This window comes from Lactuca serriola, chromosome 9 (genome assembly GCF_051521515.1).
Source record: "Lactuca serriola cultivar US96UC23 chromosome 9, Lser_US96UC23_V15, whole genome shotgun sequence".
NCBI lineage: Eukaryota > Viridiplantae > Streptophyta > Magnoliopsida > Asterales > Asteraceae > Lactuca > Lactuca serriola.
The window spans coordinates 47,969,488-48,041,576 of NC_136416.1; the positions used below are offsets into that span (position 1 = coordinate 47,969,488).

At 34.3% G+C, this 72,089-nt stretch overlaps 2 protein-coding genes across 2 annotated transcripts; one reads left to right on the plus strand and one right to left on the minus strand.

Annotated features, from left to right (window-relative positions):
- Positions 1 to 20,331: 20,331 nt before the first annotated feature.
- Positions 20,332 to 30,093, plus strand: LOC145075252 (uncharacterized). The gene is made up of 3 exons (XM_079021552.1): positions 20,332 to 20,775; positions 20,945 to 21,082; positions 29,629 to 30,093. Exons 1-3 carry the CDS (start codon positions 20,405 to 20,407, stop codon positions 29,795 to 29,797), a joined length of 678 nt encoding a protein of 225 aa, XP_078877678.1. The 5' UTR covers positions 20,332 to 20,404; the 3' UTR covers positions 29,798 to 30,093.
- Positions 30,094 to 38,307: 8,214 nt separating this feature from the next.
- LOC145075000 (WD repeat protein) lies at positions 38,308 to 39,565 on the minus strand. The gene is made up of 2 exons (XM_079021304.1): positions 39,080 to 39,565; positions 38,308 to 38,629 (listed from the first exon to the last, which is right to left on the minus strand). The coding sequence occupies exons 1-2, from the start codon at positions 39,455 to 39,457 to the stop codon at positions 38,408 to 38,410; spliced, it is 600 nt and encodes a 199-aa protein (XP_078877430.1). The 5' UTR covers positions 39,458 to 39,565; the 3' UTR covers positions 38,308 to 38,407.
- Positions 39,566 to 72,089: the final 32,524 nt, after the last annotated feature.

Sequence of the window (72,089 nt, forward strand, 5' to 3'; positions counted from 1 at the left end):
TATTATGAGAGAATAAATATTATTAATATATTATAAGAATAATATAAGGAATAATAATATTGTTATTTGATTAATATAAGTCATAAATTAATTAGTATTAATTTGGTGACTTAAAGAGATTAATTAAATAAGAGGGTATAAACTGTCAATTGTTTGATAGTTACACTTTAGACTGTAAATCCTTATTGGATAGAGGATGGACGAATTCTAGAAGCTAGGGATAGCTTAAAATCGTCCAAGGTTATCTAAGGAATGGATTTGGATTGCTTTAAGGAAAGATTATCCAACTAGGGTTTAAGCTGAAACCCTTAAGGAGTCTACAAGTATAAATATACCCTCTGGCCAAGCGAATTCGGCATCTCATCTCTTCAAAAGAAAAGAAACCCTGGCCAAATCTTCCCTCTCCTCTCTCTCTCAAATCATCCTCCTTGCTAGTTGGTGTTTGTAAGCCATTAGAGGAGTGAAAATTGTGACTCTAGAGCTCCAAGACAACAAGATCAAACAAGAGATTGAAAGGTAAACTTCTAGATCTGATTTTGTATTGTTCTTATACCTAATTAGTAATTAGAAGTCTTCGATTCAAAGCATGTTTAATTAGAAAGCCTAGATCCAAGCATTAGGGTTTTGCATGCGCACATAGGAAAGTTCTTATGGCTAAAACCCATCAGTGGTATCAGAGGCTAGCTTGGTTTCTATTAAATTGTTGCTTGTTTGTATGATTCTTAACTGCAAAATTCAATTTTTATGTTTCTGAGTCATGGACTCGGCGAGTCCCATAGTGGACTCGACGAGTTGGCTTGACTCGGCGAGTCCAAGCGTCAGGAATGGCCAGATTCGGGATTTCTTGATGATTATCTTATGGAAACTTACCTTAATCATATTAGATCAACCCTAATCCGATTTTTTGATATATATGACTATAATCTTGATCTAATTAAAGATACTTATCAACTAATAAAATATTTAATTTCCTTATATGATAATTAATTAATTATTTTGATTAAATTGGTAATTATCTTATAAGAAATCTTGAATAAATCAAATATAGATAATTATGGAATTAATTGTTGATTAAAAATTGTTTGTTATTTGATCCTCCATGTTTTAAATGTTTTAAAACTTGTCCTCAAGTTTTGAAATTTATGTTTTGTGATTAAAAGTTTTAATTTAGACAATTTAAGTTTCAAACCCTAGATTTTAAAAGTTTAAAATATAACCCTATACTAGTATAATATTATAAGATTAATATATATATATATATATATATATATATATATATATATATATATATATATATATATATATATATATATATGTATGTATAACTAAAATTCTAGTCTTGCCGTTAGTAGGCCTCAATCACGAAGCCGATCTATAAGGTGGGCATAAGGTTGCAGCCTATAAAATGGCGCTTAATGGGTGTACACTCACACCCACCGCTTGCTTGATCGGTGGAGGGTCGTTAGCCGAACGGGTAGGATAGGGCAACCTCATCCTCTCATTAAAAGTATAATAATAAATATAAAGTAACTACATATTTTTAAAATTTCCCAATCTTAGTTACTTTAGGAAAAGTGAATTGATGCAATCCCATGAAATTACACTTTGCACCCTTGCTAAGAAGTTAGTGGAGTTTGTATGGTTTACCGGCACACTAATTGGTTCTAAGCAAAGGTGGCAAAGGGTGATTCATTGTTTATCATAGTTCGATGGAGCTTGTGTGGTTTACCGGCACATCGAATAGGTGATCGTTACAATGAAGGCACCATGTGAATTTGCATGGTAATTCACACCCGCTTTGTGATCCTCGGTATCCCAGTCACAAACAAGAGGGTCATATCGAGATTTGAACATGCCATTGAATAGTTTCAATGAATCTCATCCGAACCTAGGAATTCTCAATACATTTAGGACTTAAAGTTATGTTTTTGTGGTGGAGAATTAGTGAATCGTCATTCACTTACCTTCATATTATTTGCATGTTGGATTACGGCATCCCTTTTCTAATATGTAAATATTGTTGTTGGATCCTAGCCCTAATTTTTCTTATTGGGTGATAATTAGGGATTCATATTCTAATCTATCTTTGTCCTTTCTATTTGTAGATGCCGAACGCAAACAACGTTGCTGCTAGTTCTTTCACATTGATGAGCCTTTGTCAAAAGGTCACTTTCGATGGGACAAACTTTAGCGAATGGATAAGATACATTCGCACCATTGCTCGCTATGAGGATAAGGAGTATGTCCTCGATGAGAAGCTCGAGAAGATTAACCCTGAAATCGCTACTCCGGCTGAAATGACCGCTTTTGAAACTCATGAGCGCGATGCAACGAAGGTACATTGCATCATGATAGCCACTATGAACTCTGAATTCCAAAAGTCCTATGAGGACATGTACCCGTACGAGATGCATCAAGACTTATTGGAGAGATACCACCAAAACGCGAGACAAGAGCGTTATGAGATTTTCACTAACATGATTTCCGCTAAGGTGGGTCATGGAAAGTCTCTTACCGTGCACCTGCAAAATATGCAAAGGTATGTCGACCGCCTTCGCAAGTTGAATGTTGACTTTGGGGAAGACTTGGCGATCGACATGGTGCTTCACTCTTTGCCTCCGAGCTACAATCAATTTAGGATGACCTACCACATGAACAAAGAGGAGTTCACCCTAAGCAAACTCCAAGGTCTCTTTAGGGTCGCTGAGAGCAACTTCAAGGACAAGTCTGCTGCACCAACTCTCAATCCACCCGCTGCTCCTGTCTTGGCTATTGGACAAGGAAAGGGAAAGAAGAGGAAGGCTTCATCTAAGAACTATCGCAAGGTTAAAGCCCGAGATGGTGCCTCTTCTAGTGGGACCAAAGTTGATCCTGCTAAGCCCTGCCCTAACCCAAAGGAGGCAGAGTGCCACCACTGCCACAAGATAGGACATTGGAAGAGAAGCTGCCCAGAGTACCTGCAAGCCATCAAGGAAGGAAAGATCAAGCCGTCTTTCGCAGGTATATATATAATTAAATCTAATGAATCATCTCACACTATTTCTTGGGTTCTTGATACCGATTGTGGTTACCACATTTGTTCTAATGTGCAGGGACTAAGAAGAAATAGGGATGTGGAGGCTGGAAGAATAAATCTAATCATTGGGAACAGAAGATCGTCGCATGTGACCAAGATTGGAGTGTATTCTTTAGTGCTTAGGAATGGTTTAAGTTTAGATTTGAACAATTGTTACTATTCGCCAGAAATGGCTAGAAACATCATTTCATTTCATGCTTTGTTTAGACAAGGTTTTAGATTTTCTTTTAATAATGAGAATGGTTCTATTTTAGCTTATCTGAATGGTATCTTTTATTTTGAAGCTATACCATGCAATGGAATTTATGAAAATGTTATGATTGTTGATAACTTAGGAAATGATGTTTTGAATATAGATTCTTCCAATAGTATGGATAAGGCATCCTTGTGGCATTGTCGCCTTGGACATGTCAACAAGAAACGCATAGCCCAACTCCAAAAGGATGGAGTGTTGGAGTCATTCGACCTTAGGGAAGATGACACATGCGAGTCTTGTTTGCTTGGAAAGATGACTAAGTCACCCTTCGCGGGTTCTTGCGAAAGGGGTGAGGGTCTGTTGGACCTAATACATATCGACGTATGTTGACCATTTAGATCAACCACGAAAGATGGGAACTGCTTCTATGTGACTTTCACCGATGACTATAGTAGATATGGGTATATCTACTTAATCAAGCAAAAGTCAGAAACTTTTGAAAAGTTCAAAGAGTTCAAGAATGAAGTGGAGAATCAATTGGGCAGGAAAATCAAGATGCTTCGATCCGATCGAGGGGAAGAGTACCTAAGTCTTAAATTCCACGATTATCTCAAGGAGTGTGGAATAGTTTCACAATTGATGCCACCTAGGACACCGCAGTTGAATGGTGTGGCAGAAAGGCGTAATCGAACCTTATTGGATATGGTTCGCTCTATGATGAGTCGTGCTTCACTACCTATCTCTTTTTGGAGGTATGCCTTAGAGACTGCCGCCCATATCCTTAACCGAGTCCTTACTAAGAAGGTTGCCAAAACACCTCACGAGATGTGGACGGGGAAAGCTCCTTCGTTGGCACATATCAAGGTTTGGGGTTGAGAGGCTTTCGTAAGACGAGATACTCATGACAAGCTCGAACCTTGAAGTGAGCGATGTATTTTCATCGGCTACCCGCAAAAATCCTTTGGATATCTCTTCTATAGACCGAAGGACAATGTTGTCTTTGTTGCAAGGAGAGGAGTTTTCCGAGAGCGAGAACTCATAGGCCAAGGAGACAGTGGGAGGCAAATTGAGCTTGAAGAGATTCAAGAGTCGATAGATGAAGGAACCTCTATCGCTGGCACTCAAACCTAGGAGGAAACTCCGGTTGAACCGATTGACAAGTCCTTACCTCTTAGACGTTCCGAAAGAGTTAGAGTTCAACCCCAGTTTTATGGTTTTCATATTACTACCGAAGGGGACACGTATATTAGTGATGGTACACTAATAAACCTTGATGAACCTAATAGCTATAAGGAAGCCATGGCAGGCCCGGAGTCTGCAAAGTGGAAAGAGGCAATGGATAGCGAGATCTAATCCATGTATGATCACCAAGTTTGGAATTTGGTTGATAATGTGCCCGAACGTAAGACCGTTGGGTGCTAATGGATCTTCAAGAAGAAGACCAACGTGGATGGAAAAGTAGACACATATAAAGTGCGATTGGTCGCGAAGGGCTTTACTCAAACACCTGGAGTTGACTATGATGAGACCTTCTCACCAGTTGCAAAGATAAAATCTATTAGAGTGATGCTAGCGATTGCCGCATTTCATGATTATGAGATTTGGCAAATGGATGTCAAGACCACTTTCCTTAATGGGAAGTTGGCTGAGGATGTTTACATGGCTCAGCCAGAGGGGTTTGTGGATCCGAAGCATCCGAATAGAGTGTGTAAGCTTGAGAAGTCTATTTATGGACTTAAGCAAGCATCTCGCAGATGGAATCTTTGTTTCGATGAGAAAGTCAAAGAATTTGGGTTTGTACGAAGAGAAGATGAATCATGTGTATATGTCAAAGCCAGTGGGAGTATAGTAAGCTTTCTCGTTCGATATGTCGATGACATATTACTCATAGGAAACGACATCCCGACTCTGCAGGAGGTTAAGTCCTGGCTCGGGAAGTGCTTCGCTATGAAGGACCTCGGAGAGGCTTCCTATATTTTGGGAATAAGGATAGTGAGAGAAAGAAGTAAGAGACTAATAGGACTTAGTCAGAACACTTACTTAGAGAAGGTACTAAAACGTTTTAGTATGGAAAACTCGAAGAATGGAGAATTACCGATACAAAGTAATGCCAAGTTGAGTAAGACTCAAAGTCCGAGTACCGAAGCTGAAATAGCATAAATGAGCCGAGTACCATACGCTTCCGCAGTTGGCTCTATCATGTACGCTATGACTTGTACTCCCCCTGATGTAGCCTTTGCTTTGAGCATGGTTAGCAGATATCAAGGGAATCATGGCAGAGCCCATTGGATTGCGATGAAGAATATCCTTAAGTACCTTCGGAGAACGAAGGAATGGTTCTTAGTCCTCGGAGGGAGTGATGACTTGAAGGTGCGAGGGTACAGTGACGCCAGCTTTCAGACCGACAGGGACAACTACCGTTCGCAGTTGGGCTGGTTCTTTACCCTGAATGGAGGAGCAGTGACTTGGAAAAGTTCCAAGCAGGAAACCGTGGCTGATTCAACTTGTGAATCAGAGTACATTGCAGCGAGCGAAGCATCAAAGGAGGCAATATGGCTGAAGAACTTCATTGGTGACCTTGGAGTTGTACCTGCCATAAAGGAGCCCATGGAGATTTTCTGTGATAATGAAGGAGCGGTTGCCTTGACCAAGGAACCGAGGGATCATGGTAGATCACGACATATCGACAGAAAATATCATTTTATTAGACATCGTGTAGAAGAAGGACAACTCGTAGTGAAGAGGATATCATCAGAAGATAACCCAGCAGATCCGCTTACGAAGGGACTGAGTAGGCTTAAGCACTTGCAGCATGCTAGGAGTATTGGGCTGAAGGATGATATTAGCATAGATTAGATAGTATTAGAAACATGTAATAGATAAATGTAATTAACATTTGATGATTAAATAAAGGAGTTTTATTTATGAGTAATGTTACTATCTTATGTTAATTGTTTAACTATTGTTTCACTTTGCATGTTTTGACTTCAAGAATAATTGAATTTATTAAGAATAATCGAATTATTCAAATTGTCCACAATCGTTCATATGTTGGAAGTAGATATGAATGAAGATTGTCGTGAATTGGTGTGTAGATTGTCTAAATGGTATTAGACATAGCAAAGGGTTGCTGCAACATTGATGAGTGCTTATGAACTGGTTTTGAGCATTGGAACAAACCCGTGCTTGCTGGAATCACCTTATGGAATATGATATAAAAGGTGATCGCAAGACGATAATATCATATAGTCTTAAAACCTAGATATATGGTTTGTTATTTGTTAATTAGTTATACATTGATGATGCGAAAACGCATCAGTAACTCGGTGTTATAAAACGCATTGTTGTGTATAGTTGGTTAATGAATAAGTAAATGCATATAAGTCGAAGTTTATCTGTAACTTTTATCCCAAGAATGTAAAAGCGATATCTCGGCCGCTCGATGATTTGATTTGACTTATGTGTCGGGCCCGGTCAGAACTCAATTGATGTGTTCGATTAAGTTCTATGTCGAATAAATCGGAGATCGAGAAACCTAAATGCTTGACTAATCATTCCATAGAATTGTCAGCATGATATCTAACAGAGGACTGTACGATCCCTTATCTAAAGGACAAGATTGATTAGATCAGAGTTTGACAGCGTCTTTGAGAGCTATGATTGCAAATCGGATTGTACTTGTGCATATAGTTACTAGACTTATCCAAGTGGGAGACTGTTGGAATAGTGTCTAAGGCTGCAACTATATTAGGCAAGTATTTGACTCAGTTGTGCATGGTCCTTTTGGGTTGCCTTCACCATAGCAACTTGACAGGATGATTTGTTATGAGAGAATAAATATTATTAATATATTATGAGAACAATATAAGGAATAATAATATTGTTATTTGATTAATATAAGTCATAAATTAATTAGTATTAATTTGGTGACTTAAAGAGATTAATTAAATAAGAGGGTATAAACTGTCAATTATTTGATAGTTACACTTTAGACTGTAAATCCTTATTGGATAGAGGATGGACGAATTCTAGAAGCTAGGGATAGCTTAAAATCGTCCAAGGTTATCTAAGGAATGGATTTGGATTGCTTTAAGGAAAGATTATCCAACTAGGGTTTAAGCTGAAACCCTTAAGGAGTCTACAAGTATAAATAGACCCTCTGGCCAAGGGAATTCGGCATCTCATCTCTTCAAAAGAAAAGAAACCCTGGCCTAATCTTCCCTCTCCTCTCTCTCTCAAATCATCCTCCTTGCTAGTTGGTGTTTGTAAGCCATTAGAGGGGTGACAATTGTGACTCTAGAGCTCCAAGACAACAAGATCAAACAAGAGACTGAAAGGTAAACTTCTAGATCTGATTTTGTATTGTTCTTATACCTAATTAGTCATTAGAAGTCTTGGATTCAAAGCATGTTTAATTAGAAAGCCTAGATCCAAGCATTAGGGTTTTGCATGCGCACATAGAAAAGTTCTTATGGCTAAAACCCATCAGCTTTAGGGGTTGGTTTTCCCTAACTTGGGTTCGAACCATCAGCTGCTACTACTCATATCTGACCGAAGTCGAAGCTGGTTTTGGCTATGCGATTTTACTTTGAAGAAACTCATGATTGTCATATACAATGACTTTTGAAATTCCCATTAGAGCATTATTTCTTGCCTACCACAAGTTGTATTCTCACATAGCAAGATCAAAACTGGATATGGTCATTTAGGGAGATACTAATGTATATGCATGAGCAGTTGGTACAAGAGGATTTGTATTAATGTATTAGAAATTTCAAGCATCAACAATGTTTGTTGGATTATATACCAACACATTTGGACATAAACTGGACATAATAGCATAACTGAAATCCTATCTGAAGCCTCTACTAGGGTTAGTTTCTTCTTCATTGACAGGAAGCAAAACAACTGCCTTTTTGGCCATAGGGCCCCATTTAGACAAATATAGAACTTCTTCTTCTTCTTCTTCTTGTGAAACTACAAGTGCTAGGGTCTGAATTATTCATATTGATAAACAAGTGCAATTAGTCCTAATTTGTCCAGGCTAATGACAATGATGACATAGCCCCACATATGGAGTGCAGTTTTGGTGTTTATTCCATTTTTGTTTGCACCTTCAACATTTGATCATGTGATGCACTGACTTTTGGATATTTACAGTGATTGGCATAACACAATCCAATTTCTCGGTTGTTATTGGCATAGTTGGATCTTTTGCTTGTTTTCTCTTCCCCAGTTGTGTTCCTAAACCAAGCTCTTCTTCATGAGCAGTTCTAAAAATCTCATCATCAGTTCGAATGACAGTATTCTGCTTCTTAATCCTAATGATCAACTTGTTAGTGATTCGTCCAACGATATCAGGTAGTTCCTCTATTAAGCTCTAAGATACTTAAGCAACAATCTAATCATGAAGTGACGCCTCATCTGACCCATTCCTAGGGTTCTTTGCTTCGTGGCACATAGTTGACATCTTTTAATATAATTGGAACTTGTCACCATTAATTTTGATAACATTTTGCTGTAAAATGCACCTAAAGAACTAAATCTTTGCCTCCATGAGACAAACAATAAAACAGAGGAAATATTCCATCTATCTTATTCTAATAATATGATTCTTCCTCCTTTGATTATGGGAGGTTGACACACAACCATGTCATAGCGAGTAGTAACTCTAGCTACTAGTTGCTTGGCTTTAACGAAAGCTATAATCCTTCTGTCGATCACCTAGATCACTTCCTTCTTAAATCTTACAATTAAAGTAGGTACTACATCGGACGAGGTTCTAAAAAACTTACTTACACATATTTATTCAGACTCAACTCTTTATGGCCACTTCTTCCCAAACTTAAAGTCACTCTCCTAGATGTCACCATACAACAGGTAATGAAGAAAATAACACAAAACGAATTCGTAGTGTTAGCCACACTATCTACCTAACTACCAGTGCCTTAGCAACTTTGTGACTCTTCCTGATCCAAGTTCGGGTCTTGTGCTTTGGGTAGTATAGGCATCTACCACCTTCCACACCGACTCATACTTGTCCCAATAATTTCCTCATTATTTCCAAGTCACCTCCAAAACTACTCATATCGATCATTAAACACATACACACACACACACACACACACACACATATATATATATATATATATATATATATATATATATATATATATGTGTGTGTGTGTGCGTATGTGTTTAATGATCGATATGAGTAGTTTTGGAGGTGACTTGTGTATGTATATATATATATATATATATACATACATATATATATATATATATATATATATATATATATATATGTGTGTGTGTATGTATGTGTGTGTGTGTCCCTACGAGCACATACAACATATTTTTCCTAAACTCCAGTACGACTGTGCATCTTTACTGATACCTTACCTTACGAATGTATGCAATATCAAGCATATATGGAACTTCCTAGACTCTCCTTCTAGGACCCCTTTTCACTTCACCCTACTGTTAGCGAGGAATAACTTCTACCAGTATTTGCTAATTATGGGAAGAATACAAGTACATGTCGCTAAAATCAAATAGTCTATCGACTGAAAGATCCGACACTACAATGGTTAGACTCAAATGAGAGGTGCATAATAGCGCCAAATAATAAAAATCTAAAGCTATTTAATTATGGCAGCGTGAACCTAATATATTGGTCCAATAAGTAACAAATATCAATATAGGTTCTAAGCAACAAATAACAAGCAAATCCCTAGGCTCAATGTTCTAAAACTCATCGAGTTGGCCGATTTCTCAACTGAGTACTCCCCACTCCGCCCCATATCGAGGCGAGTTATAGAATCCATATATTCCCCGATAGGTGCCTTACTTAAGCAAATAGTGTTGTAAAACTCTGCCAAATCGGTGATTAATATGTATAGTATACTTAATGATTTATTATTTAACATACACACATGTGATTATTACTATATATATATATATATATATATATATATATATATATATATATATATATATATATATATATCTTAAACTTTCTGTAATTATTCATGAAGTGAGACCATTATGTGTTTTTCAGTTTTTGTGTATTCACATGTATCTAATTTTGTTATATAATTCAATCAACTTATGATTTTGAGATATATAATTTCTATAAAAATATTTTTACATAAATTATCGAATCTGAGTACTCCCTAAGTACTCCCGAGTAGTTGTTACTTAGCAGTGAGCCAAATAGGTACTGAATAGCGAGTTCTACAACTTTTCCTAGGCTATAAGGCATCTTAAGCATCAGATGATTATATCCTTAAATACCTAAAAAGATCCATAGCCTACATACTATCATGCATTTCTAACGTTTCACATATCAGGAATAATAACAATGTGGATATTTTAGGAAAGCTCCGGCTGAATGTGCGCATCACATTCTTTTTCTAAAAAAATTGTTAAGATATTGAAATCCTTAGTTTGAGTCTGGAATCACACAAGTGTTCATCCAAATCTCTCAATCCTGGGCTTTGATACTAACTTGAAACGTCCCCAGATTTTCAACCCAAGATTTTCATTTTTATTTATTCAAATATATCAGACTATAATTACATTATGCAGAAACATGTTGCGAATGTGCATGAGTATAGTCCAACTATTCCCTTCTCACAAATCATTTAAAGTACCTGAAAAACATTTATAATCAAATGGGTAAGCACGAAGCTTAGTAAGTTCCCCAACAAAACAAATACCATAATACATATACAGTGCATACATAACAATAATGGGCATATTTCAACCCAACAAGTCTACTTCAATAGACATCCCTATTTAAGCTTAAAGGGTATGTTTAAACCAAACAGGTTTATTTCAACGGACATGCCTATTTCAGCTGAAAGGGTACGTTTCAACCTAATATATCTATTTCAACTGACAAGCCTATTTCAGCTAAAGGGTATGTTTTAACCTAACATATCTATTTCAACCGACATACCTATTTCAGCCAAACAGGTATGTTCAAACCCAATAGGACTATTTCAACCGACATGCCTATTTCATCCGAAATGTTATGTTTCAACCCAATAGGTCTATTGCAACCAACAACATATAAGTAAACAATAGACAAACAACCTAACATAACAAGCAAGTAAACCTAGTTTATCTATCTAGTATCGTTCTACATGGAAGTTACATCCAAACATCGAGAAGATACATACTATAATACATAATATAGTGAGATAACTCACCTAGACAATTACTTAGACGATTGACAACTATCTGGGTGATGCTATCGGCGATCCAACTAGCGGGTAACATGTCTAACAAGTATTAACCTATAATACTATAACTTATTAATCTTTATGGTAATGAAGGCTAGATCTTTCACTAATCTTAATGTATACCGAGAGTTCTATCAAATAATGATCAACCGGACATGATAGTTGGGAGGCGGGACCATTTCGGCATATAGCCTTTCTAAAATCCAACAACCAATCCAATGTGACCATTCTAGACACCTCTCCCACAAGTAGATCAAACAGTATTATAACTGGAACTACTGATAAATATTATTTATACAATCATAACAACGAATATGAATATAAATATAAGTTACACTTATAGCATAGTATGTATAGATTAACTTATAGGAGTTTATAGTGAAAACCTGGATTTATACAGGTAGGACTTTGCTACCAAGCACTTTTATCAATCCGACCCTCTGTCTCCGAGTTTCACTATATTGGTGTTCTTCAGACTCCCAAAATACTCCAAAAGTTGGACTCGAGAGAGATGTATAGGAATTATGGTGTGAGAAGAATAAGCTGCAAATGGCTATTTAAAGGTGAATTTTAGGTAGAGCGCTCCACGCTTTTTAATGGTTCCAAGTGGAGCCACATGTCGAATATTAGCTGGCCCGTGTAGCCATCTTTAAGAAGCACGCGTCACACCTACCTATGCGGGGCGATTTTCGAAAATCCTCAGGAAATCATATCTTTTTCATATGTGCTCCGTTTTGACATTCTTTATATCCACACACAGCTATCAACGAGTACTACAACTTACATTTGGACTCCGTCAGCTAATTATCAATTTGTTTTTAAAGTTATATTTTTTCACAGGCTTAGACTACTAAGTTCCTTTAAAAATCATAACTCTATCATATAACATCTGTTCTCGACTGTCCTTATATCGATGGACTCTTATTCACGAGATCATTAACTCTTGTTTAGATTGTTTTAACTAACAATCGACTAATTTTAAATGTGGTTTCTATATCGCACGCTTCTGCATTGAAACTCATAAAGATCAGAACTTTGTCCTATGGAGTCAGATTTAAGCGTTCATTATATGTACGCTCTCACTTTTATGATTAGTATGACTTTTATTAAAACTATTTATCCTCAATAGTCTTCTATAAAAGATGTATGTTCATGTAACTGGTCGTTTATATCGTAAGATGAAAACGGGGTGTTATAGGTACATTTTAATATTTTGTGTGCTATGGTTGAAAATAATTTCTTAGCTCCATCATTTAAAAGGTATTTTTCGAAGAGAAAATTGTGGGAGTAAAAGTGAATTTGAAAAATGAGAGTATTCAGTAAACGTATTGAATGACAATATTCAAATAGGTAATATTAGACAATCCACTAATGGGTGATAAAAAACATAGTAAATTTCCAAAAGATAATTATCTTAGGTTAAGAACATAGTAAATTTTGTGGAAGGCAAAGATATGAGGTTGTCACTACAACAAAAATGACCTACGACTACACTTTTTAAAAATCGCTTTGCCACATTTCAGAAAAAATGTAACGATTTCATTATAAAGTGTGGCAAATTATCATTGGTAAAATCCTAAATTATTTTCACCATATTTAAATATCATAATGGTTATCGATGCAATCATTAGTAGATTATTGTCAGATATAGAAATCTAATGTGGCAAAAAGGTAATACCTATGGTCACATGAATTGTGTAACAACGTAAATTTTCAAACAAAATTTTCATTTAAGATCGCATAATTCTCATAACACATTTCACAAAAATCTCATTTGTTTAATTTACAAATTGCAACTCCATAATTGTTTGATTTAAAATCCAGGATCCTCAAAACATAACTCTTTCACTGGTGTGTACAATCAAGTCGGTGCCTTCCCACGATCCTGAGAAAAACCTGAAACACATAACACATAACACGGTAACCACAAAGCTTAGTGAGTTCCCCAAAATACCACACATATCTCCTTAGCCACTCGAGGCTATAACACAGTAAGACCCTCCGGTCAATGTGTCTCAGTGGGACCCTCCGGTCCCATAACTCGGGTGGACCCTCCGGTCCTAACTCAATAAGCACAGAATAATACACAACATCAATCACATGGACATGATGCAAGATATCTCAGTACTCAATATAAACACATAATCCATCTCAGTTACACTAAGATACCACTCATGGTAAGTATAGTGAGAAGACTCACCTCGGCAGCTAGCAAACAACCTCGCACTCGAATCTCAAACTAGCCACCGCCTAACACATAGGGTAACTATCTCAATAAATATTCGATTCTCGACTCTAAGTAAACCAAAGGTTATTCTTCCTCTTTCTAACTCTTGAAGTGGGTAAAAGACCATTTTACCCCTCCATGGTCTCCATTACTCATGTTTGACCAAACCCTAAAGTCAACAGAAGTCAACTCGAGTCAACATTCCATGTTTGACCTGAATCGCCGAGTGCACCTATGTGACTCGTCGAGTCAACTCTTTTCCTTATAAGTCTCGTGAAGGTCCAGCTTAGCTCATCGAGTTGACCCCCAACTCGCTGAGTTATCGCTTGATCAAGCTCATCAGGACAAACCCTAACTAAATCGTCGAGTCGGCTCATCGACTCGGTGAGTCCATGTAAACTCAATCCTCATTCGGACGATTCAAAGCAGATCTACAACCCCACACCCCATATCTATCCTCCTAAGGCTCGAATAGCATGTAAAGCTGCAAGCTTTACATTCATGCATGGCATATAAGGCTCATAATGCCAATACCTGCTCCAACAAGGGCTAGATGCGCAAGAGCTTGCCTCCAGCTCAATAAATCTCCGGTCTTTGGACTCACAAGGCAACCTATAGTCCAGATCTGAGGTTCCAACCTCAATCCATGCCCAATTGACTCCATGACATAAGATGGATAGGAGAAAGCCCTCAAAACTCCCTAAAACAAGATCTCATAAGTAAATGGTCGAGTTAGCATCATTTTACCTCCAACTGAAGAAAAACTCTAAAGAATCTCTGGATCCAAAAGCCTCCTTTTGATCCTAGCTTTGATGCTATCCACTTCTTCCTTCAAAAGGTCACAACATGCCCAAAATTATGTCTCTTCTCTCTTTTAGCTCTCTCTAAGCGATTAGCGTTTCTCTCTGGAAGTAAGGAGGCTGGTGAGGCGGCTTAAGGTCCTTTAAATAGGACCCATCCCTGAGAATCTAGGGTTTCTCTGCCCAGCACCTACTCGGCGAGTCGACTCTCTAACTCGTCGAGTCCATTCATTAAACTCACGCGGATACTCGACTCTACTCGACGAGTTGGACTCACAACTCGTCGAGTCGCTCCATAAATCTCAGAACTACCCTCACAACAATATGCCTGGAAATCCGAAAGTTACAAATTGTTTGTATCACCATATGTATCATTTAGCCACACATATAGAAATCTAATGCGGCTAACAATAAGAAATATGGCCACATGAATTGTTTGTATGACCATATGTATCATTTAGCCACATACAATAAACGTGACAAATCATGTTGCTATAAGCATTTTATGTGGCGTTGTTTTAATTGTTCGTGTGTCCAAATGTATCGTTTAGCCTCAGTCAGAAAATGTGGCCAAATATGACAATTTGCCACATATTCATGTTCATTTTATCAGAAATAATGTATAATGGATTCTAATGTGGCTAAAGGTAAAACCTATGGTCACATGAATTGTTTTTATAGACATAAGTACCATTTAGCGACATATAATAAACATGACAAACCATGTGGCGGTAAGCATTTTATGGTGGCATTTTTTTAAAGTTTGTGTGTCCATATGTATCGTTTAGTCTCAGTCAAATAATGTGGCCAAATATGACCATCTGACCCACATGACTTAATTCCATAAACCCTAACCCATAAAACTTAATTAAAACACAAACATTTTTACTATAATAAGAAAATTACCTTCATTGAGGAATTACTTTATACATATTATTAAGTGTTGTTTACTAACCAAACATCTAAAAAAATACCCAAAAGATTGTGTTTACAACAATTACCACCTAATAATATGTTGATACCTATGAAAATGACATAATGCACTGTACTCCTTGTACCAACGACAAACAGGGCAATAATCCAATTCAAAATCAAACTTGGAAAATTCATCAAAGGCTAATTTAGTTGAATGATCATCCTCTTAAGATTGCAATATGATATCATTTTTTGTTGGCTTATAAGCAAGTGATATATTCGTCATAAACTGCTTCACATTTGTTGAACAACCAATAAATTTTTCATCATGCAATGTTATTGCACCAAAATCATTTTCAAGTATCTTCAAACCTACAATTACACATTAGAAATAACAATCACCCAATTTAACAGTTTAAATTTTCCTTACATATACAAAATAACAAAATACACTTAATTCATGATTTTGACATGAGTACTTAACTGATAGTCGTATATAGTTAAAACCTTCTACAAATTATCAAAATATATTAACAATATTGTATATATATTATATATACCTTGATAGCATAGAGGTTGGCCCATTGAGATGTAAATCGTCCCAAGCACATAACTTGCTTTAAGACATCCCCCATCTCCTATGAAATGTAACAACCGCAATGCTCTTTCAAAGTTAGAGTTGGAGAAGTACTCAACCAAAAAATGAGATTAAAATCAGCATATAAGACAATGACAAATGAAAAAACAAAATATGCATGTTCCTATAAATTGATCATAAAAGATGTATGCCATTCCTAATCAGTATCTTGCAGCGGGTTTTTCCTTCCTCTTAACATTGAGTTAAAAAAATTTCTTCTTCAATTTCCAAATCCATTCCACGAGTTGGTGTAACCGATCAATTAGGGATGTTGATTTATACACAATCTGATATTGCCCGACTTGATTCATTGATTTACAACAAATGAAGTAGATATTAAATGTTAATCAAAATATATCAAGTCCTAGTTCATGTAATATACATTTATATGTTTGAGTGTGTGAAAATTACCAAATTCTTGCATAGGGTATTCCTTTAATCGACTGTGATCCTAATTTTGCAATAATTTCGGCTAAAACAGATCTAAGAAGTGCATCAAGGGAATTGGATGGGCTTCTACCACTCATACTATTACCAAAACATAAGTTTCAAAAACATTCAATGATTATCACATTTTATAGGAATCACATCCTTTAAATAGGTCCCTAGGCCTGAAAATTAAGTTTTTTCACTCCAGCGCTTTCAATGTTGTGGGAATGCCATTGCCACGACGTGGCATATCAAGGATGCACATTTTCTCGTCAGTTCTAAGCATGTCGTGGTGCTCCTTGCACCACGTTGTGGTCACCAAAATCTCACATTTTGAAGGTCTAAAATGATCAAGTATCAAAAGAAATATTCCTAGAACGGGTGTTACATACAACATGCGTGATAACATGTTTGATACTTAGAACACCCTTTACGCTTTGTATTGTGTTGACTTTTAATATATATATATATATATATATATATATATATATATATATATATATATATATATATATATATATATATATATATATACATATACAAAAAATAGATATTATCTAAAGTAATCATTTTTTAACAAGAAATTTATTTAATAAAAGTTAGTGATATCTAGAATTACATAAGTTTGAAACATAGTTGTGAATGGCTATTACACCATTCAGATCATTTAAGCAAAAGACCATTTTTATTTCTATTTTTTGCCAAACAAACGTCTGAGACTTCACCTCACTAGCCAACATGTAACATATTTTAATGTTGTCATTGAAAACATTATCTCCAAACAGTTTAGGCGAAATCAAACTAGACAAACGAGACAACCTTGATATTGCAAAAGGTTCTGGGGTTGAAAGCAAATCTGAACATATAGATGACAGCAACACACTACAAGAAATGAGAGTATTATCGACGACAGGCGTAGCCGCTAATAGTGGCGTTTTTCATCGCTAATACTTTTAGCGACGACGTGTCGTCGCTAAAGTCGTCGCTGATGATTTGTATTTCAAATATCGCCGCTAAAGTCAAACGCCGCCGCTAGTACTCTATCGCTGCCACTAAAGGACTATCGCCGCTAATAACCACGCGTCGCCACCAAAGGCGTCGTCGGTAAAAGTATTTTCCATTTTTTTGTATTTAACATTAGAATTAAAAAAACTATATAAAAAGTATAAAAACTTCTATAATATTAATTAATCTAATCCAACATCCTTGCATTCCAAAACATTAATCAAACACTCGTTCAAAATACTCATCCAATTTAACATAATACAAAATATCCAAAATACTAGTCTAAAGTTCTTATACAAACAAAACATTACAAAAATCCTACAAGTAGCTACTCGTCATATCGCTTTACTCGTTTCCTCCAGTTTCATTTCGTTGTGGCAACGAACGAAACCAATCTTCAAGTGTGGCACTACATGCCGAATCTTTTAACATTGTTTGAAACATGTCCAACTACAAAGAAAACAACATAGTCTTATAAGTTAAATTAACAACTTACGACAATATCAAACATCATATCAAACTATAACCAAACTACACAAAATTACTCTACAAGAATTAAGAGTATTAGCATGGTACATGCTACCCATATTGTATATTACACATTATAGCATTGTACTTTTTTTTCATTTTTTTTCCATTATAGCATTGTACTTTCATAAACTAACAATTACCAAACTACAAAATACCAATATATCAAACTATAACCAAGCCAACAATTACCAACATATAAACCATTACCAAAATAAAATTACCAACATTTGAAAGTATTACTAAACTAACAATTACCAATATTTGAAACAATTACCAAAATTAAAGTCTTGTTACCTGTGATTGTGGCAGTGGTTGTATCAATGGTTGGAATTCAAATAAAGTTACTATTACCAATCAATACATACATACATATGCATACAAATATACATTACATATACATATAAATACACTTTCCATTATAGCATTGTATTTTCCAAATAAGCCCTTAAAAGTTAAATGATGTTTCAATCAATACATACATACATATACATAAAAGTACACATATTTCATATACGTACAAATACACTTTCCATTATAGCATCCAACTTTATTTTTATCATTTTTTTCATTATAGCAGTGTAGTTTCCAAAATGCATACAAATACACAAATTACATATATAATTTTTTATACATACAAATACACATATAAAAAAATAATACACATCCAAAAACACATATACATACATTATACACATATATGATACACATACAAATACATAGAATCACATATACATACATCATACAAATCCAAAATATACACATACATACATCATACACATCCAAAATACAAATATATACATACCCACATATAAATACATTTCTATTTACACAAAATCAACATATTATATATAAAAAAATAGAAAAAGAATACATGTGGTGTGGTGGCAGTGAAGGTAGATTCCAACAGGAACAATGGCGGTGGCGGTCAAATGTTGTGGGGATCGACAACAACACTTCTACATTGGTGGGGATCTTAAATGTCCGGAAAAATACTCGAAATTCCTTCAATAAACAGATAAATTCAATGGGGATAGGAGAAAACGAAAAGAAAAAGACAAAAAAAATGAAGTCTCATCTGTGACGTCGTCGGTGATGAGCTTTGTTGTCGGAGTGGTGGACGAGGATGTGGCTTTGAACGGAGAAAGTCGAGATTTTACTGAGGAAGAGGGGGAAAATCGAGTGAAGAAGAAGATGCAACGGAAGGGGAAAGAACGATGGAATAAGGGTATTATTTGCGCTGGGAATTAGCAGTGACGGTTATTAGAGGCGACGACACCCTTTTAGCGGCAACACCTGTGGAGGGAATCTTTGGCTGTGTTTTATTTGTCGAGTATTAGCGGCGACAATGTTGCTGGTAAATGATTCGTTGCTAAAAGTTGTGTACGATGTGGATTTCTAGTCGTTGGATTAGGCATTAAATCAATGGTTATGATTTCACCTCATCGTTTGACACGAATCGACTTCGAGTAGGCTTTAGCAGCGTCGCCGCTAAAGGCGCTGCTGCTAAAGCCTATTATTCTTGTAGTGAGAGAGTTGTTTGTTCCCGCAACCTCATTCCACCAGCTATTTATGACAACACGAACCTCTGAAGTGATAGAATAATCCAAAAGAAGATGGGACATGGTCTCAATAATGGTTTTGCAAAGCGGACATAAATCGGAGGGGGTTGTTACAAATGGTATCAGAGATGGGGCACGTATCGATGTGTTCGACAGGGACGTCGAAGCCTATAATGGGGGGAGGGGGTGTGTAGAAGGCGAGCAAGCTAGCTGCACCTGATCCCACATCGGCTGGGAAGGAAAACTAAGATTTCCTTATAAAAGGTGTGGATACCTTCCCTAACACAATACGTTTTAAAGTCGTGAGGCCAGCAAATCCCATAAGAACTCTGTAGTTAAGCATGTTCGGACGAAAGCAATTCAGGGATGGGTGACCCCCTGGGAAGATCTCGTGTCGAGTGGCTCAAAGCGGATAATATTGTGATACGTACCGGAAAAGTGTGTCCTTGAAATAATAACCCATTACTTCTACGATATTTTAGCTTTTAGATTAATATTCTAGTTTGTTGAAAACTTGAAATACAAAATTATTATATTTGATTTTTACTTTAAAAAATCGTTATATTTATGAAAACTACGAAAAAGTGTGGCCTTGTTTTGTTTATGAACTTTGTTAGTCGGTGTAGATTTTAAAAGATAAGATGAGATACAATATTAGAATCAAGGGGAATGTCACTAAAGTCAATAACTCAAAACTCTTATATAAATGAAGCACGCCTTAAATTATCAAAACTTGTCCTAAAGCTCACTTCGTTTTCTTTATAATTTTTCAGGTCGACCATGGACGCCTTCTTTCAACCAACAGGCCTTTGTCTATCTCAAGATCAAACTGGAAACCCTTATTCTTGGAGTTCATCTTTAAATTATACTTTCTCCAATACAGATGACCAAATTAATCATTTCGACATCGATGTTATGTTGCATAATTGCCATAATCTTTATCCTAATAATAATAACCCTAACCCTAATCTTCCCCAGTTCATCGATCCACCAAGTTATCAAGATTCTAGTTCTTCGAATTTTCCAGCATATATTAGCACCAATGAGCAGACTCCAATCTTGCTTGAAATGACCACAGCTGCCAACGCTTCGGAAAGCTCAGATATTTCTGCGTATGCCACTTGCACGCCACAAGCAAACCTTTTTCACAGGCAAGCGTTAGTTAGGTGTTTTTGTTTTCTTAATGTCTTTGGCTTGTTAATTAACTGTACATGACAAAGTAATATGTCACTTCCAATATGATAGAAAGCTTTGTTTGTGTTTGTATTCAACTTGTTAATTATATAATTTTCATTTATTAATATTGAACTGTATATACAGTGATATGTGCAATGGAGAAAGGTTGCATGATGGAACAAAGATTGCATTTCGTGTAAGAACCGAGCTTGAGGTGCTGGATGATGGGTATAGATGGAGGAAGTATGGCAAGAAGAAAGTTAAAAGCAGTCCTAATCTAAGGTATAATTTTTCACCCAAAACGTTATTATGGACTTCATTTATGTGTATGTGTGAGCTTTTATAATTAAGCTTGGAAATCCCAAAACCAGAAGTAACGAGAGATCAGTTATATATAATATAATACAATACTAAACTAAAAGCTATCAAAGGTTTTTGCGATTTTGAGCGTCCAATATCATCACTCCACTCAACAAACCAACATGTACCTATCCCCACTATAATAAAAAAAAATCACAAACGTTATTTATGGATCTCAAAAAGATTATATATTTGTAATTAGTAATTAAGATAAAAAAATATAATTAAAATGAAGAAATAGTTGTTGGAGAGAGCTTGTAAATTAACATCAAAAAATAATAAAAAGTTATTAGATAAAGGACTCTCATGAGGGCTTATTTGAATTTTTAGAACCTATTTAACCCGAAAGACTCCTCGAATAAGCTTCAATTAATTATAGTCGTTGTTATGTAGGGTTTAATTTCAAATGAAACTATATATGTTATTAAAAACATAGGTGGCCGTTGTTTCATATATATTTATATATAATCATTCATCTATCTCCCTTAGGAGTTAATCGTGAAATACAAGCCTTCCAACCTAGTTTTGGCATTCATAGTATACTTGAATCACATGAGTTTGTCATTTCGCCATGAAAGCTTCCCATAATGATTAAGATGCTGGACTTTAGCTCTTAACATTCAGTATAGGTTTTATTTTATTTTATTTATTATTATTATTATTATTATTATTATTATTTTTTGTGAAAATGGTTCCTCCTGTTAACTGCCCGTATATGAATACCTATTTTGGGTTCTAATTACACCTTTGGGTGTATGGTCTCAAGGTTCGTCCAAGCCGATTTGAAGTCCTAGATAAATTAAAAAAATAAGACTTTTAATTACAGTGTATATATATATATATATATATATATATATATATATATATATATATATATATATATATATATATATATATATATTAAAGTGGATGGTTTTTTTGTTTTTATTTTTTCAGATATAGCCTTATTATAAATTTATCATTAGGTCATTTTTGTGTTATATACTTGTTCATTCTTTGCCTTTTCTCTCTGTTAGATAGATACTTTCTAGGCTAAAACAGTGAGATAAAAAAACAAGGAAACAAAAACATCTAGTTGTGAATTTGTGTGATGTTAGAATTATTTTATGGCAACAATGATAACAAATTTTAACAACAAGAATTTCAAAACTTATGATACTGAAATTTTAAGTTATCTACAAAATAATATGAAAAATAGCACATACATTAACATTTTTATCATAAAACTAACATAAATAAAAGTGAAAAACAATAACAAATCTTACAATTTACACAAATCATAAATCAGATTAACATGAAACATAAATCAAAAATCAGAATTGGTAAGGCTACCTAAAATAAGATTTACACAAATACAAGATAATTTTTTTTTTTTTGAATAATGCATGAAATATGTATACTAAAATCGATATATTAAGAAATATTGAAATCAGAAATTTGAAAAGAGACATTGAAATTGTAAATCAAAGTTGCTTGAAAAAATCAGAATCGATTTATTTATTACCAATAAAAAAACATAATTATTTTATAGAATCTTTCAATCGATGATAGTAAGAGACCATATATCATGATTATTCAAGAAGTATTGCATATCCTTTAGTCTTCAGTGTGTTGATTTCGTTTTAGTTTAGTTTTTTTTTTTTTCTTTTTCCGCTAAGCCGCTATACATGATTTGTCATTTTTCTATACTACATTATAAGATATATAAAAATAAGACTTTAAATATTTGGAGGCCGTGAACTATTGCCAAAATTGCCCAACCCATTAGCAAGACACTAGATAGTTATGAGAATCCAAAATTCCTGTCTATTAATTAGCAATTTCACCATATGGATGGTGAGAAACACCACTAACTTTCTTTCGCACTTGATAAAAGGGAAGACTCTTCTTTCATATTTAGCCAAAACCTAGTTTGTAAATGCATAGGAGACGTATTTACAAATAAAACTAAATATTATATGTTGAATTGCTCTTATGGCCCTTCGTAATATTAGTTAAAAATATGGTTTTGTTTTAATTAATAGGGAAAATATCTCTTGAGATAATTAACTTTTGCGTTTGTACTTATTTGGTCATTTTTTTTTTGTATTCAATATACCATCGAACTTGTTGTTGGTGTTTACCATAGCCTTTTTGACCGACTTTGACCTGTGATAGCCGGTCAAAGGGTTATGGTGAACACAAACAACAAGTTCGATGGTATATTGAGTACAAAAAAAAGGAAAGTGACCAAATGAAAATAAACGCAACAGTTGGTTACCCTCCTGATTCATTTTCTCTTTACTCATTTACAATAAATCACACATCATCTCCTACTGATATTAATGACTTTATGAGATTCATTCTTGTTTCTCTTCAAAACATAACATACGAAAGGACATTATTCATACATGTACAACTTTGTAATGCACTTGAATATTTATTAGGGGAATCTTGACTAAGCAGGCGCATTTCATGACTACATTCACATTTCCAGTCAAATTATTTATCGTATCATGGATTCTAGACAAGTCTACAAACGAGTGGAATCACAAGTGTTATGATTTTTGAGTTTACTTAGCTTTAAGATCGAACTCATGGGATAAGATACAACATCAATATGTACAATATTATGGTGATGTGTCTACAAAAGCAGCATGATATTGTACATATTGATGTTGTATCTTATCCCATGAGTTCGATCTTAAAACTAAGTAAACTCAAAAATCACAGCACTTGTGATTCCACTCGTTTGTAACTTGTCTAGAATCCATGATACAATAAATCATTTGATTGCAAATGTAAATGTAGTCATGAAATGCGTCTGTTTAGTCAAGATTCTCCTAATAAATATTCAAGTGCATTACAAAGTTGTACATACATGAATAATGTCCTTTCGTGAGTTATGTTTTGAAGAGAAGCAAGAATGAATCTCATAAATCATTAATATCAGTAAGAGATGATGTGAGATTTATTGTAAATGAGTAAAGAAAAAATGAATCGGGAGGGTAACCAACTGTTGCGTTTGTTATCATTTGGTCCCTTTTTTTTGTACTCAATATACCATCGAACTTGTTGTTTGTGTTCACCATAACCTTTTGACCGGCTATCACAGGTCAAAAGCCGATCAAAAGGGCTAAGGTAAACACCAACAACAAGTTCGATGGCATATTGAATACAAAAAAAAGGACCAAATGAGTACAAACACAAAAGTTAATTACTCTTAAGAGTCATTTTCCCTAATTAATATTTTAGTACATTTTGCTATATTGGATAGGGATATATATGGGGGCGTTGATGCGTGCATTTTGACTTGGAGTTGACATCAGTAAATGAATACAGGAAAAAAACAAACATAATAAATGATAGTGATTATTGTACATGCAATAAAAGAAATTCGCAAAATAAACATAGAAAGAGAAACTTTTAATGTTCATAAACGTGATATCGCTCATCTTTAACGGATTAAATTCGTAGGCTCTGCTTTAACCAGCACTTCACAACGGCAAATTACACCATGGGGATTAATGTTTAGCTAAAAAAAATATACACGAATACAAATATTTTACTAAAATATAAATAAATATACATTTAAAAAATAATAAATCAATCTCATTAACTATAACATAATGTTTTTTAAACTAAATTAAAACATGAATAGTACTATATATTGTGATTATCCTAAATCATAAAATAATAAAATATTTATTAGCAGGATCTATATTGAATAGTTGTATATAATAGTTATAATGATAATTATATTCAAATTAAAATAAGTATTTATCTCAAACTATATAAGTTCAATGATAATATTGCATTTATCCGATTATAATAACACATGAAATATATGTGAATATAAATTTATACTAAATTAATTTAAAAACTACTTTTATTATTTCCCAGTTTTGATCATCATGATGTTCAAATAACAACCATATAATATTCGGGGTTACATAAATTTTGATGTTGTATAATCTTTAGGTAAAAATATATTTGGAACAAGTCCGGTCCTAAATGGATATGGATTGTCCGACAGCATAGGACCCCTATTTTAGGACCCAAGATTTAGTAAAATTTATCTATTAAATAAGTTAACATATATCCTTTTACGTAAATGTTTACAAAAATATTTTGTTGTGCGCGTGTTCTCCGTTATTCTTTTCTTCTCGCTGATCATTGCTTGATTCCACATACAAGCAATCAATTTTTTTCTTTTTGTTAATTATTTTCCTATGTTTGGGTGTTCATCTAAAAATATTTGGCTACCTAATAAGGATTTTTAAAACAATTTTTTAGTTTTGAAAATAACTTTTTAAGAAGTAACAATTTGTGACTCTTTAAAATAATTCATAACTTATTATGATAAAAAAATAAACAAAGATAATTTTAAACCAAATATTTTTTAACTTATTGATTTTTACCACTAAAAATCTAATTTAAACATTTTTTTTAAAGCTCATTCTCCCAACTTCATAAGTCAGCAAGTAGTTTTCTACAATAATACGTTTTAACTTCAAAATAAAATCCAAAACACCCTTAAGTAGTTCTCATATTCTACAATTCTAGAATCACATGTGTTCTTTTTAGTTAATTACTCTCCTGTCATATTTCTTTTTTGAGTTAGTTTGTGTTGCTTTTTCTAGAAGTAGATTTACTTTTATTTTTAATTCAACCATGTTCATTAAGGATTGGCCAAAATAACCATTTTATCCTGATACTTAATTTTACATCTGATTAGACACTTGATTTCAAACAAAACATATACCAAAAATGCAATAGCAGCGCAACGAAGGTCCAACATACATAATATATATATATATCTATCTATGATATATAGCTACAAAGAGCTTCACCAACACACATAATATATGTAATTATCTATATTATATGTATAACAAAAAGCGAAATAAAATTTTAAACATCGTATGTATTTCAACAAAAGTCAAATAGCTTCAAGCACTCAAAACATAACATATTCTATTTGTTGGATTGGTTTCATTGAGCAATCACTCAAAGGAGTACAAAAATAAAAACATACATACAAATAAAAACCAGATTCAACATCATTACCATATCAAACTAATATAACCAAACTCTTTACTAAACATGGGAGCAAAAGGCATATCCCGATAAAACTTGTGTAAGAGCAAAATTTTCTAAAACAAGAGAATTACTAACCTTGTGCAAGAAACATCAAATATAGCCACTTCAAATTACCAACAACACATCCTTTCCGTTTACATATAATGATATATCCTATGGGTATTATCGTAACAGAGGGAGCATCCAAACTTGATTGCAGCACAACTTTAACAACACCAATCAACCTTGTTGAATGAATCACCAATTATATCCAATCTAATCCAATAGTTACATTTAATTATATATCTTCCAAATATGCTTAGAATTCATCAAGTAATGATCAGAAATGAGACAAATAATATCTAACTTCCATTGCACACGCTGGCATGCTAGATTGATAATACACTAAGATATACAAGATACCCATCCCCACGTTGATAACCACCTCTCCAATTAGACCCATCCATATGTACCTACATAAATTATTTTTAGCATAAGCATAAAACAAACACATTCACACCACCAAGTAACCACATCCCTCCCCCAACCCAAAATAACACACCTACCACACACACACACACAAAAAAAAAAACTATGATCGATTTAGAAGAAGGGGTAAGGTCCGATTTCTTATTGCTACTGGAGATATAAACGCAAATAAGAAGGGGAAACATACTTGCAATTAAATTCGAACCAAAGTGGAGATGCAGTCCATCGATCGATCTAAAGAGAATAAGAGGGTGCAATTCTTAGTGGGGTGTGATCGATTTTAAGAAACAAAAGGGATGTTGGATCGATCGATTTTGTGAGTCTATTATAAACGAGACGCAAAGGGGGTGTTGGATCGATTCTTCTTGTTGGGATACGATACACACACATGTACAAGGATACATAAGCAAGGGCACAAGTGGAATACGAGGTCTTCCTTTCTCGGTCAACCGATTCTTTCTTATCGGGTTAGACTTCAATTTCCGAGTCAAAAGGTTTACCAAACAACTTCAGATGACCGAGTAAAGTCACAAGTTGTTCTCTAAAATTGTACGAACAATATCAAAGCTGATATTCAACTTCATAACTTCTGGTCAAGATTGCACTTTTGCTTAGACTTTGATTCTTCTATAAATCTCCAATCTTCATTGAGACTAACTTTGAACTTCACTCAAAGGCCGAAGTTGAGACCTTTTTTTTATAAGACGGTGCCTAAACAATGGTTTTCGAAATGATTAGCCCTTTGAAATTCTTCTTCATTTGGATTAGACTCTTCATTTCAATATTTACCACACAATCCTATCCTACTATCTTATATAAGAGACCACCATTTTTATTTTTTCAAAATAAATATATAGCTTAAATCACATTAGTTTGATTCTTTAATACATTAAACTTAGTTGTTATTTTAATTTTAGTGATAACTATTGTCAATCTAGTATATTTAACTTATTGATTTAAAATATAATCTTGATATAAATATTATTATTTTAGTGCTATCAATTTTGAAGATCAATCTATTTCATTTAGTTGGTTAATCTAGATATGCACTTAAACATACAACCTAAAACACAAGTCATAATTACATGTAACTCATGAGTATAACCATTAAGTAAACGGCTCTAATGTATTTATCTTTTATCATGTTCATATTAATTATAATATTTTATATAACTTCGTTTAAAAATTACTCTCAATCTACGGTTATTGACAGTTACTAACAATGACATAGTTCTTCTTAACAACATATATTTGTCATTATCTTAATTACATTAGTATATTATGCACAACGGGAGACACTCACTTAACTTTAATAATGTTTCACATAATGTAAGGTTAGTTTTTAATTATATATCTAATATTATCCATTATGTCATTGTTCTATATTTATTACTATTATTATCATTGAAAAAAAAATCATAGAAGATCGGACATTTCACTTTATCAAACCCCGATAATCATATTAGGATGTAATCATATTAACTATCATATGATCATACACAACACATTATACAAAAAAAGAAAAAAACAAATTATAGGTAGAGGTATAAATATTATATAGACAACATATTATACAAAACTATATATTTATCGATAGAAGTATAAAAGCATCTACAATATATTAAACTTATTAGAGTTTAATGGATTGACACATCATCATTTTATAAAACTTTAGATTAATTTTCCTACAATGCATTGAACTCAATAGAGTTCAATGGAATATATATTTAATTGTTAAAATGTCTCCTTTTTTCAATTGAAAAGTTCAATAGTCATTGAACTCAATATTCATTGAATGCCAACATGGCATTCTACAATGGTAGAGTTTATCTATTCAATGGTAATTAGACATGTCACCTTATTCAACTCTTTCATTAAACTATGCATTACGGATGCTCTAACTACTAGATAGGAGAGTGTATGAATAGAATCATCCTTTACCAAAACCTAAAATTGAAAATAAGATAAAATGCAATTTGAGGATGAATGTTAATGTTTTCATAATTCACTGTCATTTTGTAACAACTCGAACCTGTAACCATTGATTATTTTACGCTCCAAAACAATGTGCAGGTGATTATAGATAATTATTAGAAACTAAAGTAAACATTTTGATAATTAATTGATTTTAAACAACGTTAATCAAAATATAGCCAACTTGCAATAAATCTCAATAAAAAAAGACATAATATCAATTCTGAAAGAATAACACGATATGATAAACAAACGAGAGGACGTGGTATTAAAAACATTATGTCGTGCATGGCAGGCAATAAAATTTGTTCGAATGCAAGAGTGTCATTTTCAGTCCATGGATGAGGTTTTAGACCATAGGTTTTTGTTTGGTTAAATCATTATCTATCTATTTTAAAATTATTAAGAAATATGAAAAAAGCATAGTAATGCGACCATCTTGGTTTTACATTTAAAGTAAAGTACCAATATGTGATTTATCTTGTATTATTCTTGGTAGTGAACTGCTGTATCATTATTGCTTAACAATGTAAGCATTATGATCAATATATATCCGTAGAAAAACCTACAAAATTACTTGGAAGACATAGTACAGAGCGGCTACTAACTTATTTATGACAAGTTGTATATATTTTAGAATTTTCTACAGGAATGGTAATAGTTCTACAGAAATAACAAATGGTTGACGATTTATAAGAAAGGAACAATGACTTGATTTTTAAACTTAAAAAACCCTTTTGATCAAACGAGTCCATTTTGATTTGTAAAAACTTATTCTATGTGGGTACTTTAGGATTCTTCTTTAAGAATATTGGAGTGCCAATTTTGGGTTACGCACAAAGTAATTTCCTATCATTGAGCTTTGAATCCTATTCTTTTAATTTCCTACAAGTTAATATATAACAAAATATCTAGAGTTATTGATCACATGACCTGATAAACAGGAACTACTACAAATGCTACACGGCAGGCTGCAAGGTCAAAAAAAGAGTAGAGCGGGATCGAAATGATTCAAGATATGTGATAGCAACCTACATTGGGAGGCATAACCACCGCGCTCAATCCACGGTCCCTTGCAATCCTACTGGCGTATGGACATTGCAGTTCACGTGAGGAAAGCCACATCCATTCATGATAAATATTGAAAGCATATGCATGGCATGCGTGTAAATTTATACATGTTGCGGAGTGATGAAACTTGGTCGATGATTTGTCCTCCTAATTAAACAATAAGTTATCCATGATTACAAGCGTCAGTAATTTATCATATAAATTCAGAAAATAAATGTTCAACATGGATGTAAAAGAACCAGGTATCATTAATAGAATTTTTTTTATTGAAATAGTAAATTTAATGTACTCTTAAACTACTTTTAAATCTCCTTATGTTCATAAGCTGATTTGAACCATTGATCTAAAAAAAGAAGAACATACCGTTAAGTTTAAGCACAGTACACATTAAATTATTAAAATAATATGCAACAAGTTTAATCAATTTTTGTGTGGCCTACCAATAAGACACTAGTGTCTGTCTCCATAAAAGAGTTGTAGTGCTCTAGTCATGGGGTGTCTTTGGGAGTTGGTAGGGATATGATATTTGATGTACTTATATATCTTAGTATATCACTCAAAGAGTGAGCCATACCCTCTATCCTCGCAAAGCGAGTAGCCGTAGTGAGCGATCATGAACCTATGTATAGCACAGGTTTAAATTTATTCTTGAAATGCATAGCTCCATCACTTGGAAAGGTCCAGCCATAAAATAAAGTCGTTAAGAAAACAAAACATATCGACTTTTTAATGTGGAATTTCAAGGGCAAGTTATAATCGGTGTATGATGGTCATCCTCAGCAAAATAATTAGTAATTCTTCAAGCAATCTTTAATGACAAGGATAAAAATAATATAAAAAATAGTTATATGTCTTTATATTTTCATGATCATCCACTATTAGTGTGTATCTACTAGCATTGAAGTGGGTCTTATGTAATCTATATATTCGTCCATCCTAACTCTCTCATTAACAACTAAATCTTGATTTCAATAAACATTGACTTTTGTTGAGGTACAATTGTTGTAAGGGTAAAGCATTGTTGACTTATTAGTCTATATATATATATATATATATATATATATATATATATATATATATATATATATATATATATATATATATATATATATATATATATATATATATATATATATATATATATATATATATATAGTTTCAGGTTCATTTGAGACCATTCTAATTTTGTGAGACCGTGAGACCAAATCTAAAAATAATTTTAAAATGCAAAATAAATGGAAAAATCCAAAAATTCTTTTTTTTTTAAATATTATTTTCAGAACTTGAATTAACTAAAAAAAATAAAAAAAATCCGTTTTTTTTTTTTTGAAAAATACGTGAAATATTCTAATAGAATATTACAGTGACATATTCTAAAAAATAATTTTAAAATGCAGAATAAATGGAAAAATCTAAAAATTCTTTTTTTAAATATTATTTTCGGAACTTGAATTAACTAAAAAAATAAAAATAAATTCCATTTTCTTTTAAAAATACGTGAAATATTCTAATAGAATATTGCACTGTACATATTCTAAAAAATAATTTTAAAATGCAAAATAAATGGAAAAATCCAAAAATTCTTTTTTTAAATATTATTTCGGAACTTGAATTAACTAAAAAAATAAAAATAAATTCCATTTTTTTTTAAAATACGTGAAATATTCTAATAGAATATTGCACTGTACATATTCTAAAAAATAATTTTAAAATGCAAAATAAATGGAAAAATCCAAAAATTCTTTTTTTAAACATTATTTTCGGAACTTGAATTAACTAAAAAAATTAAAAAAATAATAAATAAAAAAAAATGCGTCTCACGGTCTCACAAAATATAGGTGGTCTCAAATGAACCTAACCCTATATATATATATATATATATATATATATATATATATATATATATATATATATATATATATATATATATATATATGTAGGTTCAAATGTTTTTCACATCTATTGTGTACTAGAATGCACCAATAGGAATTTAGTATTAATTATATCTATATTAAATGATATCCATACTTATAACTTATTTTTATGGAACCAATTAAATTCGTCATTAATGCCAACAATAATATTCTTTCAGAATAAATTCATATATAGAAGAATAAGAGTGTATTCCAGCAGAATGAGAGTGTATTTTAGTATAATAGACTCTCGATCTTCATATTCCATGCAACTTTATTGTATTTTAAGTGAGTGAGCCCGGAAACAAAATATGAACTCATAAATAAAAACTTAGATATGAATTCATTCTGAAAGAATGTTATTGCTGACATTAATGACAGATTTAATTAGTTTCCATAAAAAGATAATTATAATTATGGATATCATTTAATATACATATAATTATGGAAATCATTTAATATTTATATTTATTTAATTAAATAATTATTTAATTTACTAAATTCCTATTGGTGCATTCTACCAAACAATAAATGTAAGAAACAAAATAACATATATATGTGTATATATATATATATATATATATATATATATATATATATATATATATATATATATATATATATATATATATATATATAGAGAGAGAGAGAGAGAGAGAGAGAAAAAAAAAAAAAAAAGAGAATATAGATCCAGTAAAAAAAATTTGACTTATTTTTTTGGCGAAAAAAACAAATGAATCACTAGATTAATCAATAATAACATGATCACCAAAAAAAATTCCCAAAAAAACATTTCAATGATTTATTTTTACAATAATTTTGTTGATATTCATTAAAATTTTCATACAAGTGAATTTTTTTCTTGATTTAGTTAAAAATCAATAATGAAAATATTTTTTTCTCACATCTATTGTGTGCTAGAATGCACCAATAAGATTTGAGTAAACATTAAATTTATATTAAATGATATCCATATTTATAAATCTTTTTTATGGAACTTAATTTAATTCGTCATTAATGTCAATAATAATATTCTTTTAGAATGAATTCATATATAAAATAATAAGAGTGTATTCTAGGAGAACGAAACTATATTCTACTAGAATACACCTTCATTCTTCATACTCTATACAACTTTATTGTATTTTAAGTGAGTGAGTCCTGAAATAATGTTATCGCTGACATAAAAACCTAGATACGAATTCATTCTGAAAGAATGTTATTGCTGACATTAATGACGAATTTAATTAATTTTCATAAAGAGAAAATTATAACTATGGATCTCATTTAATATACATACAATTATGGAAACCATTTAATATTTATCATTATTTAATTAAATAATAATATAATTTTACTAAATTCCTATTGGTGCATTCTAGCACACAATAAATGTAAAAAACACTTTAACCTAGCCCTATATATATATATATATATATATATATATATATACACACACACACACACACACATACAAACACATATTTCATAGTAAATGTATCAGTATACATTTATGTATAAAAATGTGTTTGTATACATAAATATATACAAATACGTTTACTTTCAAATAGATATTTGTATAAATTTTTTTTTATAAAAACATGTTTGTATACATCTTTATAAAATATGTATTTGTATACATTTGTTTTATTAATAACGGATTTGTGTGTGTGTATATATATATATATATATATATATATATATATATATATATTTATGTACACACATAATGTTTTTTTATATATTTCATAAAAGTTTTTGAATGTATATGTGGGTATAATTGTTGGATGAGTGTCTAAGTCCATAACTATTTTGGTATGTACTTGACCCGATGGTGAATGGTCCTTTTGGGTTGCCTTTACCGAAGCAACTTGATAGGATGAATTATGGAGAGAAAGGATTTATTATGATTTATTAATATATTATGAGAATAATATATTAAAGGAGAAATCATATTGTTTAATTAATATTAGTCAATAATTAATTAGGAATTAATTTTGTGGCTAAAAGACATTAATTAAATTAAGGGACTAGAACTGTCAACTGTGTGATAGTTGAATATTGAGCTAATGGACTCCATATTAAAGGGGTGGACGAATTCTATGGGGGAAACCCATTAGAAATCGTCCAAGGCCTTTAAGGAAGGAGTCCATGGGTTGCTTAGGGCCTAAGCATCCAAATTAGGGTTTCCTTGTTAGATAACCCTAATAGCCTCACTATTTAAAGGACCCTTTAGCCCCAAAACGTGGTGAATTTGTTCTCTAGGGTTTTCACACGTTTTGGGCAGCCTCCTCTCTCCTTATTCTTCATCCTCTTGCTCTTGGTGTTTGTGAGCCATTAGAGGAGTGACATTTGTGACTCTAAGCTTTCTAAAGTCATTACAAGGAGGATTTGTGATTGTTATTGATACATAACAATCAAGATAATATCTTAAACCCATTATTATATATAATATTGATTATCATATGCTAGATTTAGGTTTAAAGTCTTGGATGAATTGCATGTATAATAGAGAAACCTAGATCCAAGCATTAGGGTTTGTATGACCACATAGGATGTTCTTATGGCTAAAACGCATCAATAATAACGTGTTTTACTAAATGTATTTCATGCATTTTCACATAATTATGTTTTTATAAATAGATATTTAAAATAAAAAATTAGAAATATGTATTTTGCATACAAAAATATATATATTTAAAAAAATTATATATTTATTTTGCATACAAAAATGGTTTTTTTTAAGTACATAGAAAAAATAAGGTTTTTTACATAAAAAAAATTATGTTTTTTTTATAAATATAATTTTGTACAACAAACAAAACATATTCTATGTAAAAAGTAAAAAAAAAATTAAAAAAAAAAACCTTAAATTAGGATGAAATTGGAACTAAAGTTTGAAATCTAAGCCAAATACCTGAACCAAAAATATAATTCTTGAAGCTAAGATGTCCTCTTGACTAGGTAAAAGTGTCATACTTAGGCCTTATTTGGAAGCCTCTTAATTGGAAAATTAAGAGGCAATCTTTTAATTTTTAAGATCCAATTCATTTGGTAACATCTGAATTTATGGCTCTTAATTTGTAAAATGCATCTTAATTTTTCAGATCTTGGGACTTATTTGAATTAAAAAAAAGGAACGCACATTCCTTATTTGCCCTCGTACACCACTCCTTTCCGTCTTGCCTTTCATTAACAAATGTCGACCCATCCTTCTGCTATCACCTGAGCATCATCGAATTTTCGTTGCACTCATCGCACACAACACTGCATGCCCCTTCTCCCTCTCACTTTGTAACATCCCCCTCTAGCATGTATCACAATATTGTCCGATTTGGGCTCCCGACGCGAAAACTTCCCAGGGGGTCACCCATCCCTGAATTGCTCTCGCCCGAGCATGCTTAACTGCAGAGTTCTTATGGGATCTGCTGCCCTCATAGCATTAAAATATGTTGTGAAAAGGAAGGTATCCACAACCCTTATAAGGAAGTGTTTCGTTCTCCTTCCAAGCCCATGTGGGATCAGGTGCAGCCCACCTTCACCCCCCGTTATAAGGTTCAACGTCCCTGTCGAACACATCGACCCATGCCCCATCTCTGATACCATTTGTAACATCCCCCTCTGGCACATATCACAATATTGTCCGCTTTTGGCTCCCGGTACAAAAACTTCCTAGGGGGTCACCTATCCCTGAATTACTCTCTCCCGGGCACGCCTAACTGCAGAGTTCTTATGGGATCTGTTGCCCTCACGGCTTTAAAACGTGTTATAACAAGGAAGGTATCCACACCCCTTATAAGGAGTTCTTAGTTCTCCTTCCAAGCCGATGTGGGATCAGGTGCAACCCACCTTCACCCTTCATTATAGGGTTTGACGTCCCCGTCGAACACATCGACCTATGCCCTAGCTCGTCCAACGGTAAGACACTCGGCTCTTCCGCTAAGCATTTTGGAGATAAAAAACATGGAACACATCATGTATTCCCTCCAGTTCCGGTGGTAGCTTCAACTTGTAAGCATGATCTCCAATCCGCTCCAACATAATGAGTGGACCAATGAAACGAGGTCCTAACTTAGCCCGCTTCCCAAATCGAATGATATCCTTCCAAGGTGAGACTTTCAACATCACCTTTTCTCCCACCTCGAAGGTATTCAGTCGATGCTTCTTGTCTGAATACTTCTTTTGTCTTTCTCGAGCCACTTGCAAGCGATCTCTAGCTATTTTCATCTTATCCTCTATAATCTGAACGATCTCCAAGCTCTCGAATTGTTTCTCCCCGGGCTCAAGCCAGCAAGTAGGTGTACGACACCTTCTCTCATACAACATATCATAGGGTGTCATGTCAATGCTAGCATGGTAAGTGTTATTGTAGTCAAACTCCACCAAAGGTAAGTATTTATCCCAACAATCACCATACTCAATCACGCATGACCGCAACATATCTTCGAGCGTTTGGATGGTTCTCGCACTTTGTCCATCCGTCTGCGAATGATAGGCCGTGCTCAAATGAACTCTTGTGCCCAATTCCTCTTGGAGTTTATTCCAAAACCACAAAGCAAAGCGGTTGTCACGGTCAGAAATAATGGATAGTCAAGAAAAACAAGTAATATTATAAAATAATTTATTTCAGTCATATAGTTTTCAACTTAACTCAACCGATTGTTACATATAATTTAATTAACCGTTTATTATATGTGATTTTTAATTCAACCGATTAACTACTTTGGGGTTCCTTAGGGACAGTCTACCCAACAACTTAACTCCGTTCACTACTTGTGTGCTTAGTCAGTTTAGTGCTTTGAGTGGCTCATGACTTCCACCAGAATACACCAACCCCAAGACTTCCACTTTCGCTACTCCAACCTACAAAGTACAAGTACTTTACGGTGTCGTTCAGGATCTGTACAAACGGTGTCAATTGTACCAATACACCTTCTGATTCCCACGTGATGTTTGATTCGGCCACACCATAAAGTCAACACCACTCCAGTTCCCGTACACCGAGGTGCACACGAACCACGTGTCACACGACCATCTAGAAAGTTCGTGCAACTAACAACCGATAAGGCTTAAGCTCTTTCAACCTATTAGACTTGCAAGGTTCTACCCATGTCACCATTACACCCCGCAAAAGCATGCATACACCAAAATAATCATGTTACTCATACAGTTTAAATGAGCAATTATCATGTAATGAAGTTCATTAAGATGTCACCATACTTTAGCATATAACTACCAATTCATGAAACATCATATCTGCATCCAATTTACAACTATCACATAACATGAATATCACCATATCAACCGATACCAAGGCACAACCATACACAAGATGCAAACAATATATTTTCAACAATTATCACAAGCATATATAAGTCTAGCATGAATCCTAATTTAGGAAGCGGGGTAAGTTAGGACCTGGTTCATTGGTACACTCATTGTAGGTGAAAGGCCCTGAATCTTCTTCTATTGAAGCTCATCTTCACAGAGAAACAACAACAGCTGGTAATGGCACAAGGATCCCCGATTGCTCTACCTTTACAAAATTGCAATTACATCACCTATAGTGGAGACTAATACATAAACGGAAGAAGAAAACCACCTTTTATGGAGATTAAAGAAGGGAGTTGCAGAAGGGTACCCTTTGAAACACAATGCAAATGGAAATGCAATTGTTGATATTGAATTTTTTATTTGACATGCAAATGCAATCTTTGTTTATTTTCATTATTCTTGTTTAACTTCTCGTGTTTGCGGATAAAGTTGTTGTAACATATGGAGCAATCTTGGTGTTTCTTTTTTGTGCAAGAAAATGTTGGTTGCTATTATTGAGAATCCTTGGTAAAGTTGGTTGCTATTAAGTGGGTTCAGTTATTTTATAAAACAAAAATGTTGAATTCAACAAAAAAAAATAGTAAATAAGGATAAAATTGTCATTTTTACCGTTCAACACAACAATTCAGATGTTCCAACCAAACAAAATCTTAAAATTTAAATCTTAAAAATTCAAACACTCTTAGAAATTCAAACCTCTTAAAAATTCAGATATTAAAAATTCAGATTCTGTCAAAAAACCCCTTAACACAATTTTCGCTTTTTGACACTTAATTGAATAAAAAAAATGTATAAAAACTAAATTGATTATAAGGACTTTTATAACGACTTTTTATTTTTAAAACGAAATAGAATTTTTACTCGTTGCTCCTCAAGGTGCAAATAGTTAATTGTATTCAAATAGGATATCATTTGTTTGTGGAATTGGTAGAAACCTTGAAAGAAACATTATTATGATTCTATGCAAGCCTTTTTAGTAATAATAAAAAACACTAGTTTAAAGTTGTTCAAAAACGCAAGGGATCAAAGTCAACAGAGCACAAGAAAAGCTACATATTAATAATCCGATCAAATCCATTCAGATTTTTCTTTGATTACATAATCCTTTTCTACATTATATCATTTTCATGTAAAGATTTTCTTTTATTATTTTAATACAACAATGGCTTTCAAATGTTTTCTTAGAAGTTAAGAGTCGAGCAAACGTTAAGAAATTAGTAGAAAGTAGAAAGCTATAATACAATCAGAGACAAATATAGATAAAAACATAATAGCATCCAAAAAAAGATATTGGTACAAAAATCATGATCAAAACATGGATTCTTTAAAGCAGCAGCAAAACCACAAAATTTATGAGAGACGTATCTTATGAAATGTGTGATTCGAATGAAGAAAGCAGAAAATGTTAAGCACGTTTTGTGAAGAAATTTCTTGTTCTTTTCCTCAAACGTGTGAAAACAATCACAACACACGCAAGAACCCATGGAGGGAAGTTGAAGTTGAAGTTGATTCCTGCAAACTTCAACTTTTTAACCCATTCAGGCGTCTCCTTCATCACCAAAATTATCATTGCAGTTAATATTGCAACCCCTACTAGGATCCTGGTGATTGGCTTTATTAACGAGTCCTGAAATAAGTAAACCATAGTCATTATAATCTACACACGATGATAAATTGAGATTCAGTAACAATTAATTGATACATAGGACAATTAATCAGTTGGGAATTTGATGGATCTTGATACATAGGACAATTAACAAGTATCGGGTCAAAACCCCCTTCATGCCTCTAATTTACCTTCTTGTGATGCCCTAATTTTCTTCTAAATCAAACTAAAGTCTACAGGCAAACATCTATCCCTATCACCTGTTTTGAGGTCAAATTTGGCTTTTGTTGGAATATAGTACCAAAATTGGGTTTGATAACAACAGTATTTAGTCTCACAATTCCGAAATTAATTATACGTTTGGAAGAAGCATAAATTAGAAAATTCAGCAGCAAGATGTATTAGAACTTAGTGATACAGTGAGCATCGATAACTGAGGGTAAAACAGGGGGGAAAAGAAGTATCGAGTACCTTGGGCTCTCCGTCAATGAAAATTACGGATCCATCTTTGTACGGTAGCATAGATCGACCGTTTCTAGCGTTAAACCGGATCGGAACTCCCCTACCGGATTGTGTATTGTACGCATACACCGATTTAAACCCATATTTGTCTAATATGTCTCCAACTTCGAGCTGATCTTGATCCCATCCACCTAAACTCGATTTAAAGACATCGATCGGACCCTCTCCGCACCGGAAAAGATGTACCTCCACCTCAGGGACCTTAGTCCTTACCGATTTAGAACGCGGCTTTGACTCTGAACTATTTAACAGCGGACGTGATTCTTCTTCTGTGATGGTGGCGGTTGCGGTCTTCGGCGTGTCATCGGCATCTTCAATTTCCACCATTGTTGTGGTTGTGCCTTTGGCCGGCAAGCGAGGAGGACTAAAGAAGCAGTAATTGAGGAATGATTATGTACAGTAAAAAGAACCCCTAGGAAGTAGCCGCTTTCGTCACGTGAGGATCACACTCCACAAATCTTCAAAAATCTCCAAATCTCCAAAATGGGAGCACCCGTAACTAAGTTTGGCTAAGATTAAAAAAAAAATAGTTTTTTAATTTATTATCTATTTTAACTCGGTATAAATTAATTTTTTTTTAAATGGATAATTTTTAAAAAATAGTTTATACTACTTGTAACTTATCAAAACTTTTTATGAATTATAATTGTCTCAAAGCCTTTTTTGGTCATTTTGTTAAACAATAAAAAGTGTTTCTCAACTTCTAATGTTATAACACCGTATAAGTTAATTCAAACATTTTTTTCTAAAACTTTGTGTTGATATCACTATAGGCTAATAAGCTAATAAGTTAAGAATCACTTATCATTTCAAATAAGCTCTTCCAAACACCCCTAATTATGTATAGTACATAGGGTTTTCTTTGATATATTTTTTATTGGGTGTGCTAAGAAGAAACGTATAACTTGTAAGTTTCGAAGCAATGTCTAACTCGTAAGCTTCAAAGTAGTGTCTTGACTCGTAAGCTTTAGATCATTTGATATCATAACTAGAAGCATCTAATTTAGCCTTATAGCCTCTAATATGCCTCTTATTGGGTCTGGTAATAAGTTGGATATGGCTCAGTGAGTCCGACATTTACTCAATCAACAAGTATCAAACAACCCTTAAACATGGTTCTAACCAGTTAAATCTTAGTCGTCGAGTTACCAACCGTACCCGTCAATATAATATGTTATCGGTCATTCATAGCCGCTTTTCACTGAGGAACACATGGTTACGAAGTTTGGTACCCAGGCATTAATCTTGCAAAGAATATGGTATTCCATTCAAGAATGATGCATATCCAAATAAGAAACCATTTTATCAAATAATTGATTTGCGAAGGTATGCTCAAATGAAAATCCTTGGTGCAAAGAATCCATTAAGATATGCTCACCAAGGTAGTGAATTTAGAGAAGTTAAAGTTATGTATGGCTTCATGTGGAATTCTCTAATTTAAAGTAGAAGACTCAAAAATAAGTTTCAGACTATAGAGTAAGTGAAACATCCAAATTTTCAAAGGAAAATTTATCTTTTTAAAACATAATAAGAACTATCTCATGTTTCAAACCTAATAAAAGATAGTTAACATATAAGTTCAAATCCCAAAACCAGATATCAGAGTAATAAACACAAAATCATAAAATGTGGAATCTCCAATGGATACGATACAATCAAGTCGCGCCTTTCCCTTTATTGCTAGAAGTACCTAAAACATTTAAACTTAAAACTGTAAGCGGGTCTTGCCTAACAATATATATAAACGTGTAAACAAGCCTCGCCCAACAAACATATAAGCGGGTCTTGCCTAACAATATATATAAACGGGCCTCACCTAACAAAATATAAACTTTCATGCAAGAGTCACAAAGAAAACGAGTATACAATGACACCTAGTGTCCTAGAGTATAGTGAGAAGACTCACCCAAATACAATAAGTAGAATTTTAACAGCACTGCTGATGTGAGCTAGATGAACTTCTCCCTCTCCGAACACCTATACCCCATACCAATAACTCTACTTAGATTATTTCATGATAATATGTATATTGTACTTTATTTATACTTTTGCTTCCATAATCCTTCTTGTACTATTATGTTGTACACACACCTTTTATTCATATTTTCTCCATATTTTATTTATCATTTGTGCAAATATTAGGGTATGTATGATTCCAAACATATTCTTAGGTTTACACACACTAAACACACATATAACCCTAAATTGTGGGCTTACTTCTTGTTTTAAACACACACACCCAACCAAACTTGTAATACATGATATGATTTATGTATTAACAACAAAACCTAGTTCAAAATTAGATTTAATCGACCAAAGTCATTCAAAAAGTGTAGCTTTTCGTCTTCTATGGGACAAAACTCAAGTAAAATTTGTTTTTCTTGGTTCGGGACTTCAACACCAGACTAAAGAGGTTAAGGATGCTAAGAACTAGTCCCAACAACCTTCAATAAGGTCTAGAACAAATCCATAAGCTTAGAAAAAGAATCAAAATCATACATTAACAAAAATCCTGAAATATGAGTTCACATGGAGATTTTAATATATTTCAAGGTGATATTATTTATTCTAGTTGTCAAAACTTGATCTCAGATGTTAAAGGTACTACAATGCAACTTTAACAATATCTAATAAGGTCCAAAACTCAACAAACTCGACATAAACATTTTAGAATAGGGGAATCCCACAACTTTGTGCTTTTCGACGATTTTGGGGCTCCCAGAGGCAACTCGGCCTCCACATCGATGGGGAAAGGAGGAGAGACAAGCTTTGAGTTAGGGAATGTCAATTCATACATGTGGTGGTCAGAGAGTCGGGGTAGCAAGATTAGAAGTCTCTTTAAAAAATAAATAAATAAAACCTAACCGATAGCTTCTTCTTTCTACATTGTTTCTCTCGATTATATGGCTCAAATGAGAGCGGAAACTGCATCATAACAGCCAAGGGTCGAGTACAAAAGAGTTAGGGATCAAATGTCGTTAAAAAAATCGGGTTTTTGCTGGTCTAAATTGAGGAAGAAGATGTGATCTACATCTAGGCCGCTGGGAGGAAAAAGACAACAACAAGAATCCGATTAAATATTTATGATCCAAGTAATTGGTATAATATTGACAATAAATTATAGGAATTTTAGTTGAACATGACCAACTAGAGATTTAAATATTGTGTTCCGTAACGATTGTTTATCTAGACATATTTTTATGGTGCTTATAGAGTTATACTAGAAATCTAAGTAATGGTGAAACAACCGAGATTGTAAATGGTTAATTTATTCTAAACAAGTAAATAAAGTTTATTGTTTTTGTTGTAAATTGTTTAAACCTATTAATAATAATAAATCAAATTTCTTTGGCAAATAATAGATTTAATAATTGGAAACACCATTATGAAAAACTTGATGAATATAAAAATGGTGCTCAACATATTTTATGTGTGCGATCTTGGGAATGACCTAAGAATAAGATTGGGTAAGAATGAAACTATGATAAGGACACACAACAAAAATATATAATAGAAAAAAAAACATAAGAGTAAGTTTGGGTAAGAATGAAACTATTGATAAGAGCATACAACAAAAAAATATAATAGAAATAAAAACAATGGAGACAAGTTTGAACAAGAATAAGTGTTGTCGTGAATTATTTATCCAAATACAAATTGGCTTTTTGGATGTCTAACGAGAAACTTAATTAAGACAATAATATAGGGATGAGCAAACGGACAGAACCGGACCGACCCGGACCCGATCCGGGAACCGGCTTCGGCCAAAATCAAGAACCGAACCGGCCCGGCGGTTCTACTGGTTCTAGCTTTACCGGTTCCAGTTCCAGGTCCGGTTTTTACCAGGTTTTCGATTTTGGAGCCAGTTTTCGAGAAATAGCAACGTATTTTTGGATGAGTTTTTTTCTTTTTCCCTAACATAAGTTGGATTGTGTTTTAACGTTGTTTGGAATATGCTTTGAAATTGATTATTATAAGGTCGAAAGTGAAAAGTTAGATTATCTATAATTTACGTCAAAATTGAAGACGTAGCCGTATTTTCATGCATGTCCTCGTTTGTTTTTAAACTTTTTGTTTGGAGGTCACGTTTTGGAAAATTATCGAAAACTAAAATGTAGAATTGTTATTTATTAATTAGAATATTGATAATTTTAACTGTTAAATATCTTTACCGAAATATAGAATAGATAGACATTGGTTTAAAATTGGAAACTAAAATTACATATAATTTATAGTTATACAAATGTTAATATATGCCTACAACAACAATAACAATAGAACCTGAAAATCTCATTATAATATAATAGAAATAGAAGAAACATAGTCGAAGTCTCGAAGATCAGTTTTTTGTTTACGTCCAATTCCAAAAAAAGGCATGGGTTTTTTTAAAGATTATCCGGTCCGGTTTCCGGTTTGGGCCGGTTCCAACGACCGGTTCGGGTCCCGGTTCTAAAAATTGACGAAATTATAGTATCGGTCCCGGCCCGACCGGTTCCATCGGGTTCCGGTTCCGGTTCCGGGACCGGTTCCCCGGTCCATATGTTCATCCCTACAATAATGGTATTTTTTTTAGGTGTATTTTTGCTAAATCAAAAAGTAAAGCATAAAGGTTAATTAGTGTCATAGAAAGTTATGAATTTCTACTTGGAATAGTCATTTGGTATGACATTTTATTTGTTATTAATATGGAAAGTAAAAAGTGTCAAATCAAATCTATGTGTATTGATGTCATCATTAATCAATTAAAAACAAGATGCATTGAGTTTTATATTCATGTGGGGCATGAGGTTGGGAGTTTGATTCCTTTATACTACCTCTGGTGGTACCACATGTGGGGAATTTTTCTTTGGAAATCCCTATGAGAGCTGAGTTTGCCCTATAAATGAGCTTGAACGCGGGGTGCTCGCTGAAATATTGCAAGTAGACTTCTAATTAAAATGTTTGTCGTTTCTAAAAAAATCAATTAAAAAATATAATGTGTTTTTTGAGAAATATAGAAATGAAAGATTTGCCCTTAGTTTAGATAATGAAACCATAACAATTGATATGGATGTCGAACCTACAATTTCAAGAAGACGTCAAATTACTAGAAAGAGACAATTAGATGAAAATAATAATACACAAGAATTACAGTTATCTAAAGAATCATTTAGAATTGAATATTTTATGGTTGTTGTTGATGTGACAATTGTTTCATTAAAGAGTATCTTTGAGCAATTAACGGTTTTTGAAAATATTTTTGGATTTATATGAGTCATAAAAGTTAAAGTCATTGGATGACATTGAACTTAAAAAAATTGTACTCATTTCACAAAACAGTTTTCTCATAATAACTTGTGTGATGTAGATTCAAACTATTTGGTTTCTGCACTTAAAATATTGCAAATGACTTTGCCAAACGTTTTTATGTCCACTGTTGAAATTCTAGAGTTTGTTAAAATTAAAGATTATTATCCAAATTTTTTCATTGCATATCGAATATTATTAACTATGACTGTTACTATAGCATCAACGGGAAGAAATTTTTCAAATTAAAGTTATTGAAAAGTTATTTGAGATCTTCTATGTCAGAAGAAAGATTGAATGATTTGGCTATGTTATGCATAAAAAAAGACATGTCGGGCAAAATTGACCTTGATACTATTTATGATAACTTTGCTTCTTAAAAAAGCTCGTAAATGTAAGTTTTTGTGATTTTTCTTTGTTATGTGTATGTAACAGGGTTCAAAGCATGTTATAACCTTTTTATTTTGTTGCATTGTATTAATAATTTAAGGTTGTTTGACTTATGTGGTTTGTCCCGAAGCTTTTTTCCTTTCTATATGTATGAAGTCCCCAACTTGCAATTGTATTTTTTTTTTCTGATTAATAAAATTTTGAGAGGTGCTAGACTCATTTACCAAAAAAATATATTATATCTAAATATCTATCGTGCAAGACCCTATTTTTTATTTTGTTTCGAACCTCAAATCTTTTTGGGACAGCCCTGAGGTCTACTCGTACAACTATTCTTAGATTTTAGAGATAGTTTGAACATTCGAGATCCTCATGTTCCAACTACGAAGGTGTTAGATTTATACACTTATATGCTGTTTATATATTTTTGTATAGCATAAGGGCACTTCTGTAAGATGTAACTCTGAATATTTCTATCATTAATCATTATGCAACAAAAGTGGAAAATTTTCAAATATTTTAAAATCATAAACCAAACTTACAATTTTTTATAAAAGGGAGAATTTTGTATACGCCATTCCTAAACAGCTAAATATCGTATTTGCCCGATCTAAATTCTAAATATCGTATTTGCCCTTGTTAACGTTTTTTAATATCATAAATACCCAAATCTATTTTTTTCATTATTTTTATTGATTTATAATCTTTTTACAATTTTAAAATCATTAAAGCTAAAAAAACATTTGAAATAGACAATTTTGCCCTTGTTCCTAAATTCCAAAATTCATACCCACATGAAAAGAAGGAAATCGCAGATTCACGTCCTGCTTCATCAATCGGCTTCCCTTGCATCTTTGTCGATCAACAATCACGCACACAATCCTTCCGATCGCATCTTCCTTCGGTCTTGCAGCGTCCTTCCAATCGCAACACACAACGTCCTTCTTCCCCCTGTTGTCGTACACTCTCATCGTCACATCAGGTAATGTCGATTGTTCAATTGCTCCGATTGCAGCTTTCCATTTCTTCAATTTCGTTTTTAGGGTTCCTAGTTTCAATTGTTCAAATTCTTTTAACAATCAGCTTAGTTATGTTGTATTTGATAGCTTAGTTGTTTTGATTTGAGCTACGATCAAGTTTAATTTTGCCTTTCCAGTGAGCTTCGAACGTTTATTTTTCCCTATGATATTCAACCGAGCTTTGACCCCAATCAAGCCAATCCAGTATGAAGTTCTTCGCAAGTAATTGTTTTGTTAATTGGATTTTGGTATTACATAAGCTTACCATGTATTTTGTTGATTATTAAATCTTTAAAAGTATGTTTTATTTCGATTTTGGTATTAGATCAGCTTACAAATTAGCCTCACATGTCACATGGAATGTTTAACTTTGACTATAAGGTACATTATTCATCTTGTAATTTATGTTCTTGAATTACATTGTACCTTTAAATTCATTTTAGTGTCCTATTTGTTTTGATGAAAAAAAATCTAATTTGTTATGGTCAGTTGTTTTTCTTAATGCAAGGTAGTGATTACATGACACAGTTCCAACTAGGAAATGGTGGCCTCCTTGGAGCTAGTTATATCCAGGTAAAAGATCCCTCATCCTTTAAATTTTAGATATTAATTTATATTGCTTTTTTTAGTTTTTTATATCAGCAATTTCTTATGGGTAATATTATGCTTGAAGAGTGTGATCCTTCATTGTCATTAGGTGGGGAAGTATTATGGGTTAGGTCAACATCACAAATCTGGTCTTGGCTATGCTGCAAGAAACACTACTGAAGTTGTTGAAAACTAGTAATGCCTTGTTAGCAGCCAGTCAACTAGTTAACAATTTCATCAAAGAAGATGACATCATATGTATTTTGTTTTACATAGTAATTTTGTCATCCTTAATTATTAAGTTTTACATGTTTCTTTGTTGCTGCTGTTGTAGGTTTGACATCCAAAACATAAACTATTTGACCGGTTACTAAAGTTGAAGTTGGGTTACAAGCCACAAAAAAACATACCTAATACCCTCAAATTCACTACACCAACAAATTGATTTTGGGGGAGTCTTTGCATTACCTTTTTCCTGGTAATGAAGGGTTTCCTGTATATTGTATCAAAGAGCATTCACTCAATAATTTGATCCATTACTCATCAAATGAAGAGATATAAAAGAAGGGCTAAATTCAAGAAATAGCATTGTACTTTGAGAAGTTCATAAGATATAGCATTGAACTTTCTTAATTTTGTAATAGTTAATTACATTAGCTATATTTTTTTATCTCAGTACTTTTTAATTGTAATATATACAATTTTTATCCATAAATAATAGAGAAAATGACAAAAAATAGTCATTTACACTAATTGCATTACAAAAATAGCCAAAAAAAATCGAAATTACAAAAATGGGCTTCTCATCTGCGAAAGTACAAGTACCTAAAGCACAACTGTGATTTAGGTACTTGTACTTTCGCATATGAGAAACCCCATCTGCGAAATTGCTTCCTCATCTGCGAAATGCTCTCGTTTTGACTATAAAAACGTTTTTTTTTTTTCATTTTTCATCATTCTCTACACAAAAACTCTCTCTAACTTTGGGCTTCTCTCGGAATTTTTGCTAGTTTTTGAAGAAAATGGAGGATTATGTCAACAATCCCGCAAATATGGTTAGATTTTAACTCTTTTAATGTCAACAATCTCTTTATTTTATCATTTGTTGTATTATTTGTTGTGTTATTTTTGTTGTTTTTTTAGTTGTTGTATAACCTGAAATCTTGTATATTTTTATCGTATAATTGTTTATATAAAGTGCAAAATAGTTGTTTGTATATATATTTGTCGTATAAGTATAACATTTGTATTAGTTGAAAATTTGTCGTATATATATTGTTAGAAATTGTTTGTGTTTGTCGTATAAGTATAACATTTGTATAAGTTGAAAATTTGTCGTATATATATTGTTAGAAATTGTTTGTATTTGTCGTGTAAGTTGAAAATTTGTATAAAGTTGTCGTATAACTTGCAAAATTGTTAGTTTGGTTGTCGTTTTATTTTTAAATTTTTTTGTTTATATGGTTATAAAATGTTACTTTTAATTAGAAAGATAAAAATTGTTTATATATTTGTCGTTTAAGTTGAAAATTTGTTTAAGTTGAAAATTTGTCGTTGATATATTTGTCGTTTAAGTTGAAAATATGTTTAATAAAATATTTATATAATTATGTATGATATTGTTTTCTATCGTAAATATATTTGTTGTATAACTTGGAAAATTGTTTATATATTTGTCGTTTAAGTTGAAAATTTGTCGTTGATATATTTGTCGTTTAAGTTGAAAATATGTTTAATAAAATATTTATATAATTATGTATGATATTGTTTTCTATCGTAAATATATTTGTTGTATAACTTGGAAAATTGTTTATATATGTGTACATTATTGTTTTTTATCGGAAATATATATATTAGTAATTAAGAAATTGTATTTGCAGTTCGTAATCATATATTTAAAAAAAAATATTTTTTAGTTATCTAATTTGTTTTTGTGTTTTTTTTGCAGCATCATTTTAGTTTAATGAATACGAAAGCCTTTGCGAACCTAAAAGGCTCTGGCGGTAACATATGGGAAGTATTTGAAGTTTTAGATGATGCCCGACGTGCTATTTTCAGATATACCGTCTTTGGCTATTTTATTGGTGTCCCTCGTTTACAAGGGGACGTTTTATTGTTTCATAAAATGTTCCTTCATCAGATCCGGTCGGACCCTGTTTTATCTCCAGATGGAATAAAACGTTTATATTTTCGAATAGGCAATACCAAAATGGTTTATGGGCCGGAAGAGTTTTGTTTGATTACCGACTTCAATTTTGGGGAGTATCCAAAAAACATTGGGAGAAAAGGGTCGGAAAAATAAATAAGCAGTAAAAAAAGATGTTTACTGCGTGAACGGCTATTTCCGGACCATACTAATAGTTCGGTGAAAATCGGCGACCTGAAAAGTTTAATTTTAAATCAAACATTCCTAGCACTTGACGACTTTGATGCAGTTAGAGTATGTTTGATATACATTTTGTGTGAATGTTTTTTGGGCAAAGAAGTTAACGATCGGGTGCCACAAGATTGGTTTTATTTGGCTGACAATTTGGATCTCTGGAATAGGTATATTTTCTTTACGTTAAAAGTTCTATTTTATTAAAGTTATAATTTATATAATAGTCAATTTTGTTTTTTTGTTTTGTTAGCTTTGCTTGGGGTAGCTATCTCTGGGATTTTACTTATGTTGACCTTGAGGATACATGAAATAAGATACATAATTATTTATCACTTCCTGAGCGTGGTCAAACTTTAAAGTATTCCGTCTCAGGATTTACGGCTCCAATAAGGGTATAAAAATTTTCTTATATTTAAATTGTTTTATTGTTATGTTTTTTATTTTAATTTTAACTTTTATTACTGTAATTGTAAAAAATTGTAGATATGGATATATGAGATGATTCCGGCTGTTCGTGCATGTGGATTTGCATCGAGAAAAAATAAAGAATTGCCTCGGATGAAAAGATGGAGTGGAACAAAAAAATTGAAATGGGTTGACGTGAACAAGATTTGGTCAAAGATGCAAGTTTAAAAATATTTCGTTTATTATTAATAAAGTTGATTATTATACTTTTATATGCATTTTTAATATGTTTAATGTTTTAGGAGGGGCTACCACCAAGACAAAACATGTTACCGGGTGATGGTGAGATGACATCTTTTTATTATATGTCATTTCAAGAGTATGTATATGGTGAAGGGAAAGCAGTTCCATCCCCAGTACGAGACCATTTTAGGAGACAAGACGAATCTTCGTCTAGTATGTTGTCCAGTGGTCGCTCTCATGGTAGAGGTCGGGGCAGTGGGAAACACAAGCTAGACGAGGTGTTGAAACAGCTACATGCACTGGAGCAGCATGTGTTTATGAACCGACAACCTACAGAGGTTTTTGTTGAAGAAGTGAATAATGACCAATTTTGGAACAACATTTTTTTTGATGATACGACAGTGTCACAAAGAAATTATGATGAACAGGTTAGTTACACGCTACATTATTTATTAAATTTTATTAACATATATGAATACCTGTGTTCATATTTTATATTTGAAAATATAGGTTGTGCAAGATGAAGTGATGAATAAAAACAATACAACTCAAAATGTTTTTGGTGATACTCAAGACGACAAGGTTGTTATAGATGTTACCTTTACGATTTTAATAATTACTTTTTAATAAAGTGTATTTCGTTATTAAGTAAAAAGTTATATTTTTAATGTAGGTGTTGGAGGAGAGTAATCAGTATACAGGGAACAAATTTGATGATGATGTGTTTGATATAAACGATTATAGTGAAGTTAAAGAGGTTATTATAGTTACATTAATATAAATATTTTGTTTATTTAGATATTATTGCTTATTAAATTATGTGTATTTCGTTATTAAGTATAAAGTATTATTTTTAATGTAGGAGTGGGAGGAGAGGAATGACAATGCAGGGAACAAATTTGATGATGATGTGCCGGACGAAGACGAACTAATAATAACGGGAAATGTAGATTATTTTCATGATGATGATGATGACAAAGAAGTTACACCCGATAAACCGAGGAGTCAAAAACCATCACAATATTTGTGCCCTCCTTACACCGAGGTATTCGTTTTATTTATAAACTGATGATTTCATGTTTATGTGAATTATCTGAAAGATATAGATTTAAACATTTGAATATTGTTTTTAGTTGCACACGACACCGAAGCAAAAAAGAAGAACAAAAAAGAAGGTTGATATGAAATCAACAAGCCCCGTTCCTCCTCCGGTTTTTGGTGTTGCTCATGACTTCTCCATGTTGCGCCTGCAACCTTACGTAGCAGGCGGTGAGGATGTCATCCAAAATTATGTATTGCATTCATATAATGTGCAGCATCGTTTGTTTAATTTCGTGTTAGATAGAGATTTTTGGAGCTCATTGTTTGGGCATACACACGACGGATGGTTGGAGTCAGCGGTAAATAAATTGTTAATTAATTCTTTTAAAAGTTAATTGTTTTTTAGTCAATAACAAAAGTATCATGTGTGCAGCATATAACCATTTGGTACCGACTTTTGATGGAGAGACGGTTTGAGAGCGACCGACATACAATAATGCCTCCAAATTTTTTTGTATCTCATGCTTTGGAAGAAGGACAGGACTGGAGGGCGTTTATGGCTGGTATTGCTACGTACCCCAACTTCATGGTTGCTTGGTGGGATGTTGATACGGTAAACTTAATAGTTTATATTGAAAATAATATCGTTTTTTTGTTATGTTTTTGTATTGTGATGTAAATAAACATAATTTTATTTTCTGATCCTTATACAGGTCTTATTGCCGATTCATTCATCCCCTAATCATTGGCTATTTGGGGAACTACGATTAGCGTCAATGGAAGTGCATATTTATGACAGTCTTGGTAGAGGTGCTTATGAAAAATTCCAATCTGAAGGAATCTTTTCCAAATTTGAACGTCGGGTGGCAAATTATTTGGACAAGATTAAGTATTGGGCCCGGAGGAACATCCCAAGGATTCCATTGAATATGCAATTCATTTATGAAGAAAACGTTCCCCAACAAAGTAGTCATTTGGGAGATTGCGGTGTTTTTCTTTGTATGTTTATGGAGCAATTGGTTTCAGGTCAACCAATACGTGTTCTTATTGACCCAAAGAACGCAGCTTTAGAGTTCCGTCTCCGGATGACAAAAATTATTTGGGGGTCTAGTCTTGCTCCTATGTAGTTGGATTATATAAATGTATATACAAATTAATGTTGGATTTCATTATTAGTTTATTTTTAGAGTTTACTCAACGGATGACAAAAAATATAACGTTACGACAATTACAACAATTTAATGACCTACTAATTACTTATCAATACATACAACATAAGAACGACTACAACATTTGTTTTAACGTTACAAATACAACAATTTATTGACCTAACAACTTCAAAACCATAAAAACAATATTGAAAAGCTTACAACTTGTAAACAAGAACTGCCAAGAACAACACCCAACTACAAACCAACGCTATCTTTAACTTCTTATTTTCTGATTGAAAGAGCTTATTAGAGTTAGCTACTTTAGCTATTACCATAGAAGATTGGTCCTTCTCTTCATCAACCCAACTGATAAACCCGCATTTTGGTCCCTGTTAAATTTAATATTCACAGTAAGAAAATAAATTTGTGTGATGTAAACACGAGGGTTTAAATTTGAATGACAGTAAGAACATGATACCAAATACGGGCAAGCGTAAAACAATCTTCCTGGGTTTTTAGCTGTACCCGAAATCCTAACGATACGTTCTCCTCCGCAATTGCAGTATGCCATTAGCCTTCTTATTCTTTTAAATCGGAGTTACTTTCTCAGTTAATTTTTTTCATAATGAGTGACACCCATTTATAGAATAAATCATATTACCGACAATTCTTTTTGACTATGAAATGAACTGGTTTGACTATGAATTCAAAAAGTTCAACTATGAAATGCAGACAAGTACATTCTGTAGTATTGTCATGTCGGTCAGTGAAATTTGACTATGAAATGAACTAGTTTGACTATGAATTCAAAAAGTTCAACTATGAAATGCAGACAAGTACATTCTGTAGTATTGTCATGTCTGTAACGCCTGTGTTTCGGGCTTGCCATTTGTAGCAATGTAATAGTCTAGGTTAACCTCTGTAACCCATTTTGAAATAATAATAATGTATTATTTGAGTATTATGTGTTTTGTGCTTAATTGCTTAATTATGTGGTTTGATTAATTAAGAATAAAAATAAGCGTCAAAATTTAAGTGTGAAATAAACTTAATATCTTTGGTTAATGTTGTAGTAGTCGAAACAAGGTTTCCGAATATATATAGAACGCCCAAATCTGACTTCGTATGAGGAAGTTATGATTTATCGAAGTTCCGGCTTAGCGGTATACAGCCTGTTTTACTCGATTTGAGATCGAGCGGTTGTTAGCCGAAGCAATCTAAATGAGAATCGAAGATCTCATTGTTGGTATTGAAACGATAAAAAGTTAGGCGAGAACGGACGTCAAACGAAGAAGTTATGAATTTATAACGAAAGTTTCTGTCGCGGCCTATTAAAAATAATTAATAAAAATAAAATCAAAATTAGCCGACGGAGTCTAAACGAAAGTCGTAGAGCGTGGTCTCACCTTTCCGTGGATATAAAGAACGTCGAAAACGGAGTTCGTATGAAGAAGTTATGAATTTCCGAAGTTTATTAATCATTTTATATTTATTTTTAAATCAAAATTGGAGGCATTATCCGAAGCCGAGTCACCCGTCTGATCCATGGTACGCCCCGCGTACGTGAGTACGCTATCGCGTACTCAGCTTAGTGTCGACACTTCGGATGACGCATGCAGTGACGATTTCGGACGCGTACGCGCTGCGTACGCCTGTACGCCCCGCGTACTCCGAGGCTCCAGCCTCTATAAAAGGAATCCGAAGGCAGCCGAGTCATTTGCTAATTTCCTCTCGTTTTTGTGCCGAAGCTCTGCGCGTAAACCCCCGAAGCTACCCCGAAGCCCCGGTATCATACTCTAGCCCCGAGGCAAGTCCCGAGATCCCGAAGATCCCGAGAAGCGCGGTTCCCGAGTCGAAGCTCTGCCCGCGAGAAGTCGATTTTTGTGAAGATCTTCCAGATCTGCTGAGGAATACTACTCCTATAAGCCGTAGTGATGTCCGATCATCTTCTGATCAAGTGAGTGTATACTAACTTTCTTAAACACAATAATAATACGAGTTTGGTTCGAGTGTATTAATTATATTGTTGTTTATAAGTGTGAGTGTGTGGTTATTTTCTTCTAATACAATAATACGAAGTATTTTATATAAAAATACGTGTTATGGGTATATATTTGGTTGTGTTATGTGTGAATGAGTATTCACTCTCTTCTATCTTATAGATCTGCTTATTTCTTATGAGATATGTGTTGTGTGTGTGTGTGCCTCATCTGTTATGTGATATATGTGTTGATTAAAGCATGCTATACAGGTTTTCTTTAAACTATGTATACAAATGTATATTTTTATCTACTAATATGTTGGGTAGAACATGGGTAGACAGTTGGTGTGTAATAAACAGATGAGAGGCCTCGTTGTTGGTTGATTGAGTCATCTAGCGGAGTTTAGATGACGACCACTGGCTATTCTAGACAGTCTTGTGGAAACATTAGCAGGTTCGCCACCTGTAGGTGTTAATGAACTTGGGTGTTCATTCGCTGTACTCCATCCCCCTCATGGTTGCCTTATTTGACTTATATTGCTGAGGTACCCCCGAAGCATGTGTTGTCGCCCCGATGAAATATTCTTAGACTAGGTCCCTTATGTTAGTTGTTTTAGGGACATTAAAGTGAGAATAACGGGAATGGGTAATTGGGTTATTGTTGGTTGGTGAAAATTAAATATGATATTTATTGTGGGTTGAAAACCCTATATGCTCACCAGGCTCCCAAGCCTGACCCACTCAGTTTTAAATTGTATTACAGGTAGTGGCGGAAGGGCATGAGATGGATGAACCATCAAGTTGTTTTGTTTACAAGTCTGCATATGTTTATATTTGTTATATGACTTGTAATGTATTCGTTTATGCTTATTGGTCTGTATCGGAACATGACACCCCGAGTTTTGATTATAATGAAAATACATTTCTTTTATGAAATGCTTCGGTAAACAATGTTTTATCATGTTTTGTTTTTGGGAACAAATTCCGCAACTCTTTCAAATCAAAAGGATTTACTCTGAAAATATTTAAAAGCATAAATGAAAATCGGTCTTTTCTGGCCGAGATTTTGGGGATGTCACAGTTGGTATCAGAGCATTAGTTTAAGCGAACTAGGAATTTGTTGGATTTCTAGACTTAAACTTAGAATGCTAAGTGAAGTTTTGAGATGCGTGTCTGTTATGTTTTAGACACGAGCACTAGTTTATTTTAGGAAAGTTGCCTAAAATGCTTTATGTGCTAAATGTTATATGTTGCCATATATGATATTATTTGTTCGGATCTATGGTCTGTTGCCGACCGGATCTAGAAACCTTATGTGTGTAGGATTCTAAGCGTACGTCTACGATATTAGAACTAGCATGTAAACGTTTCGGAGTGATAAAGATGATTTGAATATCTATCATGATTGAGGATCTAATTTCACCTTATTCGGTGTGTAGATCAAAATGGTGAGAACAAGAAGTGGAGTTGGAAATGCTGACGAAAACAGGAATCAACCACCAGTGATTGAGCCAATACCTGTCGTAGCAGCAGCACCTGAGCCAATAACCATGGCTGGTGTGCAATTGATGATTCAGACGATGTTGGATCGTCAGATGGATGAAACTAGACGGTTGCTTCAACAAAATCGTGAAGAACTGTCGATTCGTGTGGAAGAGCCTGAACTGAATGAAGGGCACTCGGAAGGTGGAAACTTCAGTGGGTCTGTTGGTCCAGCCAACCCACCGATAGTTAGGCAAGATAACCATGATGGAAGGAATGATGGAATGGGATGCAAGTACAAGGACTTTTTGACTTGTAAACCATCGACCTTCAATGGAAAGGAGGATCCGATTGGGGTTATGGATTGGATCTCCGAAATGGAGTTAGCCTTTATGACATGTGGCTGTAGAGGCAAGTTGCAGACTATCTATGCCGTGCGACAATTCCGAGGTGGAGCCGTTCGTTGGTGGAACACTCTAGGGAAGACCTTAAGCCCTAGCGAGCCACTGCAATTGTCATGGGCAGAGTTCTTGGTGCAGTTTAGGCGCAAGTTCTGCTCGGCTCAAAATCTGTTGGAGTTGGAGAACAAGTTTCTGACATTGACGAAGGGTAGCATGTCAGTAGATGAATACACCAATAACTTCACCGATAAGATGGAGTTTGCCTTGCGTATCGTTCCAGACGAGCTGACAAAGGTGGATCGGTATGCGAAGGGACTTCCATGGGAGTACGAGGTGCCGGTACGTCAGGCACTTACTCTAGAGGCAGCTATCTGGGCTGCCAAGTCTGTGGAGAACATGATCAAGGGGAGAACCACCGTCAAGGTTGAGGTTGGTGAGAAAAGGAAGTTTGAAGGAACATCTGGTTCCAGTAAGAAGAGTAAATTTTCGAAATTTGATTCGAAAAAGTTTGGAGGAAAAGGAGGTGAAGCGAAGTGGTGTGATAAGTGTAGGAAAAAGCACTTTGGGAAATGTAGCGAGGATGTAACCTGCTACAAGTGTGGAAAGGTTGGACATTTTGCCAATGAATGTCCGAACAACAAAAGGATGTGTTTTGGGTGTAATGAAGAGGGGCATATTTTGAAAGACTGTCCGAAGAAGAAGGAGGCAGCTAGGCCCAACATTCCACCAAAGCCGAAGGCAAGAGCCTTCCAGATGACACTTGAGGCTGCGAAAGATGAAGCTGATGTCGCTTCAGGTACCTTTCTCGTAAACGAATTACCTGCTCATATATTGTTTGATTCTGGAGCCAACTACTCCTTTATTTCGCATGAGTTTGGTAGAAAGCTAGCTTTGCCTGTTGATAGACTAAATAATGCTTTATTAGTCGAAGTAGCTAGTGGCAAGTTTGTACCTGTTAGCCATCGTATGAAAAACGTCTTGATCGACCTTAATGGGAATAAGTTTCTCGAGGAATTATTGCCTATTGAACTAAATGGTTTCGACATCGTCTTGGGAATGGATTGGCTTAGCGCCAATGATGCCGAAATTTTGTGCAAGAAGAAGATAGTTAAAGTAAACCCGCCTGGGAAAGATTCGTTTATGGTGTATGGGGACAAACGCAGAGTGAATTCTGGAATCATTTCTCTAATGAAAGCCAGAAAGTGTTTGACCAAGGGATGTACATCATATTTAGCATTCGTGATTGATGCTAAGAAAGAAAAGAAGGTGATGCAGAGCATTCCAGTGGTGTGTGATTTTCCGGAAGTATTTCCCGAGGATCTTCCTGGATTACCACCTGATAGACAAGTGGAGTTCAGAATAGACTTGTTACCAGGAACCACGCCAATAGCAAAAGCACCTTATCGATTAGCACCGACGGAGATGAAGGAGCTGATGATGCAACTTCAGGAGTTATTGGACAAAGGTTTCATTAGACCTAGTTCATCGCCCTGGGGAGCTCCGGTGTTATTTGTAAAGAAGAAAGATGGAAGTATGAGAATGTGCATCGATTACAGAGAGCTGAACAAGGCAACAATAAAGAATAGATATCCGTTGCCGAGGATTGATGACCTGTTTGATCAATTGCAAGGTTCGAGCTATTTCTCGAAGATCGATCTTAGGTCAGGATATCATCAGCTGAAAGTAAGAGAGCAAGATATCGAGAAGACTGCATTCAGAACTAGATATGGACACTACGAGTTCTTGGTTATGTCGTTTGGACTAACCAATGCTCCAGCAGCGTTCATGGATTTGATGAATAGGGTTTGTAATCCTTTCCTTGATAAATCCGTGATAGTGTTCATAGACGACATTCTGATCTACTCGAAAAGCCAGGAGGAGCATGGCAGACACTTGCGAGAAGTGTTAGAAGTTTTGAAGAAGGAGAAGCTTTATGCGAAGTTCTCCAAATGTGATTTTTGGATTCGTGAGGTCCAATTCTTGGGTCACGTGGTCAACCAAGAAGGGATAATGGTTGATCCAGCGAAGATTGAAGCTGTGACGAAGTGGGAACAACCGAAAAGTCCCACGGAGATTCGAAGCTTTTTGGGATTAGCCGGATATTACCGTAGGTTTATCCAAGGCTTTTCTTCGATTGCTACTCCATTAACAGCTTTGACCCACAAAGGAGCTACTTATGCTTGGAGTGAGAAGCATAAAGAAGCATTCGAGAAGTTAAAGAAGAAGCTATGCGAGGCACCGATACTTTCTCTACCCGATGGAGTCGAAGACTTCGCTGTTTATAGCGATGCGTCTGGTGTTGGATTGGGTTGTGTTTTGACCCAAAGAGAAAAGGTGATAGCATATGCATCTCGACAGCTGAAAGAGCATGAAAAGAATTACCCGACTCATGATTTGGAGTTGGCAGCGGTAGTTTTCGCTCTGAAAATATGGAGGCATTACCTCTATGGCACGAAGTGCAAACTTTTCACTGATCATAAGAGTCTCCAATACCTCTTTAATCAGAAAGAATTGAATATGAGGCAACGACGCTGGCTAGAATTACTTAAAGACTACGACTGCGAGATACTTTACCACCCCGGTAAAGCTAATGTTGTTGCTGATGCTCTCAGTCGGAAAGTCAATCTTGAAAGGAAGAGGCCAAGAGCGTTGAGAATTGAAGTTGTCTCGACTATTGTGGAAAGTATAAAGAAAGCTCAAGAGGAAGCTTCTGAGAAAAATGACCGAAAGGAGGAACGTTTGGGTAAAACGTTGGTGTTTGGTACTAACGGTCATGGACTGAAGGTATTCCAAGATCGTATTTGGGTACCTAAGTCAGGAGGAATTAGGGATCTTCTGATGGAAGAAGCTCACAAGACCATGTACTCGATTCATCCGGGTAGCACTAAAATGTATAGGGACCTGAAACCCTACTACTGGTGGCCGACGATGAAGCTTGATGTTGCAAAGTATGTGGCCGAGTGTGTGACTTGTGCGAGAGTCAAGACACAACATCAGAAACCTTACGGGAGTTTAGAACCATTGCCTGTGCCTATGGGTAAGTGGGAAGACATTGCTATGGATTTTGTCACTAAACTGCCCAGAACAAAGAATGGTCACGACATGATTTGGGTGGTCGTTGATCGATTCACTAAGAGTGCGCATTTCATAGCGGCCAGGGAGAAGTGGTCTATGGAAAAGCTTGCGAATTCTTACGTAAGGGAAATTGTGAGGCTTCACGGTGTTCCGTTAACGATTGTATCGGATCGTGATAGCCGTTTCACCTCAAGGTTTTGGAAAAGTCTACAAGAGGAAATGGGTACCAAGTTATGTTTAAGCACAGCTTACCATCCGCAGACTGATGGTCAGAGTGAAAGAACAATACAAACACTTGAAGATATGCTGAGAGCATGTACCTTGGAATTCCTAGGTAATTGGGATGAACATTTACCGTTGGTAGAATTTTCCTATAATAATAGTTTTCACTCGAGCATTAAGATGGCACCTTATCAAGCTTTGTATGGACAGAAGTGTCGTACGCCGTCTTGTTGGCTTGAGGTTGGGGAAAAGCAGTTTATGGGACCAGAGTTGGTTCATCAAACTGCTGAAAAGTTGAAAATAATTAGGGAAAGAATGTTAGCAGCTCAAGATCGTCAAAAGAGCTATGCTGACAAGAAGCGAAGACCGATGACTTTTGAGGTTGGAGATTCGGTTTTGCTTAAAGTCTCGCCGTGGAAGGGACTTATAAGATTTGGTAAAAGGGGAAAGTTGAGTCCAAGGTTTATTGGACCGTTTAAAGTCCTTCAGAGGATTGGGAATCAAGCTTACAAGCTCGAATTACCCGAAGAACTGAATGGAATTCACAACACCTTTCATGTGTGTTATTTGAGGAAGTTCACGGGAGAAGTTCCCGATATAATTCCAATTTCTGAATTGAGAATTGATGAGAACAAAAGGTTGATTGAAGAACCAGAGGCAATTGTTGACCGAAAGACTAAGAAGTTGCGACGCAAAATGGTTGGGTTAGTGCTTGTCCGATGGAAACACACGAATGGGCCGAATCTCACCTGGGAGACGGAGAGTGACATGTTGAGTCGCTATCCGCATTTGTTTGTTGATGTGTGATTCCGGGGACGGAATCATTCTAAGGTGGAGAGAATTGTAACGCCTGTGTTTCGGGCTTGCCATTTGTAGCAATGTAATAGTCTAGGTTAACCTCTGTAACCCATTTTGAAATAATAATAATGTATTATTTGAGTATTATGTGTTTTGTGCTTAATTGCTTAATTATGTGGTTTGATTAATTAAGAATAAAAATAAGCGTCAAAATTTAAGTGTGAAATAAACTTAATATCTTTGGTTAATGTTGTAGTAGTCGAAACAAGGTGTCCGAATATATATAGAACGCCCAAATCTGACTTCGTATGAGGAAGTTATGATTTATCGAAGTTCCGGCTTAGCGGTATACAGCCTGTTTTACTCGATTTGAGATCGAGCGGTTGTTAGCCGAAGCAATCTAAATGAGAATCGAAGATCTCATTGTTGGTATTGAAACGATAAAAAGTTAGGCGAGAACGGACGTCAAACGAAGAAGTTATGAATTTATAACGAAAGTTTCTGTCGCGGCCTATTAAAAATAATTAATAAAAATAAAATCAAAATTAGCCGACGGAGTCTAAACGAAAGTCGTAGAGCGTGGTCTCACCTTTCCGTGGATATAAAGAACGTCGAAAACGGAGTTCGTATGAAGAAGTTATGAATTTCCGAAGTTTATTAATCATTTTATATTTATTTTTAAATCAAAATTGGAGGCATTATCCGAAGCCGAGTCACCCGTCTGATCCATGGTACGCCCCGCGTACGTGAGTACGCTATCGCGTACTCAGCTTAGTGTCGACACTTCGGATGACGCATGCAGTGACGATTTCGGACGCGTACGCGCTGCGTACGCCTGTACGCCCCGCGTACTCCGAGGCTCCAGCCTCTATAAAAGGAATCCGAAGGCAGCCGAGTCATTTGCTAATTTCCTCTCGTTTTTGTGCCGAAGCTCTGCGCGTAAACCCCCGAAGCTACCCCGAAGCCCCGGTATCATACTCTAGCCCCGAGGCAAGTCCCGAGATCCCGAAGATCCCGAGAAGCGCGGTTCCCGAGTCGAAGCTCTGCCCGCGAGAAGTCGATTTTTGTGAAGATCTTCCAGATCTGCTGAGGAATACTACTCCTATAAGCCGTAGTGCTGTCCGATCATCTTCTGATCAAGTGAGTGTATACTAACTTTCTTAAACACAATAATAATACGAGTTTGGTTCGAGTGTATTAATTATATTGTTGTTTATAAGTGTGAGTGTGTGGTTATTTTCTTCTAATACAATAATACGAAGTATTTTATATAAAAATACGTGTTATGGGTATATATTTGGTTGTGTTATGTGTGAATGAGTATTCACTCTCTTCTATCTTATAGATCTGCTTATTTCTTATGAGATATGTGTTGTGTGTGTGTGTGCCTCATCTGTTATGTGATATATGTGTTGATTAAAGCATGCTATACAGGTTTTCTTTAAACTATGTATACAAATGTATATTTTTATCTACTAATATGTTGGGTAGAACATGGGTAGACAGTTGGTGTGTAATAAACAGATGAGAGGCCTCGTTGTTGGTTGATTGAGTCATCTAGCGGAGTTTAGATGACGACCACTGGCTATTCTAGACAGTCTTGTGGAAACATTAGCAGGTTCGCCACCTGTAGGTGTTAATGAACTTGGGTGTTCATTCGCTGTACTCCATCCCCCTCATGGTTGCCTTATTTGACTTATATTGCTGAGGTACCCCCGAAGCATGTGTTGTCGCCCCGATGAAATATTCTTAGACTAGGTCCCTTATGTTAGTTGTTTTAGGGACATTAAAGTGAGAATAACGGGAATGGGTAATTGGGTTATTGTTGGTTGGTGAAAATTAAATATGATATTTATTGTGGGTTGAAAACCCTATATGCTCACCAGGCTCCCAAGCCTGACCCACTCAGTTTTAAATTGTATTACAGGTAGTGGCGGAAGGGCATGAGATGGATGAACCATCAAGTTGTTTTGTTTACAAGTCTGCATATGTTTATATTTGTTATATGACTTGTAATGTATTCGTTTATGCTTATTGGTCTGTATCGGAACATGACACCCCGAGTTTTGATTATAATGAAAATACATTTCTTTTATGAAATGCTTCGGTAAACAATGTTTTATCATGTTTTGTTTTTGGGAACAAATTCCGCAACTCTTTCAAATCAAAAGGATTTACTCTGAAAATATTTAAAAGCATAAATGAAAATCGGTCTTTTCTGGCCGAGATTTTGGGGATGTCACAATGTCGGTCAGTGAAATTTGACTATGAAATGACTGGTTTGACTATGAATTCAAAATGTTCAACTATGAATTTAAAAGGTTAAACTATGAATTTTGATCAGTAGAGATACAATATTTTCTATTTATAATTGCATTTGTGTGATCATTGTAGAGCACAATCATCGGTATTGAAAATGAGTAGTTATAGCGAAAGAACCTTTTCTCAACTACCAATTTTCTTGCATAACCTTCAAAGAACAAATCCTAATACCTTCACAGCCATTAAGAAAACCGATACCAACCGCTTTCAATTCTGTTTTATGGCTTTAGGTTGCGTGGTATAACATACTTCTTTTATTGAGTTATACAATATTTCATGGTAATGTATCTCGATTAGTTGTTACTTATCACTAATATGTGTTCGTTTTTAAGTAGATTTGTACCTTCCTGAGGTGCATGATATCGCTGATATATGTGGGTTATTTACCCCTTCTTAGGAGCTTTCTGACAACAATGTACTTCGCAGTGGCTTTAGATGGAAATCATGAACCACTACTCTTAGCAATTGGTTTGGGAACCTTACAGTGTGAAGAATCATGGAGATGGTTCATGATGAGGTTAAGAGATTGTTTAGGTGAGGACATAGAGGTTGGTTTCATAAGCAACCTGTGTGGTAACATAGACTTTGGTGTTGAGAGTGCCTACCCGGATTGCTATCATGGATATTGTCCTAAAGATATAGCTCGAAAGATACGTGAGTCTGTCGGACATAACAATACGAAAGTCGAATCGTTGTTTTGGAAGTCATGCAATGCATATAGCGTTGATGATTTTTACTTGCGTTTGGAAATGTTGCAAAGTACATGTAGGCAACCACCTTTCTGCACCTTGCTTATGAGTCCAATTTACTGGCTTGACGATATACCGATTTCAAAATGGACAAGAGCATTTTTCCCAAAAATACGTTACAATGTTAAATCGATTAACGTCCCTGAAATTTTGCAAATTATATCCTCACGTGAGTTTCTTATAACAACGATAATTGAGTTAACCACCACGTCGATAAAATCAAAGTATGTTGAACGGGCCGAACTGGCTGGTAAGGAAGATTGTTATATTTTGTTTTTTTTATTGTGCTGCTATTTTTATTAAAATATCAAATTTTACAGGGAGGTTGTCTGGTGGGTTGACCCCTTACGTTGAGAGTAAGGTTCAAAAAAGTCTCAACAAGTCTTATAATTGTAATGCAAGACGTTTGTATGGGGATACATTTGAAGTCGATGACACTTTTGCCACCAGCAACGTACAGCTTGAACGAAGGGTATGTAGTTGTGGTAAATGGCAAAAAAGCGGTATACCATGTGGCCACGCTATAGCATGTCTAAGAACCCGTACATCTGAGTCCATTCAGAGAATGGTTGATTACAAGTTCACTAATTATGTGTATCGAGTTGCATATGGATCTGAGTTGGTGAATGGTATACCATCATATGAGCATTGGGAAATACCAAATGAAACGGTGGTCCTGTTACCTCCCTCAATGCAGTAGTTATTCATGTAGCACCTTTATGTTTTATGTAGTATTATGTATTAGTTTTTTATGTACCCCGTTTTTATTTTAGTGTTGTGTTACGTATTAGTTATCCATGTACCCAGTTTATTTTTTATGTCGTATTATGTGTTAGTTATTTATGTACCCCATTTATATTTTATTGCGTTCTAAATATTGGCTATTGAGGAAACAACATACATTAAAAGAAATGGACGTTTATTAAATAGTAACGACTAGACACATACAACAACAAGCAACTTAAATAACGAAAAACAATTAACTTAACCAACATGCATATTAAAAATAAGGGACATTCTTTAAAAGATTCCATGCATCTAAGTGGGTAAACTCGCTACCATCATATTGAAAACGGTATAGTTCCAAAGCCACCTGCCGTAGAATGTCTTCATCCGTATTTGCATGTTCGTTATCCAACTCGTTATAAATACGTTGAAATTGTTTCACCTTCATTTTCATATCCAGAAACTTCGCTTTGACATCTCTTCTTCTTCGATATTGAGTGCGGTTCATTAAATGGTGAAACAAATGACAGACACGAGACCAAAATGATCCAGCACGAACTTGTGGGGGACCCGGTGGAAAATCCACCTCTACAGTTGTAATCCAAGCTTGAACCAAAGCGACCTCCTCTGCGTTCCTCCATATACGTGGTGAGTCCATAATTGCAAGGAGGGAAGTAATAGAATACAATTACAACGGATATTGAAATCTATTTATAACGACTCCTTACTTTCCTGGTGCAATGACTTGTCAACTCAAACAGCAATGTATTGTGTTGTCATTCAACCGGGGATGAATTGTCAACTCGAACAGTGATCTGTTGTGTTATAAGTATAGTACACTGCATTCGTCAGTTAATTTTGACTATGAATTGTAGACATATTAGAAGATTGGACTGCGATTTTGTGTAGAAACTACTATAAATTGACCTTAAGTTACATGCAATACTTTATTAAATTAACCAATATAGTTGTTCAAATATTGTTTTTTAGATTCTACTCTCTTTGTTTCAATCCAAATGACTTCTATATCATGGAGCAATGAAGAGTTCTTGGTTCTTACACATGCTTATATTCATGTGTACGAGACAAGCAAGTTGAACGATCCAATGTTTTGGAGCCGTTTAACAAATATTTTCAATGCTGAAAACCGAATGGCTACAAGAAACGATCGTGACGAACTAGACATCTTAGCAAGATGGTATGAAATGAAAACCGAAGTTCTATTATTCAACGATCTTTATACCAAAATTGACGACACACGTTTAAATGTTACTTAGGATATCATCTTGGAAGCTGCTAAGGAGGAATACAAGTCATTAAGTAACGGGTTGGAATTCCAGTTTGAAGCCCCTTGGAATATCTTGAAATATATCCCGTTTGTTTAAAATCTATTTTAGTTTATTATTTTAGTACTAGGTTATTTTCATGTTTTTCTGATGTATTTCGTATGTATTTCGTTTGTTTAAAATCTATTTTAGTTTATTATGTGAGCAACTCGTATCATTAACTTGACTTAATAAATGACCATTGCATTAGTTATCACAATATATTAGAATACATTAGTAACAAGGATTCCATGAACCATTAAAAACATCACAACAATTACATGAAAAACAACGACATAATACGAACAAAGCATTAACGTAAAACACAAGTCCATGGGTTATTCTTAACACAAATTAGAGCGGTCTACTTGAAATACTATTTATCTCTAACAACCTTCCAAACTTCTTCGTATTCGAAGTCTCTGCTGTCATGCTCACAGATGTAAAACTCTGTAACAACTTCCAAGAACTCTTCTTCGTCACGATAACGAACATTGTTACGTTTCGCATAACTACATGCTCGATTGAACCATGTCACTTCTTCCTTTACATCCGTCCACTTAGTAACAACATCTGATTTTTCTCTTTTTTGTCCTTCTCCCATCTCATGGTTAAACAAAGATGTGAGGTGACTCCATTCATCACCAATTAGGCAATGCGGGGGAGCAAGTAACGGTTCACCATCCTTAACACTTAGCCAGCATCGTGTTAGAAGTAACACCTCGTTTGTCGTCCATGGCCTTTCAGAATTGGAACCAGGTACTTCATTCGAAGAACTTGCTGCATTTGACGACATTTCTAATAATGGGAATTCGTTTCGTTTAGGTGATTTGGGTGTTTGGTTTATAGATCTTAAACATCTATTTATATAAATAAAAAGACTATGAATTAATACTTTGACTACGAAATGGTAATATTTGGACTACCATTTTCAGCTTTATGCAGTGTTTTGTCATGTCAAACTGTCAGTTATCTCTTGTCACTTAAGGGTCCCACTGGGATGTGCATGTTACTACAGTGACTTGTCATTACCGTCTAGTCATTTCAAAGTTGGACATCTCATTACTGTCTAGTATGTATAAATACCACTTATTGCTCCAGTTTAATACAATGTCGACTTTATTATGAGTTCCTCACACAAATTCGAAATTTGCTCATGCAACGAAGTAGATTGTTACTACTGTGATTCGGTAGACCCTTTTTTTACACCCTCTTCAGCTGGGCCATATATGTCACATGAAAATTTTGAAGAATTAAAGAAGGCTGAAGCACAACAAGAAGAGGACAAAGAGTCATCCCGACTTCTCACTCAACTTGCTAATGATATAGATTCGGAATGCAAACAAGCTCAAGAATGGATTGACCTCAATAAAAACAAAATCAAAGAGCATAAAGATTGGATAAAAAAGAGTAAGAAGGCAATCAAAACGACTGAAAAACGGCTTGCTGAGAAGGATGAGCAGTTGATACACATTATGGTAAAAAAGGATCGTTTCGAAGACAAAATGAGAATTAGGGATGACTATATAACAATGGAGAAAGAGAAGTACCCGTTGTAGTTCCCTGAGTTTAAAAATTAGTTATAAAGTTGTTGTAATATTATCATGAAACAGATTAGGTTGCCAAATGATCGTTTGTTATTTTTTTTAAATAACATGTTGTAACTGTTAAAATAAATCTGCAAACTATATTTTATAATATAAAGGCTTCATTCATTGTTATAATCAACAAAATTAACTAAAATATGAGAGCATAGCAATGTCTTGTAAGAGTTAATAAAAATATTACAATACATAATAAGCTAACAACTCGTCATTACTCTTAATTTCAAGGTTGTTTTATATCAAAATCAGCGTTATGGGTTTGTGAGCAACCCGCTGAACCACCAACATTATATGCCATTTCTGGAGTAGAAATTATGTGACCTGCTCTGCTACCAGACGCCCTTCCAGTACAATTATTTCTCGTGTGTCCTAGTTGACCACATGTAGAACACTCTTTTATAATTGGACCCTCGCCTTGGGATGGAATGCGGTCTGTGTTTCTTGGCCTGCCTGGCTGACGTTTATCCATTATAGGTGGCTTAACAATCATCAAATCATCGGGGATCTCCCATTCGGATGGCTTCGGCAGAGGGTTTATTGATTCCTCATATGTTTTCCTCAGTGTTTCGGTAAGGTAAGCATTTAATGCAAACCTCGAGCAGTCTTGGTAATTGTTCACTGTTAAACATCTTATGACATGACCACAAGGTATCCCATCAAGTTGCCAATGCCTACATGTACATGTCATATGTTGAAAATCAACAATCACATTTTGTGCCCCCTTTTTGACCTCGCATTTCGTATTTGAGATCATGCGAACATCCCATTTCGTAAAAGTTTTCTTGTTTTCTTTTACAACTTCATCCGCCCAAGGGGTAAGTGTTGTTGTTGCTTCCGCTAAAAAAACAGCCAAAATGAAGAAGCTAAGATCAATAACATCAAAACTAATAAAACATTAATATTACAAATTCACGTAATACCTGCAAAGTTACGTCTTTGAAACCACCATTGTTGCATTGTAGCACGAAAAAAATCAATCAACATAAGTATTGGCACCTTACGTGCGTGTCTAGATAATGCATTTATAGACTCCGCACTGTTGGACGACATAAGATTGTATCGGTTCCCTTTAAAATGTGCCCTTGACCAGGTTTCTGGATTTATACTTTTTAAGTACTCCCATACTGGTTCTTTTGTCTTTTTCATAACATCCATGACAGCATCAAAAGCATCAACTGTGTATGCCCTACACGCCTCCCAAAAAATTCCTTTAACCGTCTTACTCTTGCCGAATCTAGATACTATGTTGAAATACAAATGGACACCACATATTCCATGATGAGCGTGAGGAAAAATGTTGGCAACGGATGTTGCTATAGATGGAGACCTATCAGATATAATTGTAAGCTCCTGCATATTTCCTATGAAATCACGTAGTTTTTGAAAAAACCATGTCCAAGAATCAGTACACTCATTTTTGCATATACCATATGCAACCGGTAATATTTGATTTTGTCCGTCCTTAGTAACTGCAAGTAGCATGGTACCTTTGAACTCGCCCTTTAGGTGAGCTCCATCTACTACTAGGGTCGGCTTACAAAAATTGACAAAAGCTCGTACCTACAATACATTGTATATCTATTCAAATACACCAAAATAAATATTAAAAAAAAAAAAACTAGGACATGATAACACTAACCGAGCAACCGAGTGCGACGTACAAAAACTCAAAGCGATCATCAGCATCTGTTTTAATATGTGTGACAGTACCCGGATTATGTTTGACCAAGTTGTGACAATACACCGGAAGTTTGGTAAAAGAATCCTCTTTCGTACCCCTTAACGACAACAATGCATATTGCTTCGCACGCCATGCCTGATGGTATGAGATATTGATATTCAATTGAGCATTCATATCATTAACAATTTCTTTTCCCCGATAAACTCTACTATAGTCTTCAGCCAAAACATCGGCAACATATTCACCCAAAACATATTTGTTTGCTTGTCGATGATTAGGTTGCAACAATGTTGAAGAACATGTGTGTACATCAACAAATTTATTCACTTGGAAAAGTCCATCAGAATTTTTAATTGCTTTTGCTCTTAGTAACCAAGAACAATTTTTCGAAACACACACAGCTTCATACCTTGATTTGGTGGATCTACTTGTCCTCGTCTGGAAACCTTCTCGAAGACATTTTTTACCAATACACCGCTTTAAAAGTTCTTTGTTTTTAAATATACTCTCACATTGAATCTTTTGAAGATTAATGTCTACCATCTGTGTTGGGATATCTTCATTAAGATCAACTGGCCATGCTGGTACAGGGGGCATACCGTGAAAAAGGTTATCGGGATACTTAGCTTTAACTTCATCACCCAACTCATCTCTATCGGAATTACTTTGTAGCTCGCTTATATCTAAACATACATCACCAACATCAACATAATGCCCGTAACACATGATTTTTTTCATTTTTTTGAGTTGAATTTTTTTTCTTTTTAGTTTTATCTACCACACGCCTATTCATAAGTTTAACTTCTTGTTCAGCAACATCATCACAACGACCACCCACATGATTAAGATATGTACCAACATCATCATCACCAACAGACTTGTAATTCTCGGGATCCACATAGTGAATAGGTGAATAACTAACATTAACATTTTCAGCAACACTGTGAAACTGAGGTACACTAGAAGTATTGAAAGTACCTATCGGATCGTTGCTCCCTTTATAACTGCATAAATTACCAACAAGTTGGTTTCCAATTTCACCACCCCCATTAACCTCCTCAACTTCATCAACCACCACAAACACTTTCACAGCCCTTCCTCCACTACATTTGATTACGTTTATCAACATTCTAACATCCACGTCTTCAAATATAGCTATATAATAATTTAATTCAGAATGGTGGAAACGAAGATTAATTCTATATTTGTCTAACAAACCAAGTTTGCTTCTTACCAAAGATACAAAATCACTATAACTAATATACTCAGAAAATATCAAAGCGAGTTCAGAAATACCTCCCTGTGGACATGTATTCCAGATTAGTTCTATTAACTTGCCATCTCCCACCGGTTACAAGACAAACCAAATATTCAATCATTTTTTGAGCAAATTGTAGAGAGTATTTCCTAAACAAATAACAACCAAAATGATATTTTTTCTACAAAAGTTTTTATATAGCAACGTGATTTCGTAGTCAAACCAATTCATTTCATAGTCAAACTTAAAAAAAAAAATAGAAAAAAATACACCATTTCAAAGATAGGCTCAGAGGATTTCGCAGATGGCCCTATTCCATCTGCGAAATTAACCCTATTTATACAGAAAAAAAATTAAAAAAAAAAATTCTCATCTGCGAAAGTACAAGTACCTAAAGCACAGTTGTGCTTTAGGTACTTGTACTTTCGCAGATGAGAAGCCCATTTCGCAGATGGGACCTTCTCATCTGTGAAATGGGTGGCCATTTTTGTAATTTCGATTTTTTTGGCTATTTTTGTAATGCAATTAGTGTAAATGGCTATTTTTGTCATTTTCTCTAAATAATATATTTAGAATTAATTATAGTTTGATACCTCTTTTTGTAAATTTATCACTTATTACATTTTGGTGCTTATACTTTTTAAATTTACACTAATTACTATATGGTCCTTATACTTTTTAATTTTGCAATTATTAGAGGTTGGTCCCTGAATTTAAAATTTGCACTTATTACAGTTTGGTCTCTGGTCTTTAAATTTACACTTATGACAGTTTGGTCCTTGGATTTTATAATTTGCACTTATGACAGTTTGGTCCCTGGATTTAAAATTTGCACTTATTACAGTTTGGTCCCTGGATTTCAAATTTGCACTTATTACAGTTTGGTCCCTGGTCTTTAAATTAACACTTATGACAGTTTGGTCCCCTGGATTTTAAAATTTGCACTTATTATAGTTTGGTCCCTGGTCTTTAAATTTACCATACATGTCTGTATAAGCTTGTTCTTTCCCTCTAAAAACTTTTAGGTACGGCACGTCAACATTGTAAGTTTTCATAATCCAATTTCTAAGCTCATATGGAGAGACATCCCTATCAGATTTCATCTTGTCAGTTACTAAATTAGCAATCCAACTTTGAGTGACACACTTATTGCCACCCTTGTTGCTTCGAGTGCAAGTATGTACTTCTACCATTTTTTAACCTAAAAAAAGAATTAAATAAACATAAATATATTTTTAATATAAAGCATGTTAAATATAACTTAATGCGTACACTTACTTCAAAGGTAACTTCATCTTGTGTAATAGAAGCATGAATTCTCCACTCATATTCTAGGTTTTCACACCTTGCTGTGAATCGTGTCGGATCACTTTTCTGGATGTAGTATTTAAATTCATTTGTGACTGCAAAGTGATTCAAAGCTCTCCTAAAATCAACCACGTTTTCAAATTTTGAGCCGACTTCCATTCTCATACTATTCTTACTAAATGAGTTAACTTCATCATCGTTCATTAGACCGTCTTCATTATTAGAACTGAGATGACTATGATAGCTTTCTTCACTAGGACAAAGGTCTGCATCACACTCATCTTGTGGTTCATCTCTGTTGGCACACAAATAGTTAGTACGAATATTGGAGCCGAGGTTATTCTCTGTTGTCACATAAATGGTTACTTGTTTCTCGCTTCCATACATGCTAAGCATATCCATGAACTTTTCATTAGAATCAAGCTCAATAAACGACTTGTCTGGTGCATACTTGTCAACATAAAGAATAGAAAATTTTGGGTTGTTCATTGATGAATAATGCTTTATCACTTCTTCATGTAGTTTACTTAACTTGTATAAAGTTGTGTCTATGTGGATACATTTTTGAGAGCCAAAGCAATATATTTGCCTACAACTGTTCTTCGTTAGCCGAAAGTAACCCCCATATTTCAATTTTAACTTGAACTTGGATGTTGGTATATGCTTGAAATTCAAATTAATTAGAGAAACAATCATACAAATTTGTAAAGGTTTAATAAATTAAAATTAAGATATTCATATAAACATACTCGATTATTGGAGATGTAGCCCTGCTTTCCCATATTGGTTTTGATGTGTCATCAAGGGTAATATCTTCTGTTTGAGAATGATCTTCTGACATTGGTTTGTGTCGCGTCTAAAACATAATGCTAAATCGGCAATAAGAAAAACAGATATAAAGGTATAACAAATACCAATTGTATGCGTAAATAAACGTAAAGAATTAATGGATTGCATTGAAGTGGGCCCCTCACTAACATGACTTCAAGCATTCAAGATAGTTGTAATTCAAGATTGTAAATTTAGTAGCTTCAAACATTAAACTCACAAAAAATTGACACAATGCAAAGAATTCAATGTAATCAAGTATAAGTTTCAACATATTATTCTCATTAATTACAGTTTTTTAAACCGTGAAAAGACTTGCATTTACGTCTCTGTCAGTTGTAATTCAAGATTGTAAATAATGTAGTTTGAAACATCAAATATAGCAGGGTTTCAAAATAGTCACGTGAACAAATTAAGCAACATCAAAAATGAAATTAAAGAAAGGGAAAATAGGAATAAGGTCGGCTTTGGTTTATCACGCATATAATCATGAATTGAATGTTCAGTATACAAAGAAAACCAAAAATAACCTGTAGCCGATTGCAACAATGAATAGGCGACAAGGCAACAACGATGTTCGACGAGGGATTGCTGGTCGACGATCGGAAGGATTATGTGCGTGATTGTTGATCGACGAAGATGCAAGGGAAGCCGATTGATGAAGCAGGACGTGAATCTGCGATTTCTTTCTTTTCA

What these genes read in the sequence shown, in the direction of transcription:
- LOC145075000 (XM_079021304.1), bottom strand. Translation starts at nt 39,457, where the DNA reads ATGGTGGAAATTGAAGATGCCGATGACACGCCGAAGACCGCAACCGCC. An exon ending in TCATTGACGGAGAGCCCAAG is followed by an intron (nt 38,630 to 39,079) that starts GTACTCGATACT and finishes TACTTATTTCAG; the next exon opens with GACTCGTTAATAAAGCCAAT.
- LOC145075252 (XM_079021552.1), top strand. Translation starts at nt 20,405, where the DNA reads ATGGACGCCTTCTTTCAACCAACAGGCCTTTGTCTATCTCAAGATCAA. An exon ending in CAAGCAAACCTTTTTCACAG is followed by an intron (nt 20,776 to 20,944) that starts GCAAGCGTTAGT and finishes CTGTATATACAG; the next exon opens with TGATATGTGCAATGGAGAAA. An exon ending in AAAAGCAGTCCTAATCTAAG is followed by an intron (nt 21,083 to 29,628) that starts GTATAATTTTTC and finishes CCTGATAAACAG; the next exon opens with GAACTACTACAAATGCTACA.